Consider the following 71600-nt stretch of genomic DNA (forward strand, 5'->3'; position numbering starts at 1 on the left):
TATATTATATTTTATATAAAATTTCATATCATATTCAAACTCTAATTGATACACTATGTAAAGAGTTGACAACATTTGTGATCAAGGACACTATTACCATCAACGGTCAATCCATAATTTACTCATTATACATACTAATTTAAGTATCGAGGAGATTGTCAAAACAATTCACTTATGTTCCTTGATAGTATCTTCTCATTAGCTTCCCTTACATTACTAGACATGAGCGGATTTTGGGAATTGATAGTATTTTTTGAAATAGTTATCAGTAAAAAATATCTTTAAATGTCAAAAATATTATCAAACAAAGTGTTATCGTAACATTCTTTGATCTTTTATGGAGATATCCATTTTCCGAAAGAGAAACTCAAATCAGTCTTTCCGGTGGGTTTAACAAAGTTAATCATATTACTCTCGTCCTAAACTTTTTGCCACTTAATTTGTGTTTGCTGCTACTATAGCGATGAATTTTGTGATGGCATCGCTAAATCAGTAAATAGGATTTCACCGTCACTAAATAACATGCATTATTACTTTTAAGTATCACTGAAACTCTCATTAAATATAAAGTTTATAAAATTTACCATCATGTTAATAACTTAAAAAAAAGTCTTTTATTAAAAAAGTATAAAGGAAATAAAGAAAAACTACAAATTATCTTATTATAAGATAATGGTGTTTACACACATCAACCAAGTAATACTATGTGTTTAACAACCAGTGGTAAATAATAATAATTTTTCACTTTTGTATTTATTTTTCTATTTAGACTCTATATTAATTTTATGACCGTATGTCATTATGAGTCATCTTATGCAAATTCATTGTTTTTTATAATTTTATATCTTGTTTAAGAATTAATTACTGAGATTTAACGAGTTATGTCACCGATAAAAGAGACACAATTATAAAGTGATAGTATACTCCACGTATCAAAAGCCTCTTCCTTAAAATCAAGTAACCTATTGCTCCTCTAAGTGACATAAGAGCGCCATTTGAAGCAAACTACTGCCCACTGAGGCGACGTAGAAGTACTCCTAGGCAACATAAGAGCGCTCTTTTAGGCAACAAAAGAGTGCTCTTTCAAGCAATCAATTGCCCCCTTAGGCGACGTAAGAGCGCTCTTAGGCTATATATAAACGCCCTTTCAGGCAATCAATTACCCACTTAGGTGACGTAGGATTGTCCTTTCAAGCAATCAATTGCCCACTTAGACAATGTAAGAGTGCCTCTAGGCGACGTAAGAGCGCCTTTTCAAGCAATCAATAGCCTACGTAAAAGCATCTCTAAGCGACGTAAAAGCACCTCTAGGCGATATAAGAATGCTCTTTTAAACAACCGATTACCCCTTAGGCAATCTGTGCATCCTCATCAGCCCCAATAAGAAAACAAGTGCTAAGTTTTAGAGCAACTGATGCCCATGTACCTTCTCATGATGGCAATATAATACCAGATCTCATCAATGGCAAGCCGTAAAAGTAGATGAAAACATACTCTAGGTAACAATTATTTAATCATACAAATCTATCTATTGAAACGCTTATCTTTTAGTTACATATTAATAATTTTAGTCCTCTCATATAGATTAAAATGCACCCTTAAAACATCATAAAAGTTAAACATTCATTCAGTCTTCACTCAACATTAGTTTAAACATTCAAACAATAGAACCTCTAGTCAAAACTTAAGAGTAATTCATGATACTAGCTTACAAAAAACCAAGCAAGTATGAAAATATAGATAAAAGACAGTATATATGTTAAAAAATTTGAAACAATACAATACATGCCCATACAAAATAAGTAGCAAAGAAACTAAGGCATTTAAGGCCAAAACACAAGGCAACAAATTTTTCAGAGAAAAATCAAGATAAATTATTACTAGAATTTCATAAGGCGACAAGTTTGTTAAAAAGAATAATTCATTATCAAATCTAAAGATTCCATCATTGCAAGGAGACTACTGATAAAGATCAATATTAAAATATATCAAATTTGGTTCTCAATAATTTAACTCATATCAATTATTCAGATATTCTATAACTCTTAATAAAGTGATAAATTCTAATTACAATAGGACATTATCCATATCAGAATATTATTATTATCTGATAGAATTTCATATCCTATTTTATTGAGAATTTTATATCCTATCCAAACTCTATCTAATATAATATATAAGAAGCTTACAATCTCCGAACACTATTCTATCTAATAGTTAATTTTATAATTTATTTATCAGTGAAACATTACTATCAACAATATCAATTATATTTCTCAATAATTTATATTTTAATGATCAATATGGATTTTTCCTTTCACAGGGCAATTGGTCTTATTACTACATTTAATATTTAATGGAATGTTTTGTTTAACAGGATGTAGCTAAAAGATATCTAAATAATTAAATCAAAAGTATTTAATAAATTTTAAGAAAAGCAATTAATAGAGGATAGAAAATTGATATAAAGCCTATCAGCTAATTTTGAATCAGCTCCATAATTAGAGTTATTTTCCATGAATCGATAGAGGTTTTGACTTTATTTTTTATTTAGACTATATTATTTTTTAAAATTTTATTAATTATTAATTTTTAAATTAAATTTTTATATCAATTAAATAATTTAAAATTATAAGACATTATAAATAAATTAAAAATATAATCAATAATAATTCAAGAGATTAAATAGGTTATATTTATTAATTATTTTTCACAGATGTCATTATAATGATAATTTCTTTTATTATATTAATAAATGAATAGAAAGACAAAAATTTAGGATTCTTGTAGTTTTCAAAAAAAAATTTCTTATAATATTCTTAAATTTAAATATATTCGTTTTCCATAAAAATTAAATCAAATTAGATCAAATCAATTTAATTTAAATAAATTTTTATTTAAAATTAATTTAATTTTAAAAAATATTAAAATTTTAATTTTAAATTTATTCAATTATATTTTAAACCAAATAAACTCAATCTTATTCCTTATATACCCATATTCGTAAAATATACCTTAATAAAATTTTGATGTGTTTAATAAATTTATTAGTCAATATATTTCAAGTATAATTAAAGCTTTATATTAAATTATTTAAATTTATTTTAAATGTGATTATTATTATTTTAAAAAATATTTAATTTCATTTTTTTAATTTACTAGCATACACAAAATATAATTTAAAATATTAATTTATATTTTAAAATTTTAATAATTAACATACTTAAATTCTATTTATTTCAGATATAATATGTGTAAAAGAGTATAAATATTATTTAAAAAATATATATATAATATACTTATAGGATATAAAATATATAAAATTTTGAATTAAATCTAAATTCAAACATGCCACCTGTATTATCTATAAAAATTAAATTTATTTCAAATTTAACTATATATTATTAAATTTATCAAATTAGAGTTTAATCAGATTAAATATTTATAAAACTTTATTCAAATATTTTTAATTATATATTATAAAATTACATCAAGATTAAAAATCTTTTTATTAATATTTAAACTGGAGTGTTCTATTAAATTATTTTATATTTAATTTCATTAAATTGAAAGTTTTTCCTATTGATATTTTTTGTTTTTTAAAATGGTGTATTCTTTTACAGTCTAATAGATTTAAAATATAAAAATTAATTCATTAATTTTTGAAAAATAAGAGATATGTGTTGCTTTTAATACAGTGGAAAATCTAAAACCAAATTTATGGATTATTTAAATAAAAAAAAAAAAAAAAAAAAAAAAAAAAAAAAGACAAGAACCTTCGGGTTCATTCCTGGTAATACATATGTAATAACAAGAAGACAAAAGAGACCACTTTAAAAAGGGTGAAGCGAAAACGCGTTTTTACAGCTGGCAGATGCATGCAGGATATAAAAGCAAGCGCTCATCTGGATTCCTTCCTTTTTCTTTTTCTTTGTTTTTTATTTTTTATTTATTTTTTTAAAGAAATGGTCGAATATAACAATTTTAGTTATTATAATAATAAATTAAATTAATAAAATTATTATAAATAAATATATTATAATAATAAGCACAAATATTTTAAAAAATAAATATAAACATATTGCGTTTGGACATAAGTGTACGTCCACAATTAAAATATAAAAAAAATAAAGAGAAAGAAAGTTCAATAGAGAGAAAGCAAGAAGGTCGATGGTCGTTCAGTGAAGGATTTATTCAATCAGCAAGGCGGAGTTTTGGCTTTCATGCTTTTTTCTATCTAGCCATATATAATTTTGTTTTATTTTGAATTTAATAAAAAATATATATGAAATAAAATTTTACTATAAGAAAATGAGTATGGAGAATAACTATTCTCACACTTCAACTATAGTGATACAAGGGTTAAAGTAGTAATATTTTAACAACCATAATAAAATGATCATATTAATATTATTACGATAATAATTAGACGATAATTTAAAATTATTATAAAAAATTATTTTTTATTATATAATAATAAGAATTAATAGTAAAAAAAATTATTTTTAATTTTATTACAATTATATTTTATATTTCTTTATCAATTAAAATCTCATTATCATATCTTACAGTTATTTATACCATTAAAAAATTAACAGAATTATTATATCACTTATCAATATTAAACGTGATATTACCATGTTACATCAATAAAATTTATAATTAATCATAAAATTATTAAATTATTTTTTTATTATTAAATATATTTAAAAATTATTATTATTATTATTATTATTCAATTTTATTTTAATTTTTATCAATAATTTTATAATAATAATAATTTCTCTTCATTTTATTTTGACTAAAATTATTATCAATTAATTTTTATTAAATCTGTCAAATATACTTATTATTTAGCATTACTTTTAAAATTATAGTTATACCTTATCAAATATATTAGTTATAAAATATTAAAAAATAATTTCAAATAATATTTAACATAAATCAATTTAAAAATATTAAAAATAATAAAATAATTTTTATGATATTTTTTTTAAATTATTCTTTTAACTCTCCAGAATAATTCTAATCCATCATTTTTTAAAATTATACTAATATTTAGAGAGAATTTTAAAAAATTAATAAAATAAATAATTATCAAAAAAATCTCTACACTTTTAGTTTTATCGTAATTTTATCCTAAATTTTTAAATTATTATTAATTTTATTCTGAAATTTGCGGACGTGGTGCGTAACGTGATAATTTCATTAGTTTTTAACGGTATAAATAACCGTGTACAATTGAAATAATTTTAAAAAATTAGATTTTAATTGATAAAAAAAATAACAAATAATAATCTTATTTAATTTTTTAATAGTAATTTATGGATATTTTTAGATTAAAAAAATAAAATTTTATATTTTTACTTTTATTATATAATTAAGGACAATTTTAATATTTTAATTTTTAATAATATATATATATATATGTTATATCTTTTGAAAAAGCTCAATTCTGTGTACTTTATAATTATAGTTTCGTTTTTAATTTTAGACAAAATCACATTTTAAATTTATCATGGTTATAATCAATATTTAAAATAATCAGAATCATGTATTATATTCATCTCAACTCTTAAAATTTTTAATAATTTTTAATTTATATCGTCACGACCTATTAATAAAAAATATAAATTTTTACTGATTTTTTAATTTTAAATAAAAAATTAATTCTTTCGATTGTTTTACAGTTGTAGTCGATCTCTAAAATTAATTTTAACTAGAATCATGTATCATATATATATGAATTCAATTTTCTTTTAATGTGAAAAGTTCTATTTTTAAAAAATTAAAATTATATATATTTTAAAAATAATTCACTTTTTCTTTTTTATATATATATTTTATGATGAAGCATTGCAAACAAATGGATAAACTTTAGCTTTTGATGGAGACAATAACTTCTACTTTGCTGTTGTTTTTTTCATGTTTTGGATTATGAGGAGGATTAGGTCGGGACCGAAAGAGACCGTAAGGTTGAGACCCACATTATTAATGGGGTTACGTACTTTCCATTTACTATGAACTTCATTGCATGTGCATTCGGACCATGGCACACGAATTATGTCTTTCTTTTTTTTTTTAAAAAAAAAAGTAAATTTTATTATTAATAATATATAAAAATATGAATAAAAAAATAAATTTATAAATTGATAAAAATATTTTTAGTTTATATTAATTATAGTGTGGAAATTATAATTTTTTAAAACTAATTAAACTATTTATAATTTTAAAGAAATATATATTTGTTATTTTTTTATAGAATATTTAATTTATATTAGTGTAGTTGAAATGGAGCACGAGTGATTAGTAAATTTAAAACAAAAGAATATGAGGCATACAACAATTACTCAAACGATTAAGTCAATAAACTAATAAAAATAAATAAGTGTAACAAATTATTTAAATTTTTAGAGTGATAATATAATAATACGTACTTTAATCTCTCTGTTTATTAAATTTTATTGTAAAAAGTCAACTGGTACCGATTAATAGATAAAGAATTCGGCAATTGTATATATAATGTAGATCAACTGGATTATATGAAATTTTTCAGAAAGTTTAGTTTTGCTTAAAAGATAACGAATTTTGATAAAAAATCGAGTGTTATAATATTCGAATGTTTCTCTGCATATCAGCTCATCATATTTTTATTACGTAACCCCTTCTTATAGTAATAACTCATTGCTTATTTGAACGATTGTTATGTCGCATCACATATAAATATATTTTTAAAATAATTTTTATTCATAATTATTCAATTTTATTTTTCTTTCATTTTCATTACACAATTTTCATTTGTTTTATAAAATTCTGTCAAAGAAAAATATTCTAATTGTTAAAGGTAATTATAAGTGGCTAATTATTACAGTTTATATTTTCCCTCTCTATTTTATATCATTTATATAGAAATTAATTGATAATTATTTAAAAAAAAGTTGCACATAATTACTAAATTGAATTTAAAAAAAAACTAGAAAAATAAGATAGAAATAGAAAGATAATAAAGAAGGTCTAAAATATATTTTTTTTCTCACATAATCCATCAATTTAGAGTGTATTTTGGAATCTAATAGTTCATTCACATAAAAAATTATATGAAAAAATAAAATGAAAAGTTAAATCGAGTAAAATTTGATTGCATATAAATTGACATTGATATAAAATTATAATTTGAAAGAATTATAATTTTAATCTAATTAATTAAGTAGAAATTTAATTAAAATTGTCTAAAATTTATATAACTTGTTTATTAAAATTATGAATCATAATTATAATTTATTTATTTAATTAGTTAAATAAATATTATTACAGTTAAACTAGAGTTTTAATATAAAATAGTATTTTATGAGAGTCTAATTTACTTCTGTGAGAAACATTTTTTGAAAGATTTGTAAGAAAGGCATAGACTTAACACTCAACCTCCCATTCTCTATCCCTTAGAATAATTTTAAGTTTTTTCGATTGCTATTCTATGTGTATATATCGTTAGAGACTGAACACTTAAATGATTTGTAGTTTACGACAATTCAACCAACGCGCAGAATCTCATGTTTTGCTGTAATAAAAATAAAAAATATTTATTTTTTTTAAGTATTATTGTTTTTTTATTTAAATGTTATCGCTGTTGGTAGAAAATTTTATTTTTCTATTTCTTCAACTTGTTACAATAATTATTGTATCCTATAGCTAAATAAAAATGAGTGAGACACGGTGTATTTCTTTAGTAGCAATGTTGAAATTTTACTTGGAATAGTCCCAAGCATTGCTAATTTTTAGAATTTTGGTGATGACATGTGCACACTTTTTAAGTGGGCTTATTCTATTTCCAGCATAAAAAGTGATCAGATTGTGGTGGCTCTCCGAAGCGGCGGTGGTTGTAGCATATACGGGGGGTTGATCTAGTGGTTGTTTATTAACATTTACCTATTAAACTCTTATTAGTTTAATAATTCACATATTTCATCTTTGAATTTATTCGCTGCCGGCTCCCATGGTGGAAGCCCACCACCTGCAACCGACTTAAAGGTGGGTCAGATTTGGAATTTGGATATAGATCAAATCTCTGCCTCTCTCTTTAACTAGTGCGATTTGTCAATGCCCTTTTGATTTGAAGGCTCTTCTTTATTTCCTTTAGATTTAAAGCTGAAAAGAGCTCTCAAAAATCACAACCTATTACCATAAAATAAAGGAAAAATTATATAAAAAAATAATTATTATATATTTTTTTTAAAACGAGTTAAAAAAAAACAGTTTATTTAGTTTTACACGGTTAAAAAGTCAGCTTCCTTTAATATTGCTAAATATTGTTAAGAAATTACGATTTATTTATTGATGTTTAGTAAAATCTATATATTAATTTTTTATATTTTTAAATTTGATCTTTAAAAATTTATTTAATTAATAAAAAACCCTTATTTTAAATTTTATATTTTTAATTAAAACTAATTATTATATTTTTATAAATCGATTATAATGTAATTATATTTACAAATTAGATTCTCTGTTTAGTAAATTTTAGTATTTTATAGGTATAAAATAATAAAAAATTAAATTAAAAATATGTCATTTTTTTTGTTATAATCAAAAGTTAAATCATTGAGGAGGAAAAGTTAGACAGAAAATAATTTTTGAGCTTGAATTTGGATGGATGGTCAAGATTTTTTATTTAATTTTTATTTTATTATTTTATTATTAAATAAAAGATAAAAAATTTAATAAAAATAGGAGAGTAATTTGTAAAAGATATAAATAATTTTCATAAAAAATTATAATATTTGGAGAACAATTTAAAAAAATATAAAAATGAATTACAACTAAATAAGCTATTTTATTAATAAAATAAAACTTTATAACTAAATTCACAAATATAAAACTATATTATAAGTTTTATCAAACTTTAAAAATTAAAATGTAATTTATTATAATTAATAATTATTTTTTAATAAATATTTAAATAATCACAAATTCTTTTTTATAAATTAAATTATTATTTTATTATCTTTATTATATAATAACTGTCGTTCTAAAAAAAATTATAATAAATTATTTATCACTTTAAAAATTTTAAAATAATATTAATTTTTATCTTTTATATATACCTTTATTAGAATGCGATGCTATTAATATATAAAAAAAATATAACTATTTAAATAGTATTTTAAATAAATTATTATATTTTTTAAAATTAAGATTATTAATTAATTTTATTAATTTATGTAAATAAATCTTAAATGACAGACAGTATGAACGAAAAAGGTAGTATTAAAAAAATGCTAAATTATAGGGTAAATTTTTATAATTATTTTTAAAAATACATTTAAAAAATTGTATAAGAAGAATTATTCAAGCAATTAATACAGGACACATGGTTCCAGTCAATGAGGCACTTCATAGCTCATAGGTCAACATGAATCGATTGAAACATCCAAATAAAATTATATTTTATAATAAATTTTACTATGTTTTTAATTAAAAAAATCATTATTTTAGTTTGCATAAGTTTAAAATTAATTAATAAGAGATAGAAAATGGAATATTATCAAAATCTCCTCATTGCAATGAGGATTTGGTTTTTTATATAAAAAAATTATTTAATTAATTTATTAATTTAAAAAATATATTAAAATATTTATAAATATTTAAAATATCTACTAATTAATTATCATGTTAGTTTTAATTATTAAATATTATAAAAAAAATTTTAAAATATTTTTTTTATACTACAATTATAATTATATAATTTAATGCCCACCAATAATTTACTATTAATTATATACTTATATGTTTTTATAATTTAATTATTTAATAATTATGTAGTTATAAATGAATATATAACAAAAATAATATATTAATATACAAATTTCAAAGTTAAATTTAAATTTAATTAATTTATTAAACGAATTTAAAAAATTACACTCTACTTATAATAAAGTTAGAGGCACCGAGGTTTTTCTACGCCAGGATGATATCTTCAGCCCAATACAAATTGGGTATGGCAAGAGTGGGCTGGATGGTTGGGCTTTTGGGGGAGGGATTGTGACCTAAATTTATGATTTTTCCTTTTCTCATTCTTTCCGGGAAAATATTGTTTCTTGTGGGAAAGGTCACAAAGATTCTATATATGGAAAGCAAAGAGATTGAGCATCTATCCAGAGCACAAGTAGCAGCAACATTTTGGGACTTCAGTCGCGATTTCTCTAACTATTCCTTAGAAGCACGAATCTAAGGAGCTCTTAAGATTTGAATCAAATGGCGCCGGCAGCTGCAGCAGAAGACGACGAACTAATCAAGGATGAGAAGAATCCTCGTCCTCTCGACGAAGACGACATTGCGCTTCTCAAGACCTACGTATGTTCCATTATCATTTGCTAATCTCTATTTCCTTTTCAATTTGTTACTAATTTAAAGTATTACTAATAATACAGGGATTAGGTCCGTACTCAAACAGCATCAAGAAAGAGGAGAAGGAAATCAAGGAATTGGCTAAGAAGATCAATGACCTTTGTGGTAATGCTTTTAATTTTATGTTTATTTTTTCTTAAATTTAAAATTGTTTGATTGTGGGTTGTTGAAGGGAGAACAAAAACCTACTGGTTCAAGCTCTATGCTTTATGGGTTTTGCTAATGCGGAATTATTTTTTTTCTCTAAATTATCCGATTTATTAAAACTTAGTTTCATTTCAGCTTAGGATCTGAGACTATTGAGTCTCGAGTCTACTGGCTGGTGAATGTTAATGAGATTAATTTTGATTTGTTGATTGGTCTGGCAGTGAGACAATAATGCGTTATTCATTTTAATACTTTACTTTTGGCTGCTGGGGATAACTTGTTCTAAACATATAATGCTAGCCTCTGTTTGCCAATAGGTATCAAGGAATCTGACACTGGGTTAGCTGCACCAAGCCAGTGGGATCTTGTTTCTGATAAGCAAATGATGCAGGAGGAGCAACCACTTCAAGTATGACTTGCTATTAGTTGATAAAAAAAATGTATTGCTCTTAAATATTTATTTTAAGACACTAAGAAACAAACTGACATAGCCATTTTTTCTTTGGTAGGTTGCAAGGTGCACTAAGATAATTAACCCAAATACTGAGGATGCCAAGTATGTTATAAATGTCAAACAAATTGCAAAGGTGTGTTTTATCAGTTTTCTCCTTATTTTTCTCACTTTTTTCCTTTGTTTAAACGAATCACAATGATAGTAATGATGATGATGATTTTTCAATTTATTTTGTTAGATTGAAAAATGATGCTTTTAGCACTGGTTTCTTTGTTGTTCTTGTTGTTGTATAAAGATGGTTCCTATTGGTGCTGCTTCATTGTGGTTCCTTATGTTTAAAAAATTAGACACAGGATGTTTTACATGTCAAATGTTGACTACTGGTCTAGTTTTTTTGTTTCTTAATTAATGCAAGTAATGCTGATTTCTGAGCACCACTCTAACATTTTGTTTGGCTTTCCCATTCTAGTTTGTGGTAGGGCTTGGTGACAAAGTTTCTCCTACTGATATTGAAGAAGGCATGAGAGTGGGGTAAGTTCTCTTTCTATTTTCTTTATAGTTGACTGCCGATGTCTCGTCAATTTTCACATGTTTGGCCATGACTATGGGATTGGAATAAATAATCTTACATGTATGGATTTTAACTTTGTTTTGATATAGAAATAGCAATTTTGTGGCCTTTGCAGGGTTGATCGCAACAAATACCAGATTCAAATTCCTTTGCCTCCAAAGATTGATCCAAGTGTTACAATGATGACTGTAGAAGAAAAACCTGATGTAACATACAATGATGTTGGTGGATGTAAAGAGCAGATAGAAAAGATGCGAGAAGTGCGCGAGTGCTACTTAACTTGTGTTTTCTTTTTTTGGTATATATTTGCCCATTCTGCTTTTGAACAGTGTTCCATTTTCATTGTTGTTTTTCTCTAGGTTGTTGAGCTTCCGATGCTTCATCCAGAGAAATTTGTGAAGCTTGGGATTGATCCTCCTAAAGGTGTCTTGTGCTATGGTCCTCCTGGAACTGGCAAAACGCTTTTGGCTAGAGCTGTGGCCAACAGAACTGATGCCTGTTTCATCCGAGTTATTGGAAGTGAACTTGTTCAAAAATATGTTGGTGAGGGTGCCCGCATGGTTCGAGAGCTTTTCCAGGTTAATCTTGGCTCACGGTTTTATGTTTCTTGATTAAAATGTTTTGCACTACGTTTATTGAACTGTCATTTGATTTATTGTAGATGGCACGGTCAAAGAAGGCTTGTATAGTCTTTTTCGATGAAGTTGATGCAATAGGTGGTGCACGATTTGATGATGGTGTGGGTGGAGATAATGAGGTCCAACGTACCATGCTTGAAATTGTCAATCAGCTTGATGGGTTCGATGCTCGAGGAAATATTAAAGTCTTAATGGCAACAAACAGGTATTCATCCTTCTGAGAAATTTACTCATTTCTACCATCTTTGCTGCTAACAAATTTTATTAGGAATTTAGGATGCACTTTATGTTATCAGGAGGTGCAGTAATGTGTTCCATTGTTTGCAGGCCTGATACACTGGACCCAGCATTGTTACGTCCAGGTAGACTGGATCGTAAGGTTGAGTTTGGGCTACCTGATTTGGAGAGCAGGACACAGATATTTAAGATCCATACACGAACTATGAACTGTGAAAGAGAGATTCGTTTTGAGCTTCTTGCACGCCTTTGCCCAAATTCAACCGGTATGTATGCTTTTCTCAAAGGGTTCCTTTTGTAGTCATCTTTCACAAAGTGGAACTACTCTCTTCCTTTGCAGAGGGAGTGATACCTGGACCATTGAATTCTATGCTGAAATATTATTGCAACTAACAAGTTCCAGGGTTACATAGTTTGAAAATGGGATTGGGAGAAAAATAAAGTTAATTTATTAGAAACAGAAACATGCTAGACTTTTGAGAAAATTGAGAACATATTTATCTATTCCTCATTTGTAATTGTGGAAAGAGGTATTATGGGCAGTGTGCGGATAATTTGGTCACTGATGACCATTCAGCAGTTGTCAATATATGCTTCAATTGTTGTCGTTAAAATTCATTGAACTTGGATTGTTATGCAGGAGCTGACATTAGGAGTGTCTGCACTGAGGCTGGGATGTACGCTATTAGGGCACGCCGGAAGACGGTGACTGAGAAAGACTTCCTGGATGCTGTGAACAAGGTCATCAAGGGGTATCAGAAATTCAGTGCAACGCCAAAATACATGGTCTACAATTGAGGGAGTTGAGTTTTAGGAATTCACCGATGTATTTCATGTTGATTTATTTTCAATAACATTCATGCTATACCTTATTCTCATTTTACATTCTTGTGTTTTAGTTCCATTGGAAGCCATAACCCTGTCATTTATTTTGGTTCTAAGAATTAGTCTGTGGTGGCAAAACTGCAGTGAAAATAGGCTGAATTTGGTTTGTTAGAGTGATAGTTGATCGCCAATTTTTACATCATATTATTTAGTTTATTATTGAAATAATTTATTATTTATACACAATAATCAATAATCTATTTGTTGTTTAAATTAACTATATTATTCTTTAATTTAAATGCGTACAAATAAAATGGATTAATCCATTTCGAAAAAAAATAAATAAATAAAATGGATTAATGTTTTAGAAATATTTATTTTGTAAACGATAAATGGAAATGAAGGTATTTAATGTAGTATAAAAATTAAAACTTATTTAATGATAGATAAAAGAAACAAAAAGATTAATTAATAAATAATAAAAAAATTATATAGTCTAGAAAAGATACACATCAGATATAAGTTGCCTTTATAAGGAATCTACATTACAGATAAATCAGCTTTTTAAGGAATCTGTAAATCAAACAGTTGAGCAAATGTCCAACACCAATTGGTTACTATCCATTGGTGTCTAGAAGAAAGGGAAATGACCAGCATAGAGATTTTAAAATCTGTTGCTGTATGCTGGTTACGCCCTCACACTACAAAAGAGGAAAAAGGACAGTCCACTTATTTAGTGTTTTTGATGAATAAAAATTATTTCGCATTTTGAAGATGATGAATGTTTGATTTCCTTATTTACATCAATGGCACAAAGAATCCAAGAATTAATGATGCTAGTCGAGAAACTGGGCTACAAGGACCATTAAAAATTTCAAAATAAAACAACTCTGAAAAATCCTGATGGCTATGAACATTGATGCATGCAAGGCTCCGTGACTGAAACTCAGAAAGCACCATTAATGATCAATAGCAGGAGTAGAATGAGACCCATTGTTGAGTTTTGTATTTTTCCAGCCAATGATCTACGTGGTGCTGTCTCTTGCTTACGCAAATCAATCATGATCTCGAATCTGCAAGTATCTTGAGAAGGATCCTGATTTGTAACAACTGATAAATTGTTAAATGAACAAGAACCTTTTCTCTGATCCATAGTCTGGTAATACATGTTATAAGCATAAGAAGCATTGCTTCTAGCATCCAGCCTGCTGCAGGAAGATCCATAGCCAAGACTCGTGCAATCGGCGTAAGAGCAGGCGTAGCTGATGCTGTTAGCCAGATTGGGGTCTGCGAGACTCGCATCAGGTGACATTATACACCACTGCCTAGCCAAATACTTCACACCTTTTGCTGGAACTAGAGACTTTCCATTTCCCGTATCCAATTGGTACTTGAGGGCTCCATCAAAGTAGAAAACACCCCAGTGCCTCTCAAAATTTCCAGGTTGGATGCTCTTGTTATCTTCATCAATGAGTGAAAACAGGTAGATATCAAGTGGAGTCTTGCGTTTCGGAGTGCCTTGCCCTTGAAATATTCGATTGAGAAGGCCTTGGTTGAACCTCTGAGCATTCTCTGCATTGGCACTGGGGTCGCCGTCGGTTGGCCAGCCAACTTCACCAATGATGACAGGCATTGATGAGAAACCATTCTTTTCAAGAGCTGAAATGAGGGTATCAAAATTTGCCTCAAAGACATTGGTATAAGTTATGGAGCCATCAACAACTGGGGCAGCACTGCCATTGAAGAAGGCATACTCTTTGGGAAAATTGGGGTCTGCATTGAGGCTAAGAAATGGGTAGATGTTGATGGTGAGAGGAGATAGATTGTCACTGAGAAACTTGATAATAGAGATCATGAGATCATGGATATCGGATCGAAAATTGCCACCAGAAGGTAGACCACTGTCTGTCTGGTAGACATCTGCATTTAGTGGTACAGTAACCTTAACTTGTTTCGCCAAACCAGCTTTGATCAAGGCTGCTTGAACGTTTTGAAGTGCTGGAAATGTTGTCTGAAGATAAGTGTCTTTGTAAGTCTTGAGAAAAGGCTCATTTCCGACAGCTACATGCCTGAGAATCACACATACCACACAGCTCAGTACATGTGTAGTAAGGATAAATAAAAACATAGTGAAATAGAAAATTCAAACCTGATATCCACACCATATCTGGACACGTAGTCGGACACATTTTGCTGAACCCAGTTGATAGCAGCCTGGACACTGCTTGCAAGAGGAGCCAGGAGATCATTTGGGATCCCCACCATAACTTGGATACCAGAATGTCCAAGAGCCTTTAATGCTCCAGGATCAGCTTCAAACAGCTTCACCTTGTCAAAACCATTGTCTTTCAAAAGCTGGACCACTATTTTAGGCTGTAGAGGGTGCGTTGATTGCGTTCCCCAGTTGCATGCCAATCCTTTAACCTCCTTCACCAGGCCGAGACCACCAATCAAGCACAGAAAGAAGAACGACAACATGCAGCTGTTACCCATGTTTCTATGATATGTAATGGATTTCTCTGATAACTGTATTTATAAAGAAAAAGAAGAAAGTTTTTTAAGGTTGCCCTTTATGGTGAGAAAAGGGAAGGAATTCAATAAAGATCCAACAAGGAAAGGAACTGGATTCCAAGAAGAACCCAATGAAGTTAAGAGCTAGAGGAGGAGAATATACAAATCAAGAAAGGAATTGAGTGTGTCTGTGGTGGATTATTTTGTAGATTCTTCTATGGACAAGAAAAACCCAGAAAGAAAGACAACCTTTTTTTTTTTTTTCCTGTTTTTCAACGTGGATTTTTGTCTGGGTCTTAAAGTTTCTTTGTCAATCTTCATTTTGTATTTGGCTTTTGGGTAACACTGGGCGTTGCCTAATGGAGAAGGATCCACGTTTTAATATAAAAGAAATTCCTTAACGGAGTGAGATACTTTAATGTCAAACTTTTCCTGCTCAGCAGGATTGGCTAGATTTGCCTGACAAAAACCTCAGTCCAATCTCCATTCAAGTACGCCCATCAATCTCCATTCAAGAGTTTTTGAAAATGATCCTTTTACATATATATATATATTTTTATTTTAAATTCTTCATAATTAATTTTCAGAAAAAAATATAATGGAAATAAGTTAAATTAATAAAAAACACTTAAAAATTTAAAGATTTTAATGAATAGTTCGAGATTTTTAAAATTTTAAATTCAAGGATTTTAAAATTAAAATAGCAGAATCTGTGTTCTTTAATTATTATTTTAAACTTGAAATGACTATTATGTTTAATGTTGATTTAATTTAATATATAATTGCTACACCGTATTAGTGCTTTAAAGAATATTTTTGGTATAGAAAAGTTTAGGTCAAATGCTGTCTGATTTTTACATTAAAAACCAATTAGCAATCTAACTTTTTAGTTGTTATAATTATTTAATCCTTAAATTTTATAAAATATAATTATTAAATTTTTAAATATTATAAAAATGTAATGAAAAATCAGAGCACCTATAATTTAAATTTAAATATTATAAAGGTTCTGATAGTAATATTATAACAATGTGTGAGTCTGCTGGAAGATGGTGGTCGTAGATATTTATATCAAGCATTTATTTAGATTAAGTCTAAAGCATTTATTTAGATTAAGTCTAAATGGACTTATATTGTAAATGCATGAAGTTTCATTTAGATCTCATTCTCATCTAACACTATGGACCCATATAGATTCGGTCTAAATAATAATTTTCCGTAAAAATTCGGTCTAAATAATAATGTCCCGTAAGAGAATTATTCCATAATATAGAGTTCAAAATGACCATGAAAATTAAAAGTAAATGACTGTTATAAGTAGAGGTTTCATAAACAGTACTGAAACTTCAATATAGAGTTCAAAATGACCATGAGGATTAAGATTAAATGACTGTTATAGGTAAAAATTTCATAAACAGTACTGAAACTCCAATATAGAGTTCAGAATGACCATGGAGATTAAGATTAAATGGCTGTTATAGATAGAGGTTTCATAAACAGTACTGAAACTTCAATATAGAGTTCAGAATGACCATGGGGATTAAGATTAAATGACTGTTATAGCTAGATGTTTCATAAACAGTACTGAAACTTCAATATAGAGTTCAGAATGACCATGGAGATTAAGATTAAATGATTGTTATAGGTAGAGGTTTCATAAATCGTACTAAAACTTCAATATATGTGTGTATTTAGGTCTAATATATAATTTTGCTCTTGACTTTTACATCAAAAAGTCGGTTAATATCATAATATTTTCTTTGTTAATATTTGATATCTATAAAACCATAACTATTTAACTCTTAAATTTTATAAAATATAAAGATTAAATCCTTAAATTTTATAAATATAACTATTTAACCCTTAAAATTTAGAGTGCGTGTAAGTCATGTTGATAATTATACTTTTAGAAATATCAAGCGCAAAAATTAATAATAAAAAAATTAAGATGCCAACTCACTTTTTGTGTAAAAGTCATAAGCCAAATTATATATTCGATCATTTTATTATATATATAATATGATGGAAGAACACATCTACGATGATGGTAAAGTACAATATTAATATGGATGGTGACAATGTTTATTTGCTTGAGGATGGAGGGTATAGAAACAAGTGAGATAGATGTAAAAATATGAAAGGTTTGGGGTTAGTCTAGTGTGTCAATTATGTGATAAAGATGTTGGACAAGCATGGTGATTCCTCTTACTTTTATACTAAGTTAGATTTTTGAAAGGGATGGATATATTGGATTTCATTAAAATCTAGAAATTTTGATCACGAATCCAAATTAAACAAGTTATTAGAAAATAATACACGCTCAGAAAAATATTATAAGAGGTTAATAAGTAGTTATAATAAAATTACAGTATTTCTCGTCTATTTTCCTTTGCTTGAAATCTATTCGTAATGTCTTCATTATCAACATTTGCAATATCTCTTTCGATAAAAGTTACCAAACAGTCATTCAATAACAAATCTTCTATTTTATTGCGGAGTCTGACTTTTGATGATGTCCATTAAAAAAAAAACTCTTTCAATTGTGGCTGTAGCAACTGGCAAGAGTAATGATAATTTAACCAACATATACACTAAGAGAAATATAATATGTTTTCTTGTAGTAATCATATTTTCAACAAGAGTTCTAATTTCTTTCATATCAGAAAATTTCTTATCTATACGCATACTAAATACAAAATTCTCAAGTTGAGATTCAAGTTCAAGTAAAGCAACTAAAGAAAATTCACATGGATAAAATTTTGCAAGTTCAATCAATTTGCTCATATCAAATGCAGAGAATGAGTAGAATAGCTTAATACGATAGAATGAGTCTACTAAGTTCTTGAAGTTGCATGTCAATTACAGAATAGAATAACTCAATACGGTAGAAATAAAGATTTGTCATCTTTTTAGTTCTTATTCTTGATCTTTCTCTAATTGTATATAAATTATTCGTCTCTAATACAACTATACCATGTTTACCACAAAATTGCAGTTCATCAAGTAGTAAAGATTTTTAACCATCATATCTTACAATTTACAAATGATATTTAGAAACTTTAACTAGGTGTATAGCATTTACAATATCTTGATCCCTTCTTTGCAAAGCTTGTGATAAGTCATGTGTGATTCCCAAAATTTTTCTCATGAAAAGCAACACAAAAAAATTCAAAACGACTCATAATATCTAGCAAATCAATTACTTCAGTTGTGGATCATCATTACCATTTTTGCTAATATATTAAAGAGCATCAATCATAAATAAAAAAAAATGTATTAAATTAATTAATGTACTACAATGAGAACTCCAACGAATATCTCCTAATCTCTTTATTGTCATCTCTTGATTTAAACCTTATCCAGTTGCTATTTCTCCAATTCCAATTCCTTTAATTACTTTCTTTATTTGCTTTTTCCGAAACATATCTCTTCTTTTGCAAGAAACTCCAACAACATTACGCAAACATGCAATGGTATTAGGAAAGAGCTTATGCTTGAATGCTTTTTACCAATAGCAACAAGTGTGAGTTGGAGTTTATGAGTAAACCAATAGACATAATAAGCACTAGAATTCTCCCTTAAAATCAAACTCTTAAGTCCATTAGCTCCATCATATTCTTGATCTCTCAAACTTATTACACTCAAACAATGTATATTGAATAAAGACTCTAATGTTTTTAAGTGATACTGCACTAGTATCATCGACATGCACAATACTAAAAAATCTTTCAATAACACATCCAAATTTATCAATATAACGAATGACAACTCTCATTTGCTCTTTCACTGATGCATTCCACATTCATCAACTTAAATAGAAAATAAATCATCTCTCAAATATCTAATTATAGCATTTATTGTTTCAACTGTATAAGTATTAATAATATTTTTTTGAATAAGAGGAATTATGAGCTTCAAATTCTTAGGAGCATTTTTCAATACCATATTATTAATTTTCTCATTATATGAAGTTAACACCTGCAATAATTCAATAAAATTTTCTTAGTTTAATGGCTGAAAAAAGACAACAATATAAACAATATGCAACATCTTTAGCCATACTATATTCTAACCAACTCCTAAATTCATCAAACCAAGTACAATAAATCTTCTATTTCGAAAGTCCTGGAATGTTTTTAATGCTTTCTTGTCTTTAATGTGTTGAGATAATGGAGACAAGTTGATTCAATGACGATAACGATGATATATTTGTTGATATTCTTTTAAAAAATCGCTCCATTCCTATAATAATACACATAATTCAAATATATTAATAATTTAATTTAACTTCTATTATTATGTTTTTTTGAAATGGAAATTGGAAGAGTAGAACTCAAAACCTCTTAAATTTACTCAAATGCACTTACCATCAAATTAAGTCTGTGAGTGCAATTTAACTTGTATTGTTAAAATTTATTTATTTAAAATGATATTTTTATTAATCCACTCATAAAATCATATTTGACCCGCATTTAAAATTTAAACTATTATCCATTAAAAATATTTACAATTTATTTGATTTTTTTTCGATTTTAATTAGGCATAAACTGTTGCCCATAAAAACTATATTTAATATTTACCCAGATTTTTTAATTTTAATTAGAAATAAACTATTACCTATAAAAGCTATATTTAATATTTACACAATTTATAATTTATTTAATTTTTTTGATTTTAATTAGGCATAAACTGTTGCCCATAAAAAATATATTTAATATTTACACAATTTTTTTAATTTTAATTAGAAATAAACTATTACCTATAAATGCTATATTTAATATTTACACAATTTTTCCAATTTTTATTACACTAAATTATTATCCATGAAAATAATATCTAATATTTACAAAAATTTTCTAATTTTGATTAAATTAAATTATTACCCATAAAAATATTATTTAAAATTTATACTATTTTACTAATTTTTTATTAGATTAAATTATTACACATAAAAATAATATTTAAAATTAACAACTCAGTGAAATAAACAATAATAGATTAACAACTAAATGAAATAAGTAAAAAAAATATTAATTCTTAACAATAAAGAATAATGTAAAAAGAAAATAAAATAAAAAAATGAGAGAATAACTCACCTTGAAAAAGAGTAGAAAATTAGTAGTAGATTTGAAGAAATAAAATTTGTGAACTAAAATAAAATTTTGCGGATGAAAAAATTGAGAGATTTAGGAAGAGGATGTAGAGAGAAAGAGGAAAGGGACTGCTGGTTAAGAGGGGTTGTATGAATGGTGAAAAAAAAAGAAAAAGAGAGAGGGTGGAAGGGTTTAGATTTTTAGGGTATTAATGTGAAATTACACTAATACTCTTAAAAAAATTTAAAAATTTTAGGGGTATATAGCTCCATTGACCCTGTATTGGCTCCGCATATCGATTTCATGTGTATTAATAGTAAGAGAAATATATTGGAATCCAACATTCAAGGTTGGGATGATTTTGAGGATGCTTAAAAATCATACCTTTCATATTTATTTCTCATGAAAGTTAAAAATCATATCATTTGTAAAGATTGGTACATTTGAAAGCGTTATCCTTGACCAACTTTTTTTCTAATATATGAACCGCTAGATTATGTTTTTTTGGATCTAAGAGAAATCAACACGCTGAAAAGAAATGAAAAAAGTCTTTTGAGCATAAATTAATATTCTAAATTTACAAATAAGTAACTCTATTTTTACAGACTTCAATCACTTTAGATGAATCACCTTTAATATTCAATTTGGAAAAGTTATTGTAAAATTTCTCCATATTTGCATGCACAGTTATCCTTTTTTCAATTCTCCGCCACTTTTAATGGATAAAATCCCTTTTTTTTAGCCTCAATTCCCACAACCTCACCAAAATAAAAATTTCATACTAAATCATTCATTATTAATATCCTTTACTATTTCGATAGATTTTTATAGTTTCAAACGCCATGATTCGAAGGGATTTGAGCAAGATACTGGCTCACCTGGCCAACAATCCCTCCCCAACACTTGTTAGGATTCTCATGACCTTGGTTCTAATACCAATTGCCGGACTAAGCCCTTACCACTATAACCAAAAGCTTAACCTCTTGGCTGGGGTTTAACTCCAATTTCTTATAACGTAGTAAGCTCAACGCCATAGTTCGAAGGGATCTGAGCAGAGCATTAAAAGAATTATATTTTTTCTAAAGAATTTGAGACCATGAGACTATAAATAGAAGTAAACAATAGGTCACAAAAATAAAGTATATGCAGAAAATATGGTTAAAAATATTATTTGCCTTTGCCATTTTACAATTAAAATTGCACACCTAATTTTTATAAAAATGTAATTATTTAATCTTATACGTAATTTATACTACATTTATTCTTTAATATTTATTCATCCAAACTAATAATATTAATTAATAACTGAAAAGTTTATAATAATTCATCTAAAATACCTTTTAGATGGTCACATTTTAATACTAAATAACTTAAAAATTAGTAAGGATATATATGGAAAAATAAAAATTAGTATTATCTTGAAATTCATAATTAAAGTGACAAATAATTTAGGATAAAATAATTTTTTAAGATAATACTTATTGTAGGACGGAAATAATATATATTTTGACTTTTTAAGTATTTAATAGTTATATTTTAAATAAAATTCAAACATTAAATAGTTCATTTTATAAAGTTTAAATATTAAATAATTATAATTTTATAATATTATGTATTAAATGCTAACTATAAGGGTTGGTTTCCTCTCTTTCGTTTCTCTCTATTCCTCTAGGTTTACTTTTATAAATAATAGGCAAGAAAGGCTCCCATTCTTTAATTTGGCATGAGTTTCCTCCTCCGATTTGACATTCAAAGAAAATGAAGTTTATAAGAGTGTAAGTTTAGAGGTCATTGATGATCTGAGATCCAGAAAAATAAGGTTTTACAAGGATTTTATGAACTTAGAAAAACTTAGTCATAGAGGAGAGTGTCTCCTCCCTTTTATCCTCTTTCTTATTTCTCACGCGAGATGGCCTTTCCGCTGTAGGACCACCTACTCCTTGGTGCAGGTCCGCACGTACGGATGACTCCAGGACCCTCCTGTGTCAGGCAAGCATTTAATTCCCTTCGGCGTGCGAGTGGGTAGGGCTGCGAAATGACGGGACCCGCAGTCTTTTCTTATTGTGACCGGGTTTGAGGAAAAAGGACCGGAACCTAGGAAAGGGCTGGCTTTAAGGCTGAAATGGGTTGGGCCGGTCTAATTGAGTGACTTAAATAGGAGTCTGATCAGGAGGATGAACGGGTTGAGCCTAACTTATTCGGGGGCTTAGGAGCCTCCTGGTTGTGAGCTGCTACTATCGGCCCGGCCTCGTAGTGGGATGGAGAAATCCAGCGGTCATCAGTCATATATTTATTTTTATTCATTTTTTTCCTTTTATCCTTTAGTGACGCATAATCGTCACTTTGTTATAGTATCATCTATCTCTGTCATACAAACCCGGACATACGGACGTATCTACTTGCCCCTTCTTGTTAGTCAGTCATTTAATTTCTCTCTGCCGCGTATGTTAATAAAGCCATGACATAGCCGGACTTGCTCTCCTGCTCCCTGTTACATCACTAGACTCTTCTCTGATGAATCCAAACCTTACATCAGTCCAGCCTACTCTAGTCACATGCTGAATGATGTTTTGATGAGTCGGCCTGTTTAGTGGATTTTATTGAATTTTGGGTCTGTTTTCTTCTTTAAAGCTCAGTCTCGATTCGAGTATCAGAAGTCCGATAGTCATCAGAAAATGTGATCAATGTCTTGTTTTGAGTAAGATTTGTTGAGTTTTTTTTTTTTTTAAATAAATAAGATTTTAAAAATTTTGAAGTTTTACTTGTTTTCATACATTAAATTAGAATTTAAAGAGATTTTATTTATATATATTATCTTCCATTATTTTACCTGCCCTTGAAAAATCTTCCCTCCCTCTCCCTCCCATTCAAATACATTAGTGGAAGAGTTGGTAGCTTTACTTGTGAGCGCTGGTGTAGTTTTTTTTTTGCCTTAGCCTTAGCTCCCTTTGTTTTTATCTAGAAAAAAAATATATTTATATTTGCTCATAGCTAAATAAATTTTAACATAATATAATATTATTTTTAATAATAAAATATTATTTTTTTATAATTTAACATATTAAAAATTTAATATTTTAATTAATGTTAAAAAATATATAAATATGCAAATAATTTTGAAAATTATAAAAATAAAGTTTTTATCAAATAAAAATAATATTTTATTATTAAAAAATAATATTATGTTAAATAAAAATATATTTGACTAATGAGTAACGATCTATGAATTTAATTAATCAAAATTAAATTAAATTTTAATTATTTATATCTATTTTTTTAAAATCCTCCCATTGTTTTACAAGAAGAAAAATATATTTCATATTTTTAATATTTTAAGCATTTAAAAAATTTAATCAACAGTAAATATTTTTTAATTTAAAAAATTAAATCATTTTTATAAAAATTTATTTTTTTAATTTAAAAATTTTATTAAAATTCTATAAATAAATAATTATATGTATTTTTTAAATTAAAATTAAAAAATAAACTATTTTATTAAAAAAATTTGTAAAATATTTACAAGTTATTTTCTGTACTTAAAAGAGGTAATTTCATTTTTCTCAAGGAAAAGAGAGAGAGAGAGAATATGAGGGGGATATGTCGGTGAGTTAACTCAGGCTCAGCTCAGCAATACAGAAAAGGACATACTACTAACTCAGAACAAATCCCTTGACCACCCTAACATCTCTACATATTTATTTGGGTCCCTTTCCCATCTTCTGTTTATTTTTCTATTTTTGGTTTCATTCTCAAATTATTGCATTTCCTTTTTTCTCTCAGAGAAAATAAATTGCAACTCATTCTCTTTCTTTCTCACTTTATTTTCCCGAGAAAATAATTAAAAAATGAAACTTGAATTTGAGTTTCTCAGTCATGAATGGAAATCTTTTGTTATTTTGAATGTTTTTCAAAAAACATAACTAGTTCGGAGGCGGTTGTATTTAATTAAGACCTGCCCATATTTTAATGCCAATGAGCCAAGCGTGTGGAGACTGTAAACCCTCAGAGAGAGAGAGAGAGTGAGAGTCGCCCACATTTGCATAGTGAATGGGCAAAATCCCGGCTTTCTCGCTTGAGTGCGGAGTAGAGGGGAGAAAAGTGTTGTGGGTATCTTTACCCTTTTGAGTTTTGATAATCTGTTTCTCTTAATCTTCAAATTTCCTACTTTGCTGCTGCTGTACTGTTGAAGAAGGGGAAAAAGGTTTTTTTTTTTCTTTGATTTCCCCCTTTTTTTATGTTCTTTTGGAATTGAAGAGATGCTTTGTCTTAAAGCAGAAGTCCTCGATGACCACGACCTTAACAGTAGCAGTATTTCTACTAACAGTAACAATGGTGGCGGTGGTGGGTTCGGGTTTATTCTCCCAATGAATCTGTAAGACCAACAATGCACTACTATTTATACATACATTCTTCCCTTATGTATCTATTTTCACTTCCTTTTTAATTTTTCTTTGATTTGTGTGTTTTGGGGAAGGGTAATCGATTTTGTGCACAGAATGTTTGTGTTTATTATGTAATTGATTTGCTTTACAGGGGAAGTTCCATTCATAAGTATTTATGGAGGAATGGTAGGTTTTCTAATCGATCTGTTTCTTCTGGAGATGGGTATCCTCCTTCAATTTCTGATTTTGAGGTATTTACTGCTGCAGCATTTTTTGTACTCTTTTTTTTTTTTCTTCTAATTTACTATATACATACATACATACATAAGTGCAGTGTTTTTGCTTGTATCAAAACATTTAACTCATTATCATAAATTGAATCAGCTTTTATGCTATTAAGATTTCTTGTTTTGGTTTTTCTATGAAAGGTATATATATAAAGCTCTTTTCTGATTATTATTTTTTTTTTAAATTGTGAAACCTGTAATTTAAGTGAACCGTTTAACGTTAAGATCATTGCAAATGAAGCTGGATCATTATGCATTTGTTGTTATAATCCTCTCTGCCATTTCTTTATATTCTATTTCTGGTGACATTTTGTAAGTTTATTTTGTTAGTCTTAATGGCAACTATAACCACATCTATTTCGTAATGTCATTCATCTTTCTATCTTGTCCTTCTCCTCCCAGATCAGGGCTCTGGGGAAAGTCTAGAATAGGTATTTAAAAAAAACAGTAGCCATCGGTTTGGGAGCGTCAGGGTGGGGGGGGGGTGGGAGTCTTTCAAGGACCCGGCTTTCCTTATTCCTTGTTGCAATGATTAAATCAACCGAAACTCTGAAAATTTGTCATTTGTTACTCTCAAAGAATCAAAATTAAAACATAGATGAACCAAGTTCTAAGGTATATTTTGTTGAACTTCCATCATCCCACCATTGCTACATCATTGGCTTTGTCCCTAAATGGTTCTTCTGATACCTGCAATAGTGCTGCACCAATATGAGGTGATTTTACTAAAACAATGAAAATCTAAGTTGGACATATAATGTAGTCACCAAATAACTTAGCATTCCCACGTCTGATCATCAATCTTGTCATATTATTACGCCCAGAAGGTGAACTATTTGTATTTATATGCTTTACTCATTCTAAAATTTGGCAGATTGGCTGATACTTACTAGAGCTACTGAGCTGCTTCTCCAAGGACCCCTTGTCCCTTTTCCTGTTGTTGCTTGCGAGTTCTTTTTTATTATTTTTTAAATTTTAAATGGACTTCAAACCATATTGTCTTCAGGATATTAAAACCCCGGAAAAAAGAAGTGGACAGTTGAAATTTGGAAATATGTCTCTTTACAAATGCCAGCTTGAGGAAGATGTATGTGAATTCAATATCTCTATTTGTTTTCAATTGTTTGTATTCGTGTAAAATTACCAGTAAATTTGATAACTATATAATAAATATTTGGCATTTCAGGTAAAAAAGTTGCAAGAGCAATTGCAAGAAGAAATTGAATTGCGCCTAGCTCTAGCAAGTGCTGTTGAACACTCTGATTCATCCATCTCTAGTTCGCCTTGTCAGCTTCCAGATAAGGTCAACACTCCCATATATGTTTTCCCCACTTTTTATATATCTTCTTATTTTTCTAATCTAAAACTTGTTGGTTTTTGTGTTGTTGCATATTCTCTTTCTCACCTTAAGATTGTAATGTGCAATTGTGGAATGTTAATAGCAGGCCCAAGAGCTTTTGGATAGCATAGCTATTCTGGAGATCACTGTATCAAAGCTTGAACAAGAAGCAATTGCCTTGCAATATCAGCTTAGTCAGGAGAAAAATGAGCGCCATCTTGCTGAATGGCGTTTAAGGCGTTTGGCCTGTCGAACATCACCACCATTGGATTCCTCACATACTTGTTTAACAGAATTGGTATACCCTTTTAGAAGTTAATTTTGCATTTTTGTTTGATCTTTTGGATCAGCTTAGCTTACAAGGAGATTAAGTTATATCTCTTTCCAGTTATAATGGTGCCACTTTCCTGTTGTAAAAGTATAAGAGTATATGAGAAGCAGGAGAATTTAATTGTCTATAATTGCTGCAGATTAGGAGACCTTCCTGCGGAGATAATGTAGAAGGGAAAGTGGAGGATAAGCCCCCCTGGGATGATGCAAACAAGCTAAACAGGGTTCATTTTGTTGAGAAACTTTGGCACTATCCTAATCGGCTTTCTGAAGAAATGGTCTGGTGCATGAGAGATATTTTTGTCTTCTTAGCAGATTCTTCCAAGCCGTCTTCTTCTGAATGCATGGCTTCACCCTCTTCACCTCAGGGGCACCTCTCTTACTCTTCTTTGGCATCTTTCTCTGAATCGCCCACAATGAATTCGTATAGGAAGAGTCCGTCTGTTGACATGGAACAAGGTTCTGAGGTCTCTCCAAGATATTGTAAAATTGACCCATATATTATTCCCGGTAAGGTAGATTGGATACAAGGCATTGGAGCTTACAGTACAGCAGTTGAGGTCTCGTGGTTGTCTGTTGGGAAGAAGGAACTTGAGTATGCTTCTGGGGCTCTCAAAAGATTTAGGTTCTGTACCTAACTCTATTTCAGAATTAAATTATCCTAATTCCTGCTTTTAGCCCCTTGTATGCAGTGAGGAGGTTAACTTCCTCCCGCTTTATGAGGTTGGAGCACTGCAATTATGTCCTTTAGGTTCTTTGCAAAATCTCATTATTGTAATTGACTTTCAGGAGTCTGCTTATCTTTTGTCAGAAACTATTGAATATTGTCTTTACCTTTTTTTTTTCTCTCTTACCCATAGCAATTGGTACATATATCAAGTTCCCTTATTTATGATACGTCTATTTTAAACTCTTTTGACTGAAGATGCTGACTAGATCTCTCTCTCTCTCTCTCTCTCTCTCTCTCTCCCCTTTCTTTGGGTGTTCTTCCTGTTTGCATGTCACACAGGTTGCTTGTTGAGCAGTTAGCTGAAGTTGACCCATCTTGCCTGAGTTGCACTGAGAAGCTAGCATTCTGGATTAATGTGTACAATGCTTTGATCATGCATGTAAATACTCTCTTCCATTCATTCAACCTTTCTTCAATTTGTTATTTTGCCTGTCTCTATCTATATATTCTTTTATTTGCAGAACCTTATCTACTTACCTCATTTTAGTGTCCATGTTGCCATACTCAAGTCATTCAAAGTTAGGGCACTGGTTCTTTCCAAGGACTGACCATTTGAAACCTCTGTTCCGACCATTAAATGCATCTGTAGGCCAAAAGGATTTGCAGATAGAGTTGACATTTTCTGTTTTTACAGCTCTTAACAGTTTTTATTTTACTAAAGTTGTCCTCGTCTTTAATGATGACATTTTCTGTTTTTACAGCTCTTAACAGTTTTTACTTGCTTTTGTTGCTGCTTTTTCTCAGGCCTTTCTAGCATATGGAGTTCCAAGAAGTGATATTAAATTATTTTCCTTAATGCAAAAGGTGTGGTGTTTAAATTCTTTTGCTAGGAAGTCACAGTCCATTTATCTTCAATATTATGCTTATTGAAACTTTCTGAACCAAATGGCACACTATTATGCAGGCTGCTTACACCATTGGTGGGCACACATTCAGTGCCGCTGACATTGAGTTCGTGATTCTGAGGATGAAACCACCGGCTCATCGGCCGCAAATTGTATGTTACAAGCTTAATTCCCTTTAGAAGCCCTCATGAAATAAGTGCACCCTGTTGTTGGGCCCAAGTTGACTTATTTGATTCAATTTCCTCATCTTTTTTTTTGGTTTATCAACATTAGTGTGGCCATGTCACCAAGAATTTATTGCATGTTTAATTGTTAGCTTGAACACATTTTCTGCCAAGTGAATGCATGCATTTGTATATGTTAAAGGAACCTGATCTTTTTTATTTTCGAGATCCTGCCAAATGGGTGGCATCTTGCAACATGTTCAAATGATCATTTCCATGATGTGACCTAACATACCTGGCGTCCATAATTTTCATGGCAGGCCTTGCTACTTGCTCTTCAAAAATTTAAGGTATCTGAGGACCAGAAGTTTTCCATTGATCTACCTGAGCCTCTGCTGGCTTTTGCTCTGAGTTGTGGGATGCATTCTTCCCCTGCAGTAAGTACTTATGGCTTCTTCTTAGGGGTGGCCAAGGCCAGTTTGGCACCTGAACTGGCAGTTCAGGGGGATTGGAAATGGCCCTCCAGCATTCCTTTTGATTTTGGTTCAGTTCTGGTTTTGGTTGAATTCAACATTGACATTTTTTCAATTTTTTTATTTTTATTAAAAAATGAAAATCTGGGTTAGCCTGGAATGGAACCAGCCGGTTTTGGTCAATCCAGTTTGACTAGATCTCATTTGCACCAGTCCTGTTCCAAACTGGCTATTGGCCAGGTCTATTTCTTATCCCCTAATTTCCAGAACGAACAAGTTAACCTATGACAGATTAGAATAGTATGGCATAAAATTTTTAATCTTCCAAAGCAAGTAATATATTGGAAATGATGTTCATGAAATTTAGCGAGCTTATTGATTTGACTTTATGTTGTTGCTTTCATAGATGTATCATTACGTTGCTAATTAGGTACAAGCAAATGCCAGAATGTTTGAAGAGGGAATTCCATTTGATCTTTCATTGTGCACTTTATAAAAATTTGATTTCTATGAAAGAATGTTTCGGTTATGTTGTGTGGTTTGCAGTAACAATTACTGAAGAACACAACACATTGATGACTCTCAGCAGAAGCAGTATAAAATTCTCTTATTTGTTGCCCTTTCTCCTTCTCTAACAGGTGCGAATTTTCAAGCCTGAAAACGTGACCGAGTTGCTGAAAACTTCATTGAAGGATTATGTTCAAGCGTCTGTTGGTATAAGCAGTAAGGGTAAACTATTGGTGCCAAAATTGTTGTATTGTTTCGCCAAAGGCATAGTAGATGACTTGCAGCTGCCTGAGTGGATTTGTCAGTTCCTGAACCCAGAGCAAGCTTCCATGGTTAAAGACATTTCATCTAAACACAAGTGGAGGCTACTTGGTGCTCGAAGTTTCTCGGTCATACCTTTCGATTCAAGGTTCCGCTTTCTCTTCATATTATAGCAAGTGGATGAAAGTTTTGAAAGTTGTCTTCAGCATGCAATCCATGGAAATGTGGGGTCAAGCTTGTTACCAGTTGATCAATTTCCCTTGATAGACAGGAGGTTTGCCACACACAAGATTTCATAAAAGATGCTCATTCACTGCTCTTAAAAAGTGAATTTTATGAAAAGAAATTTATTGTATAGTCATACATTCCACCAATAAATATTCTATCCTTAATTTTACAGTCTATAGTTGAGTAGGATCTGTATCAGAACTTGGTTGAATTGTGTTTCAAGCATGATCATAGCGCATGCAAGTTTTGTAAGATAAAAAGTTATCCTGTGCATCTTTTAAGAATCTGATTGCTCATAAAGCTCATGCCTGCTAGTCACCTGGAAACTGAAATTGAAACTGGCTAAGCAATTGCACCAACCGAGTAATCAGAAGGATAGAGTGAATCTTTTTTCCACTCGGTAACCGATATTTAGAGTTGCACCAACAACTCTGGCCCCGGTTAGTAAACTGCCTTAACTTCTGTGATTTTCTTTTTTCCATTAATGTTAAATTAGTCTATCGTTTTGATTGCAAAAGATCATAACAAACCAACTAATAAAAACATATATAATCTATTCTCTCAAAAAAACATAAATAATCTCAACGTTCATAATTTCTCATATTTGGTTACCATCTAATATGTGAATTGACATGAAGACCTCAGAGGAGAAAAAGGCTAATTCTTATATATAATAATTCACCGTAAAATACTTAAATGATTTCTTGAGATGTAGCGAGAGCCATAGAAACTCCACTATAATCAATAATGTACATTTAACAGTTGCATTAAATATATTTTTAATATTTTTCCAGTCATTGTTAATACATCAACTCTTTTAACACATACGAATCAGATAACGTAGGGAGTAGGAAATATGGCTTTAAAGGCAAATTACCATAATTAGATTTAGCAATTTAAGCAATAATTAAGAATCAAATTCTCATGATTAAAGTTGAATTTATGACAGCCAAGTTCATCCTGCAGTAAGCTAGCACCTAAATGTTGCTATTAACCGTTCTCTACAAGCAACAAATGGCAGGAGCCCTTCGCATATCAGAACTCTTGCCTAGGATTACTTATCACTAGTTAAAAACTAAAATACCACAATGGGGAAGAGAAAAAAAAAAAAAAAAAAATCTATTTTGAGGTTCAATCTTTCACTATTCAAGAGGATGGTCAGATCGGGTTCTCTCGTACAATTGATAAATCAGAGTAGATTTGGACATCTGGGGTTCTCTTTCCAGAACTGCAACTACATCCTTAACGGAGATAGTGCGAGCAATCTTGACTTCAGGCACACTTTGGTTCCTTCCAGTTTTCCTAGCAGCCTCTGATAGAAAGGCGAAAAAAAAAAAGTGAAAACAGGGAGAATGAGAAGAAAACACAAAATAGCATTTGTATGGTTTGTATACGCTCCACTAGTTCTCATACATACTAGATGCAACTGCCGGGCTCCTTTTGTCTGTTTCTTGATTATCCTTTATATTTCTTCCAGTTGTTGAAGGACTCTTGTAGTTAACTTCCTTGGATGACTGGGAACTGGATGTTGCTTCCGTCCCACCTTCACGTTTCTGGCGTGCTTGCTCAGCCATGAGTTGCCATTTTGATAGCATGTCATCTCCACCAACAGCAGCTCGAGCAGCAACATTTGCAGCTGTTGTCCTCATTTTGTCATCATCCTCTTTGTTTACCTAAAAAGTAATAGAAGTATTATTCTTTTGTTTAAACATAATTTCCTTATTTGGCCAAAATGAGAACTTACACAGTCAGTTAGATGAGCTGGTTTATACCTTTACTGATTTCATACGACCTTCATCTTTCTCATTATCAACTTCAGCTCCATTATCACCCTCAGGCTGCATTCCCAGGCATCAAGCGCATTGAAACTTAAAATGTGTGGTTAAATGAATATGCATAATATAAAGATGATTCACTATTATTTCTATAATTTTCCTTGTTTCTGTAAACTTGATCAAAAGTTTAACATGTCATACTATGTGTATAAAGTACCCACATCATTAACTTTTCGAAGCTTTTCAGCTTCTGCCTGCTTTTTCTCCCATTCTTCCTTAGCTTTCTGGTTCATTGCCATGATTTGCTGTCGAACGTCTGAGGTGATTACAGTCCGATGTCTAGGCTTCTCAGCATCAACCCGCTGTAAAAATCCCATTAAAGCAAGGGGAAGAACAAGGAAAGATGACAAGCTAGCTCTTGCAAGATAAATTCAAATGCAATTAGAAAACAATAACTGACCTGCTTGGATAGCCTGATCAGTTTACTTATTAGTCCACGCATTCTTTCCTCCACACACTAAATATTCAGATGCATAAGCAAAAGTCTCACAGTTTCTATATATAAACACTAAGGAGTTAGCATCTCACCAACGACAAGCATCGCTCCACATCATTATTAATATTCTTCAAACCACATTTAGCCACTGGAGCACAACCCAATATTATAAGCCATGTTATTGATTCTTGCTTATTTCATAAAGCAGAATTCAAATAAATCAATAGATTTAAAAATGATGAGAACAATGAACCGAAAAAATATTAACTGATCTCTGCCAATTTTTTCTGCAGTGGAATCTTCTGCAAAATCAACCTTTCTTCTTCTTCTTGTACAACCCTCCGAGATGCTTCTGAAACTCGACTTTCCTCCTTGGATCCAGAGAATAGCTGTTCTTCCTCTTCCTATTTTTAACAAGCAACACCTCAGAAGGTTGTGCAAATAAAATGACAGTGTATAACAATCACTAGTGCACAGTTCTGCATGAACATACTTGATGGCACACACAAGTAACATACCCTTAGATTAACTCCACTGACAGCAGTGACATCATTAAGTTGTTCAATGCTTTGATCTGAAAAGGCCCCAGAAACTTTTTGCTTCTTACTGTGTACAGTCCCATAGATTTATATGGTAAGATGATTTAATAAGGTATCTCATCAAGATGAAAAAGAATAAAGTGGCCATATAAAACCATACATCTGGATGCTTAGTTGACTGGTGGAAATAGTTTCAAAAGCTGATAGTCAATAAATCAAAATTTGTTTGTTAGTAAAGCTGATTAATTAGGAGAAGCTGTGTTGTTTATTTTGTCTATGTTCCATTTCCTAAGGCTGAATGAATAGCCTCTTGACTTTCACAAAAAACATTTTAATACATCAGCTTTATAGCCATCTTATTCATCTCCTAAATTTGTTGTAAACTGGAATAATTTAACCCCTAAAACCAAGTCAGCTACATGTGTAATTTAATGTTGTTCTAGGTGAGAGAAGCTCATTATATATGTTGACTTGGATAAATAAAAGAATTGCAACGGGAAAAGAAGGCCCAAATTCGCTCTCTTTCTTTTCTCTCCCCCAGGTATTAAATCCTATCCTAATGGAAAACAGCTAGAAATATATTCCACAGTGCATATTACGTCTTTTGGTACATAATTATTAGGATCAAGTTATTCCACAGTATACAAAATGAAGAGATAAATAAGATGGCTATAAAATTGAGCAATAGAATGACTTTTGGTGAAAAGGTCAGAGGGCTATGTGTGCTTTCAGCCTTTCTTAAAAGTATAAAAGCATGATGATGAGAGCTGTATCGGAGATACCATAATTGAATATAGAATATTCTTGATTTCATAAAAGTTCTCTCTCTCACCCTCATCTTATTTCTGCTTCTTCCCCCTGTGTTTCTATTTCTTTCACTTTCCCTCTCTGTCCTTCCAATGGTTTGCTACCAGACAAACCTGACGGCCGAAGATCCCAAGACCTAACATGTAGGAATGTTAAAAGAAGCTATTTCACCTTGATGCAGGTGGAGAAGAACCAAGTGGTTCAAGTGGCTTCTTTTGGCCAATTGAAGGTTTCTTTGGAGGTGTTCTTGCATTAACTCCAGCAGAAGCAACTACAGATGGGATCCGAGAGCCAACCTGATAAATATAGAAACAAGAAGGTTACCCCATTAATAGATATCTTACTGAATGTACACTATTAGGAGCACAGAAAAAGAAATTACGTTCAGAAAATTGAGCAAGCAACCACAAACTCTCCTCATCCCACTTCCCACTCCCTTTGGTCATGTTCTCACTAATGCCCTGCATGTTTATTGATCTTAGCACAAGAATGGACTTGGATGACCACTGAAATAGTTGATAATCCCTTTGTAAAGAAGGAAATTTTCCAAAAATCTCTATGACCTCCAAAGGGGATAAACACTTATCTAATTAGCCTCCTCGTCAATGTCATGCAGAAAGCTATTGCTCCTTTCTTATGCATATGGCTAGTCATTTAACAAGATAACAATTCCATGGTTTAAATTACAGCAGAAAGAATGAAACTAAACTAAGACTATAGTTGCGTTTGGACCAACGTTTGGGGTGGTTGATAGTTGCTCTGGCCCCAACAACTATCCCATATGTGTTAGTGAAATTTCTCATCAACTGAATTGGAGTTTTTTCTCATCAGCTAGTAACTAATTCAATTTATTTTTCATTTAAGTACATTTATGATCAGTATGAAGTTACCTGTGCATTTGGCTCCAATGGAGTTGAAATGGAAGGAGAAACTGAACTTGAGGGTGCCAAACCAATGGGTGGAGAGAAACCAACTTTTGAAGTTTGCTTTTCTAAAGAGACATCCTTTGAATTTCCTGGCACTGGGTTCCCCTGTTCAGCAGGTGTGGCAGATACAACCTGAGGGTTAGACACCTGAGATTTCTGCTGCTGCTCAACAGCCTGTTCAACTGGTTCTTGTTTTACATAATTTGTTGATGAGAAAGGGGCAGAACTTTGCTCTTTATTCGTTGGTGCTTGCCATGGAACTGAACTTTGTTGCAAGGCCGATTTGTTTGCATACTGGGAAATAGAACCACTCTGCACTCTGTTGGGATCAGCAACAGCGTTTTGCCTCTCAAATTTCGGCACACTCATCATGTTCATTGCTTGGGTTGAACCCCCTACTTGTGTTGTGCCCATGGTTTGATGTGAAATTTGCCTCATTTGCATATCATGAGACTGTGGCTTCATGGATGATCCTGAAGTATTGACATTTGTTCCAGAATATGGGTGATAAGTCGCACTATTACTTCCATACATTGGAAAGGAAGTTGGTGGAAAGTGCAAATGTTGCTGCTGCTTGCTATGTCCTGGCATAGAAATTGAAGAGTGTTCCCTATCTTGATTGACTATGCTAGCACTGGAAGAAGGCATTTGGCTAACTTGCATTCCAAGAGAATCTGGCTGACGTTCCACCTCTCGAGATTTCTGAGCATTATTTTCTGCAGATGGATAGCTAGAATCAGCCAGCACTTGGACTGCTGAAGAGGCACTAGCACTGACAGGCATTCTCACATTATGTTGGCGTGCAAAAGCTTGAGATTGTAACTGGGATTGGGTGGAACCTGGCTGCAAGTACAGGAAAAGTTCCTTTTCAGTTTGATATCAACAAAATTCTTAAATTCATCATAAATATATTAAGCCCATTCTACAATTACCTGCGACTGCAATTGTGCAACTGCCAATCTTAGCACTTGGTCCCCCACAATGTTTCTCATAAGCCTGACAAACTGCTCTTTCGCAATATCATTTTTCTAGCAGCAACAGTGATGGAAGAATCAGGATAGAATATAAAGCACCAAGTACAATGCATGAAAGACTAATACGAAATTCAAGTCAGAGACCTACCCTCAATTTATTAAAGAGAGTCTGAAGTTGCATCTCTCTGTCTTTATCAAGATGTGGCTTTAAGGCAGGCAACAATAACACAAATGGTATCTGCTTGGCTTGATTCTTTACATTACCAGGCTGCTCCATGCCCATGGTCTGTTGATTCTGTTGATTAACCATGTTTACTTTCATGTATTGCGGTTCAGTGTCCGAATTTTGCAATTTGTCACGTTCAGATAGTGGCATAGAATTTCTTTCAGAAATCTGCATCCCAGTTGTTCGAGGAGTCTGAAGAGGAACTTGTTTTGCCTGCCCTTTTTGAACATCATCTTGGGGTTGTTTCTGATGTAATAGGAGGTTCCTGGATCCCTGTGTGGCATCATTATTTAGTTGCTGATTTTCAGCAGCAGAAGCATGCCGCTTTAGCTCCATTACAGATGAGTGCTGTTCTTGCTGCTGTTGTTGCTGGATTACACCATTGGCATTTTCATCTTGTGTAGTAGTTTGCCAATTTGAAAATGGCTGACTGGGTGTTTGATTCATTTCATGGGATAAAACTGCTACAGTTTTGAGTTGCACATGTCACAAATAACCAAAAAGCTTCCAAGTAGGAAAAATAGAAAGCAAAGAAAATGAACATAAAAGAAATGCAAACGCATTTAACAGGAATGTTTGAGAACTTATCTTTCACAAAATATCTCTCCTGCACTGCTAGATGTTACTTTTTCTAGTTATGAAATTGTACGCTTGTCATTTGGGAACTATGAAAAGGGAAAACATCTTACAAGTCTATATGAAAATAAAGAATTCTCAATTACAACAGAATGAACTAGCTTCGAATTCCAAATTACAACTTTAAATTACTGCTAGATTCAAATACCGAAACACCTAAAGTGGAAAAAATAAATAAACAAAACAATGCAACTAATGCCTCAAATTCAGAGCAACCATAAGCACCTTGAAAATGTGAGTCCAAAAACGAAAAAAGAAAGAGCTCATGATTTAGGCTATCCTAACTCTCATGTTTATCTCTTGGAGAATCTGCTCGACCCTCTTATATAAAATTGCGAGTGAATTCCGTATAATTTATTCCAAACACAGTATTCAATCCAAATAAAACAAAAGCAGGAACAGCAAAAATTGCAAAAACGCCAATTACAAATGAATACTATGTCTGGAACATGATTCCAATCAAAATTGACAAGCTTACCGGAGTCGGACGGCTGAGAAGTGGACGCATCGCCTCCAATATCTCGATTGAGGGCAGCCTGAAACGCCTCCACCTCAGCACCGGAATGCATAGTTTCATCCTGTGAAAAAGGAAAATTAAAGAAGGAAACAAATTGGTAAAATCTGAATATGGAGAAAAAGAGAAACAGAAGAATTCAATTGCAGACCTCGTCTTCTTCGAGGAGCTTCATTATTGAAGGGTCCATGACCGCCTCAGTCACTCAAACGCTCACTCTTCGATTGAAGGGAGAATCTTGCCTTACCTTGCCTGGCTTATATTAGATTTCCAAATCCATGAATGAATTGCAGAAATGCATTTTTGTCTGTTGAGTTTTATATTACGGTTTTTTTTTTCTTTTTCTTTTTCTTTTCTAGCCGAAGAATTTATGATCGCATGGGGCCAGTGGAGAAATTAACCTTTCTTTTATTAATCATCCTTTTTTCTGTTAAATTAACTTTTATACATTTTTTTTATAAAAAAAAAAAATTAAGTTAGCTCAAGTTTAATAAATAGAAAAATCCCTTCATTTAAATTTGTTGTTGATCTTTCATCCTCTTTGCATTCGGTCGGTTCGGTTCGATTCAAAATCGAATCGAACTGAATAAACCAAAAGCTGAAATTTCAGTATTTATAAAAATCAAACCGAATCGATTTTGGTCAGAAACCGAATCGAACCGAACCGGTCTGATTCGGTTCGATTCGATTCGGTTTGATTGGTTTCGATTTTTAATAATTTTTTAATTTTTTTACACTTTATTTTTAATATTTTAAAATTTAATTAAAATATTTTAATCTTAATATGATTTAATTTATCTATATTATTGAAAAAATATATTATTATCATTAATCGGTTCGGTTCGATTTTTTCGGTTTTTTTCTGATCAAAACCGAACCTATCCGAAATAACCGAAATTTCTAAAATTAAAAACTGAACTGAACCGAAATGTATAAAAAACTAAATCAAATTTTTAAATTAATTCGATTCGATAAATTTTTTCGATTTAAACCGAATACCGAGCACCCCTAGTTTTACCATTCTTTAGTTAATAAAAGGTATTTATATATAATTTAATCTGATTTGATTGGATAATTAAAAATAATGGCATGAAAACTTTAAATTCGAATATTTATACCTCATTCATTTTTATTTAAAATTTTTTTTATTATTATTTATGTTGAAAATACTAAAGGTGGCTATTACGATTGATATCAGCAAAGAAAATTCCAAACATTTGTTCCTTATTTGCTGCTGTCTAACATTTCTCATTTCTCTTCAAATTATTCTCTTGTCTAGTAAAACTAGCTAGGGGACGAGGAAAAGGCTTGAGACGTGGACGGGCCATTGAGCAAGGCCATAACATTGTGGTATCAGAGCTAACAATGGCTGACGATCAACGTCTCTTGCGACTAGAAAATAAAGTAGAGAACTTGAGTTCTGGTCAGGAACGACTCCTTAAGCAGATGGAAGAGTTGGTGATGGCAACGAACTCCTGATTAAATGTGTCGGATGAAGGGTCCGTCAATAGGAATCGGGGACCCCTTGGACAGGGTGGTGCTGGAGAAGTAGGTGGATTGGTCATACCAAAGCTTGCGAAACTTGATTTTCCCCGGTAAGATGGTACAGAAGATCCCACCTTATGGATATGTCGAGCGGAGCAATTTTTTGAATTTCAAGGGACTGCTCCCCATGATCAAGTGAGATTGGCAACTCATCATTTGAAGAAAGATGCTCAGTTGTGGTATCAACGCTGGGCGCTTAGTCACTTGGGATGGAATGAAAGCTGGACTGCTGGAGCGTTTTGTAGTAACTGAATATGCAAATTTCTTTAGCGACTTATGCAAGCTGAAACAAACAGGTTCTATTGTTGATTATCAAACTCAATTTGAGAGGCTTCTCTCACATGTTGGTACTTTAATAGATCAGCAGGAAGCTGAATGCTTTACAAGTGGGCTCAAAGATGGGTTGGAGGCAATTGCTGGTGGAGTCGATTATGGAAGCAAAGCAACTGAGATACTAGCAATTTCTTTTATGCCTTGTTCAGTTTACAATCCCCTCAAACCATTCGTATCTCTGTGTAAATCGGTAAGGCCCAATTAACTGTCCTAATTGATTACAAACACGCCAAAAAGTATGGATTGAAGCTAGAAGATGGCCATAAACTCAGTCTGGTAGTTGCTAATGGTGAATGCTTGACAAGCCCAGGTCAATGCAAGAAAGTACCACTCATGTTGCAAGGAACCCTTACGAAGGTTGATTTTTACCTCCTTTCTCTAGAGGGTTGTGATGTTGTCCTTGGAGCTCAATGGTTACTAATTCAGAACTTGTAGCACTGGAGGGTCAGATAATCTCTAGAACAATGCAACAAAATCAAGGCCAGGGAATCATTTTACAGCTTTGTGCAATTCAATTTGAACCATCATTAAACATGTCCTGAGGTAACACTTACTAATGAATTGGGCTTGCTACTTACTGAGTTTGCAGATTTATTTGAGGCACCCATTAGATTGCCACCACAATTCCCCATGATCATCAGATTCCTCTCTAATCGAGGACCGGCCCAGTTTGTGTCTAGCCATATAGATACCATCACTTCCAGAAATAAGAAATTGAACGCTTGGTGGAGGAGATGTTCTCACAAGGAATAATACAACCAAATCGTAGCCCTTTTGCCTCTCCGGTATTACTAGTCCAGAAATAAGATAGAAGTTGGAGGTTTTACATGGATTATAGGCCCTTAAATTAATTGATTGTTAAAGATAAATTTTCAATCCCAATCATAGACAAACTGCTTGATGAATTAGGTGGAGCAAAATTTTTCACAAAGTTGAATCTCATATCTAGTTATTTTCAAATTCGGATGAATTCAAATGATGTGCATAAAACGGCATTTCGCCTTCATCATGGTCACTATGAATTTCTGATAAAACCCTTTGGACTTTCAAATGCTCCCTCAACATTTCAGTCTCTCATATGAAATTTTCAAGTCTTACCTTAGAAAATTCATTTTTGTCTTCTTCGATGATATCCTCATATATAATAAAATTTGGGTTGATTATGTAAGAGTTCACCATCTTGCGGTTAACAAAGAAAAGTGTCAATTTGGGCAAATCAAAGTTAAATATTTGGGGCATATTATTGATAGAAAAGAGTAAAGTGGATCCCGACAAAATCAAAAGTATGACAGAATGGCCAAAACCAATTATATATTGGAAATATGTGTCTTAGAGTCATACACTAAGTATTGATTTGATATAGGGTATAGACAATAGATAATTTAATTAATTAAAGGTCGTTTAAATAATCAAATATAATCTATTGTCCATTAATTTTTAGTAGTCATTCCATTTTCAATGAGCTGAGAAGATGATGACGGAACGTACTTATATAAAATATTATAAAATGTTCAGACATAAAATATCTTATTAGGAATGATTCATTTAGAGTAAACTGTCATCTCTATCTACCCTCTATTAATCAATATAGTGATATTGATGATAGTAGCGTGATGAATCTTATACCATAAGACATGTGATACTTAGACAGATATGTGGATACTCATGGTCCTTAGACGTAAGACTACACTAATCTCATGTGCATGTGATTTGAGTTTAATACCGCTTATATATTTGTACAATACATATATAGTGAATTTTAGCTCAAATTAGTTGTATATAGAGATAGGAGTCAGTCAAGATAGAATTTGTTACCCTAGCTAAACGAGCAGGGAGTCTTATGACCGAGTTAATTATTTTTTATAATAAGTCCTTGGCCAATGTAATATGACTTAATTAAAAAGATATCAAATGTGAGTCTTGCTAATCAAGAATTAGAATTAAGTAAGGTCATATTTAGAATTTGATATTTACCGTGACTCTAGATTCAATTGAATTTCTGTCTGTCACAAAAGGCTTCTAATACATGATAATTTATGATCATAGCTCGAATTGAATGAAATAACATATTCATTGTTAATTGGATAGCTATAACTAAATACTAACCATGATTTATGGGAATCCAAAATATATGGAATGTTGTTCGAGATATATGGAAAGCTTATTTTTATTCTTACTACCAATTGACTTTAAACTTGGGAAGTCACACACATAACAATTAATTTTGATATAATTAATTAATAAATTAATTATATTTAATTAATTATATTAATTAATTAATTTAGTTAGCAATGCAAAATACAAATTGCAAGTTTGTAATATATATTAAACTAAATTCAACCATAACGAGTTAAAATTAATTTAATGGATATAATGAATTCATATAATGAATTCTATCTATAGAAGATAAATTCATGTGATAAATTTTAACCACGTAGAACATAGATATTAAAATATAAAATTTATTTATTTAATGAATTAAAACTATATAGATCATGTGCTTAGAAGAAAATAAAAATATTTTATTGAGTCATATTTGATATGGGCTTGATTTAATGTAATATGGATCTTAAATATATTTTGATAGAATTAAAATATTAAAATCTATTCTCTTAATGGGTTTAAGACAAAATGTTGGTATGGCCCATATTCAATTTATATCATTAATTGATAAAAGAATAATTAATTAAATTAATATGATTAATTTAATTAATTTAAATTTAATAATAGATATGTGCATGATATATATAAAAATTATTCTTTAAGACTATAGAATTAATATGTAGGTCAAACTCTCATTTCATTCAGACTTGATTTATTTAATAGTTAAATCTCTTATTGGGCTCAAGACCAAATGTTGGTCAAATTCAATAATTCTATAATAATGGTTAATGAATTTGGTTAATTAAATTAGGTTAATTAAATTAATGTAAATTAATTTAATTAATTATAATTGTGATATTAATTAATTAAATGAATGAAGATTAATTTAATTAATTATAATTAAGTGATTAATTAAATAATCAAAATTAATGTATGTATATGATATATGAAAAATTCACTCCACTCTAAAATAATATTAGACATAATTTAGAAGTTATTTGGAGAGATTTTAGGGTTTGGGAATTAAATCCTAACCAATACTCATTCACCCAACTCTCTATAAAGGAAAGAATTTAGAGGATGGATACTATGAGAAGCCCCGTTCTCCATGCTCCACCAAAGTTTAGTAATTTAAGAAAAATTTAGAGATGAAAGATTTCGATTGCGGGCGATGGATTTGTATAGATGGATAATATTTGGAGGTCTAAATTTCATCAAATAATAAGTAGTTAAAATTTAATTTTCTCTATATTAATTAATAGATTAATTTTTTAACATAAATATTGAGTAGTAATTTTTATATTAATATTTGAATTAATTAAATAAAAATTAGAATAATAAGTATGAAATTATAGTAATTAAGATTTAAAATTCTATAATTTTGCTCAATATTTTTTTATTTTCGCTGTGAGTGTTGAGCAAGATCATAAGAAAACTTTCACCGCATTGAAACCTTTGAGAGATTTTTTGGAATTAACTAGTTACTACCGCAAGTTCATTGCATGATATGGAAGAATTGCAACTCCCTTGACTTTGATGTTACGAAAAAAAACTTTTTTATGGACTGAAAATGTTGTAAAAGCTTTTGAATTACTAAAACAGGACTGATACTTTTTTATCCAAATATGCAAACTTTGTTCCATTATAACATCCATTTATAGCAACCAAAGAGGCACAGGCATTTTTTGAGAATGGTTTTAAACTCCATGGTATGCCAAGTTCTATAGTATGTGATAGAGGCTGTGTCTTTCTTAGTGCTTTTTGGAAGGAACTTCAATTTGCAGGGCACTCATTTCAATTACAGCTCCTCTTACCATCCCCAAACGTGTAGACAAATTCAAGCGATGAATAGAACATTGGAGATGTACCTGCGTTGCTACACCAGCTCTAAAGCCTCATGAATGGTTTCAATTGTTACCTTGGGCTGAATTTTGTTACAACTCCAGTTTACATACTTCCACTAGAAAAACTCCTTTTGAAGTGGTATATGGAAGAGCAGCTCCTAGCTTGCTCAACTATATTCCTGGAACTGCTAAAGTTGAGGCTATTAATCAGACTTTGCAAGAACGTAATCAAATTCTGCAGGAACTGAGGTCTCAGTTACAACAAACATAAGCTCAAATGAAGTATGCTTATGACCAGGAAAGAGTTGTTGGAGACTGGATATATTTGCATTTGCAGTCATACAAACAAACTTCCTTGGCATTACCAAAGTCGCACAAGCTCTCACCTTGTTTTTATGGGCCATATCGAGTGTTGGAGCGTATTGAACCAGTTGCCTACCGCTTGAACTTTCCTGCTGGCAGTAAAATTCATCCAGTGTTCTATATTTTCCCCTTAAAGAAGCAATTATCTGCAAGGAACAGACAGATTCTTATTTACCAATTATGTTGCACAGCTCCAGCAAGCTACATCCTCCGTCTGTGGCAATTTTAGACTATCGCACAAAGGGAAGAAAACATGACTTACTTGTGCAATAGCAAGGTCTCCCAGCAACAGAAGCTGCTATTTGTTAGTTTAAGAGTTGTTTGTGATTGGGCGTTCAAAATTTATAAATTATGCATACCTGAATCAATAAAAGATACCAGAAAATTCCACACTTATCTTATTTGCTGCTGTCTAACATTTTCTTCTATCTCTACAAATTATTCTCTTGTCTAGTAAAAATAGCCAGGGGACAAGGAAAAGACGGGCCATTAAGCAAGACGATGACAGGGAGTAAAGTGCACATTCTAGTTTTGAAACGATTTCATACACACAATTGAAATTTGAGAACACTGGTTAAGAAGATTTCATATAAATTATAAAAAAAATGTAATTATGTAAATGTAAAATATAATGTAGATATTTAATTAACCCTTAAATATAAAACCTAAAACAACATTCTGTTTGACTAAATCAGACCTCGAACACAAAATTGTAGTTTTTTAACAAATTGCAAGAACTACCTTGGTACAAGATAACCTATTATCATGACTTTGCCTCCACTATCTTATGCTGTTGCACATCTCTGTTTCTACTCGCTTTTCCTGTTAGTTGATTTTATACGTTTGGAGTTGCTTGCAACAATAAGTACCCGACTGTAGATACCAACGCAAAATTAACAATATATATATATATATATCTTAACGAAGAAAGCTTGGTTAGATAGCCACAATTTTTTTTGTTTTCCATTTTTTATGTGGATAGGAATTTGGAGGAAAGAGAGGAGAATTAAACCCTAACCAGTATGGCTTTGTTCAGCATAATTTATTTTATAAAAAAAATTAAATAAATTTTTATAAAATTATGTAACTATTTTTTTTAAATCATTTTTTTTAAATTAAATAAAATTAAATTCTTTTATTTCAAAAAAAATTATTAGAAAAAATCAATTAAATTAAATTCTTAATTCCAAATTCTAAATTAAATTCTTAAAAATTCTTAATTCTAAATAAAGGATTCCAAACATGCCTTATCAATTTATCTAAAAGATGGTAAGCACTACAATCCTTTATCTTAGTTTACTTTGCTGAAAACGAAATCTTTAACCCACGTCTATAAAGTATACCTTTTAGACCAAAGTTTCAACCCCATGAACTAAGGTAAAGGTCAGAAAAAGCGATCATTCATTCTTAAGACCAACATTCTTAAGATAAAAAAAAGTGAGCAAGTGAGAGGGAAAGGAAAGAGCTCTCCACTCCTAATTTTCCTATAATTGAATCCTTCGGAAACATAAGAATTCTAGGGATTCCAACTCAATTTTGAGAAGAGTTGCTCCAACCATTGTTTGGCTATTGGCCTACAAGCAGAAATGTCTGCAAGCAACAACAAAAGCCCAAGGAGATGGTTGTGGTGTACTTCGAATTATAGACAGAAAAATCGCAACACTTAACATTTTTTCTTATTTTCTTTTCCATACATCAGGCAAAAAAATGATACAAGAAAAATTCCCATGTCTTTTCCTCTTTCTAAATTCTTTACACAAACAATGGCATCTAGCTACTTAATCTGCACTAAAGCAATGTCGGTGAAGAAACGCACTCGAAGTTTTAGCTGAAAAACCGAGACAATCAGATTGAAATGTGCAGCAATGCTGAAAATCATTCCTTCAGAGAATGCCACGAGATTATAGAGAACTGCTATGGTACTAAAGCCTTTAACTGCGCCCTGAAAAGATCTTCTAGCGCCCCACGAATTTCCATCTAAAGAAAGTTGGTGACGATTAGTTTTTCACTACAATATGATTATAACAGAAGAAATCATGCAGCGAATAACTTTCAGATCTCGGTTGCTTTCTTTTTCAAGCATGCCTAGGCATTCTAGAACAGGAAGATACCTGATCACAGCACACAAGTTTTGTAAGCAGAGGATAGAAGTCTCTTAAATGTCTTCTGAAAATCTTGCTGTTCATAAAGCACATGCCTTTAAGCACCTGAAAGTTCAAAATGACAGAAATTGCATAAGCTCAACAGTTTCTTAAAAAGAATAACGAGAAGAATGAGCAGACCTCTCATCTGTTGTAACAATACATAATTCACCCAAAAACAATGAATAAAGAACAAATGGGACCCAAGACTAGTCACCACAAAAGTACAAAAAAAACTTGAGATCACAGACGAGCCTTTGTAAATTCAATTTCAGTACAGAAGATGAAGTGACGTTTGAATTTGGGAGCTTCCTCCTGCCCCTAGCAGGAAAAAAGAGGGAAAAGAAAAGGGGGAACTTTCTCCAGCTCGAGGAAAAAGGGGGGGGTGGGGGGGGGGGGTGGTTGGTCAGGGCTGGCAAGCACTTCAGGAAAACAAAGACGGAGAGTACCACTCTTCAGTCCTCGTTCACTACAGCACTGATGTATACAAAATGCAAAAGGAGGAAAAAAATATAATAGAAAACCATATTTTTCACATACAACATGCTGATATGAAATAATCACGCCCAAGAGTTTTAATCATCTTACAAAGTTGCAAATATAATGACGAGAAATACCACAGGAAGAGGAGTAAACAGGCATATTTCTTTACGCAATGCATACATAAGCAAGAATGTGAACTATTATATTATAAGGGACAAGATAAAAGCTTCACATATATAAACAGATAAGAGAGACATTTCATGCCTTAACAATTATCGGTGACCGTAGCTCAAGCACTCGATGAACATCCATGTTAGTAGTTTCCCCCACCGAGGACTGAAGATCAGATGCTTCCTTGAGTACCTGTTCACAGAGAGAAACTAATTTCTCTTCTGCTATTACCTCAAGTTTCTCATCTCCAGAGAAGCTTAAATTATTTTGCACTGGAGAAATATCAACATCATCAGAAACATTAGGCTCCAGATGTTGCCCCCCATTGGCATGGAAATCTGTAGTCGTTTTCCGTAACACATCCAGATATATGCTAGTTCCTGCTAATTCTTGACGAATAAGATTTAATGGAGGCCTGTCCAAAGACAAACTAATTACAACAGGTCATGCAGACGGCGAACAACAATTAAGAAAACAAAACAATTATAGAAAGAAGAGTAAAATGAGTTGGACCAGAATTTGTTACTCACCTCTCAACAGGAATATGGTGCATTCGCATTTTGAGGTTCGGATATGAATTATATGAAGCAGCAAACTCTAATACCGACAATAGAACGTCCATTATAGCAATCTTCTGTGGTGGTTTTAACTTGCTCCAGTACTTCTTCTGCTTTTAAAAACATATTATGGTTAGAAAAGAAAATTGTGTCTCAAAATTCATAAGATTCAATGATGCATCAGGAAACTTTTCTTCTCTTTCCCTCAGCTACCAAATGAGATTGAATAGAAGTAATCAGGATTTGAACAACTGGTAAAGCTCTTCTAACAGATAGGTTTTTGTTATATATGTACTGAACAGCAGAAATCCAAAATATGGCTCAAAAAATTAAAGGTAAATAAAACATAAAAAAACACTTACATAGGATTCATACCTGAATACTATCGATAGCACCAAGAAGTAATAACTGAGTGATGCACTTGCCTCTGATATTAGTCATCAGTGGACCTTCTTCTTCATCTTTAACATCAGGCTCGGCATCAGGAACCTAAGGCATTACATGGAGAAAAGAGATTCAGTGAAACAGGGGAAAGACACATATTTGAAATGCATCACAAAATTGAGCAACTGATTATAATTTTTGTTCAACCTTTTCCTTAGTTTTACCTGTAGATTTTTAAAAACCCAGGTGCAATGGAGATTAAACAGAACAAGAAATCAGTATATAATTGGACACACCCAAAAGCCTACATGTATGAATATTAAAAAGCTTTAACACGATCTATGTATTCAGTGTTCTAATATGAGTGAAAAATCTCTATATTTCCTCTTCAGTAAATTCCCTCACTTTATATTCATATAATGCATGAACTGAAAGCAACCAACTATATCAGAAGTACAAAACTTGGAGACAAACTGAACTTACTAGAAACTAATTTCATTGCAGCCTCTAGAATGTTAATATTTAACTCTCAAAGAGAAAACAAAATGCTGAATACCGTAACTGGAGATGATGGCACTGAGACATCTGAAGCACGAGCCTTTGATTTGGTGGTAAGACCCCTCAGAAATAGATTGTCCATCATATTTTCCATTATTTTTTGACCAAAAGTTTGGCTCCTTTGGATCCCAGCACTGTCAGAAGGTTTCTGAATTCTTCCTGATGGTGATGGAAGGCCTACAAAGATAAGCATATCCAGCTTTTTAATAATGCACAAAGGGAATATAGGGTGCTATTAAGCAGGAGCCACGAAGTTAAGACTTTATTATATTGGTAACTAAATAGTAACAAATTTGGAGAAATTGCTGGTCCTAAAGTCATTTTTCCCTAAACATTCAGCTGGCTGATACATTCAGACTCTTTACCAAACTTTCCCCCCAGTCAGGATTTTCTGCTTCACCCAACCTCAGGAGCTACACTCCTGAGTTTTGTTGCAACCTTTTCATTTTTTTGCTGTTCCTCTTTTGCTTTCTTTTTTTTTCTTTTGCCCCCAGTGTCCAAAGGGCGGATCATGTACATTGTGGACATTCTAGTTGCAATGCCGTTGCACTTGATTATCAGTTATTTTTACAATTTATAATGAGTATAATATAATTTGACCATTAAATAAACCAACCTTCTGATCCATCCAAATTGCTTTGCAATCCCGATTCTTGAGTATTATCCGGCAAGACAGATGCATTAAGATTCTCCCCAACGCTATAAGCACTACTTGGAACTGCCAGTGCAGATAACTTTCCATTATCACTGATATCAAATTGACGGCTATCTGCAACATCACCTGTAATTGCCCCTGAATCCATAACTAGTACCGAAGGGCTTTTTTGGTTCTCAAAACTCAAAGCATTAAGCAACTCAAGCGGTTGTGTTGCATATGATGCATCTCTATTGGCCAAAATAAAAGTGACTAGTTATTTCCTCAAAAAAAAAAAGCCTGTGGTTATAAATATAACTACAAAAGCAACTGGCTGTAAACAAAAGCAGATACTAAGACATGCACCTGATGCTTCTCAACAAAGTGTCCCAGTCACTCTCACTAAATTGGTGACCTCCAACTTCAATCAGATGTACTAATGCTCCCAAAGAGATTGAAACCACAGTCTGATCTGTCTTTTTAGCACAGTCCAGAAGCAAACTCAGAAGGGGAGGCAACATGAAACACACCTCCTGCATAAGAGAAAGAAGGAAATTTGACATTTCCCATAAAATCAATAACAAACATAACAGTCTCTCCATTATTCAGATATAGTTACTCAAAATACTAAAAATTTTTTGAGACAAATTAATAAAATTTAATCACAAAAATTAAGATTTTTAATAATTTAAATAAATAAAAAATTATTAAAAACTTTTATATCTATTTTTTTAAAAATGAAAAGGGGGGGAGGGATCAAGGCAAAACATGTCTGCCTTAGAAACGTTAGCAATAGTAAGAACCGCAACAGATGCAATGTGAATTCACAGACTAGCCAATAAAATGACAAATGTCATGATTATGAGATCCTAAACAAGAATTGAGATATGTTATAATTTCAACCTCAAACAAATGAGGGAGATGGTTAACACCATTGATACTCCAAGATTACATAATTTGACATCCACATAAAACTCCATCCATATGTGATATGGAGTGCATATCAAACAATTTCTTATGCATTTTTAATTGCAGTTTTACCTGCCATATGCTTATTTATCAGATATATGCAGTAATATCAATTTCTAGGTAGAGAAAATATTAATAAATGAAACTTTGTTTGAAAAGAATGCATTATGGTATCTCTGATCTGGCATATTATGACTTTCCTCATGAATATACTACTCGGTGCTTACTACAACCACATCAGAACAAAAGATCCACTGAAAAGTTATCACACTGAAACAGTTCAAAAAAGAAAAGACAAAGATGCCCACTGATACCTTGTAGAATGTGTTAAAAAGATTGCACAGCAACTGAAGCGAATGAATGCTGGTTTCTCGAAACCACTCATCATCAGAAGAGATTAAGCTTTCCTTTCCAGCATGTCTCACATGATCAAAAATAGGAAACAACACACGATGGAAGATGCTCTCCCAAAATGATGATGAGAACTTGCTACCTCTCTCATTCAGCAAATCAAACAAAACTTCTAGTGCACAGCTTCTAACCTCAGGTCTTGCATCTGATGTCAAATCTGATAAACCAGCTAGCATTGGGAACCAATAATACTCAGTCACATCAAAAGTTGCATCAACATTATCATCAATGGGCTTCACAGCACCGCCAGGTATAAGGCCCTAAATACCAAAGATTTAAGAACAGTTGCAAAAGGGAGTTCAGCCAACAAAACCACTGGTTAGAAGAAGATGATAAAAAAGTAATCTGCATGGACTAGACAGTGATGTACAACATTCAAAAAAATAGAGGCATAGTTTATCTAATTTCGCATTGAAATGCTGCTCTAACGCATGTCAAACAGGAAAGGAAAAGCAAGAGGGGGGAGGGACTGCAAAGGAAAGGCATCCACTGAAAATAAAAAGCCTTACCACAAACAGCACAAGCTTAAAGTCAAGACTAAATATAGAAAAATCAATTAATTGACAAGGTCAAAATTTATATCACAAACCTCTGCCAAACGATCCTCACAAATGCGGAGAAGTGCAATAGCCTTCAAACTTATACGGTGAGAAGTTTTGTTATTGGCAAACCTTATAAGACAGTTGACACAGTCCATAAAACAATCCCCAACCACCTGATCAAAGTGTTCCAAGATAACTGCAAAACTCTATGGTATTAGATATGCTAAAACTGAAAAAATAAGGAAGAATGTGAATTAAAACAAGGAATAAAGAACCACCAAAATGGTCAAAAAGGTTCTTTCTCAACTTACCCTGTTCAACATTTTCAAAGGCACTATCCACAATTGATTCCAGTTCATCATCTGCTGCCGCTGTGAAAATCATAAAAACACTATGCCATCCAGACTTTATGCTTCCAACTTTAGATTTGATCATCTGCAATAGACACCAGTAAATGTGTGACGCTTGTAATGATCCTCAAAGTTAACAATTATTTCAAAATAAAAAAATGAAAATGACAATCGAGGAAACCTATGTCCGCATACTTGAACAATACAGTCAACAATTAGTCTCCTTACGGAACTACTTCGACTGTTCCGCATAAGAACAACAAATGGTTTGAGAATGTCATTCTGGAAAGTGAAATTGGTGAGCTCAGCACGCTCCAAATACTTCATACCAAGCTGCCTCAGAGAATCAATGGCATACATGGCAATTTTCTCCTCGTGATGGCTCCCAGCAGAAATAAAATGATTTGCAAGGACAGACCATATTCTAGCCCAGACCTGCAAAATGTATCAACAAAAACCTATTCTGTAAAATACCAAAGTGTAACATATGGGCATGAAGTAGACTTATCAAGGGAATGCAGTTGAGACTAGGCGTCAAAATGTTTTTAAAAAAAAATAAAAGAAAAAGAAGATAGTGCAACAATCAAGAGCCTCCTAGGAAAAGAAATTTATAGGCATACTTGCTGCACATCTAGAAATTCATACATCTAAATGTATGTATGACCAAATAAGCATTACTTAGTTTGTAAATGGAAAGTGCAGATTACTTTTTCATAGACATCAGTGGAACAGGCAAGCCATAGAAGAAACTGAACTGATATTACACGGTCTACCAGGAAAAGAATTACAATTTTTAAACCATCTTAGTCCCAATTATTAAACTATTTCTTTAAGTTTAAAAGAGTAACATATAAAGTTTAAATAAGAATTATCATATAATAGGAATTCCCAAGGCTAGTCAAACTGTAGGGTCTATGACTAACAGAAGACAAAAGCAGATATTCAAGATCAAATCATTTAAACAAAAAATGTTCATCTCAAGCACTTCTGGAAATGGATGAAAATTATTTTGAAGAGGATGGCATAAGGAGTGAGCAAAAATCAGTTTTAACTGAAAGCCAACTGAATTGATTAAAAATTTAGTTTTTGATTAATTAGTTTGGTTCCGTTACTATTTTCAGAGAAAATCTTTTTTTTTTCAATTCGGATATTTAGGGTGCGTTTGTATCATTGCTGTTTCTTGTGTTTTGTTTTTTATTTCATAAAAAATAAAAAGCTTGTTCATTTTATAGTGTTGCGTTTTTATTTTTACTACTTGTTAAAAACTTTTTGAAATCAAAAACTGAAAATTACAAATATTGGTTTTCTTATTGTATATTCTATCAAATCATTATTTTTACAACTTTTACTAAATTATCATTAAAAATTTGAAAATTTTATCAATTCAATCAAATTCATATTTTCAAATACAAATTTATTTAATTAATTTATAAAATATATTTTTATTTTATTATTATAAGAGAAATTTACTATTTAGTCAATGTGATTCCTCAATTTTGAAAAATAAATTAAAATATCTTTTAGATTTTAAATGACATACAAATCTTTCATTAGTTTTAGTATTAAATATTTTTTTATTTAGTCCCTGTAATATGAAGAACTCATTAGTTAGTCTTTCGATTTTGTAAAAATGCCAACTAATTAGTCCAATACGAAGACATTTTAGACTTTTTTGCAAGAAAATTTTACTATTTAGTCTCTATAATATGAAAAAACTCATTAGTTGGTCTCTTTATTTTGAAAAAATACATTAAAGCGTTTTTAAGGTATTAAAAATATACTAATTAGTCATTTCATTAGTTTTAGCTATTATATATTTTAGTTTTGTAGTAAGAGAAAATTTATCAGTTTGTCCCTCAATTTTATTATAAAAATGTCTCTTGATTCGTTTATTCATATTGAGGACATTTAAAACTTTTTTTATAATACTTAACGGCTAAAATTAATAGAGGGATTAATTAGTAGATTTTTAAAAATTTTAGGAACACTTTAATGTATTTTTCAAAATTAATGGATTAATCAGTGAATTTTCTTATATAACAGGGACTAAATAGTAATTTTTATTTTTATAATACTTAAAAGCTAAAATTAATGGAGGGACTAACGGGTAAACTTTTTAAAATTTTAGGAATGTTTTAATATAATAACTAATAAGTTTTTTATATCACAGGGATTAAATAATAATTTTTATTATAATATTATATACTATGTAAACATAATTTTTTATTCATTTTTATGTATAACTATTTATAAAATTATTTATATTCTGATTTTATTATTAAATATCATATTTTAAAAGCAATATTTTGTTTCTTACTTTTATATAAAATTTATAGTTATTTTTATACAAACAGTTTTTAGAAAACTATTTTTAAGAAGTAAATAACAAAAATCAAAAAATTATTTTTAGTTTTGAGAAAACAAAAAACAGAAATGCTGCAATGATACCGAACACACCCTTAGTATAAAAAAAAATAATAATTAGAAGAAAACAAGGAAGAACCAAATCCACAACTTACTTGCCTGAACTATACTGTTTTGTTATGCTACTACATATAACTCTTCCTTTCTTGCTATCTAATATCCCAGCCTTTAATATTTTTGCTTCTCTTTCCTCAATTCTCAGATTCCATTATTTCAGCTCTTTCTTCCCTACATGATACATAAAATTTAAGCTTCAAGCACAAAAATTTCATTCTTCTCCTCCTTTTCTGCCGTTGCCTTCCCCATCTCTCAAAAAACTCTCATCTTAATTGCAACCTTCCCTTCTCTTTTTCTCTTTCCCTTTCCACCACTTCTGTTGTTCTCATCTCGTTAGTTTGTCTTGAACACTCTCACTGTTTTCCATCTCTGAGTTTCAGCTAGTCAAGCCTTGCTTGTTTCTAATCTCTCTCATCATGTGATTGCATTTCTGGTTCTTAGCGTGATTGCATTTCTGGTTCTTGGTGTGATTGCATGTGTGCGACTGTGAGTTCTGGGTTCATGATCGCATTTATGGCCTGCAGCACTGTACATTTGCGTTTCTAAGCTCATTTCTGTTGGGATTATTACTCATTTCTAGTACTGGATGATTGCAAATCTGGGTTGGGCATTTTTTATATTTCAATTTGGATTGTGTTAATTGTGGGATTTGGATTTTTGTTAATTTGTTATATATTTGGATTTCTGTTAATTTGTGGGATTCAGATTAGTTGGAATTTTGTTTGACAATTTGTTGTGCATGTGAGATTGATTTGGGTAGTTGGAGTTTGAAAAGGGGCCATCTACGTATTTGATTATTTGGAACTGATAACCGAACCATAACAAACCAACAAACATTTGGTTCACTTTGATTCAATTCTCTCTCATATTCAGTTCGGCTCAATTTACAAAGCTGGTGTTTGAAAAAGGGCCATCTACGTATTTGATTATTTGGAACTGATAACCGAACCATAACAAACCAACAAATATTTGGTTCAGTTTGATTCAATTATCTCTCATATTCAGTTCGGTTTGGTTTACATTTCAGTAGTTCAGTTTTTCATTTTGCAGTTTGCACACCCTAGGCATAACCACCAAAAGCTAGAAAAATATATCTCAATTTACCTATGATGAATCCCTTCCTATGGAGATGGATTACATGAAATGGAAAAATATGACTTGAAAGCGGCTATTAAGTATACATAGGCCAATTACCGCAATGCATCAAATAATCATACAGATGATTTCACATAACGTAGTCATTTATCAATGTGAATGCATAAAGGAGTCTACTGTTTAGTGAACAAAGGTCATACCATGCGTATACGAGCCATATTGTAATAGCTGATCTCAACAAGCTTTTGCAGACTGAATACACGAGCAGGAGCTTGTTTTAATTCTTCAGCTGATACACCACAGAGAGCAGTGAAGAATTCCACAATAGTATCACTGGGTAATTTAACACTATTGACAAAAACTTGTTCAGCAGGTTTCCCAGCCACTTCTCTCAGGGATTGAAGAACGGCATCCCTGGAAATCTGATTTGATCCAATCATGACAGTTGCAGCAATAGCAGGAGTTGAAGTAATAAATTCCAGCCGAGAAACACATTCCAAAACTGCATTCCATGTGTCTCGAAGCGAATCAGTTTCTGTGTCACACAATGCAAGTAGAGTCCGCAATGCTTCTACATTTTTACTGCGCATTTCTTTTGGTGCATGTAAGAAAGTAAACCTGACATACAAAATTCACAAGTTTAATGTCATGGTCATAGAATATTTGTTCAGTGACTGAAATAAAAAAACCAATGAGTAGCCAAGAAAAAGTAAATGTAAAATGAACCAGAGTGATATAGAAGACAAATTTTTTTGGGGAAAAGAGGGGGGGGGGGGGGGAGAAGAGACAGAGTGATGCTTAAAAAAGGATCTTACCGGACCAAAGATGTTAAGAAAGCATAGCGCATGGTATCCATCCCGAGAACATGTGTAATGTGTATCCCAGCTTTAAATCCCGCCATGCAGAGAATAATCCTTGCCTTATTGTCACCTTCCTCCATGGTCACAGAGAAAGTGGCAAGTAAAGGCCATCCTACAGCTTCCACCATGGGCCTTATAATTTCAGTATGCTGCACAGTATGAAAAATCCCTCTTCTTGCTCCTTGCTTCCGGAATATTGCTTGTGTTTGCTTAATTATAGCTTCATTCTCAGATTCGGCATCACTTGATGACTTTGTTTTGGGGAGAGCCAGATTTAGAATATTGACAAGGCGGCCTCTCTCCTCACTTTCTGGCTTTTGTCTGCTTTTCCCAATACCAGCTGCATCATCTTTCATTTTTATCTCCTCTTTAACAATGGAGTCATAGATCTCTTCCAGTAGGTCCGGTGGGGCACAATCTTCAGCATTATTCATGGAATTGATACGTATAAAATCTGACTTAGACATTTTAGGCCAAACCATAGGATTATGCGCATCAGTATTCAGCATTATGACTGCATATGCAAGAACGTATGCAGTATCTGCATTTTTGAAGAGACCAGGATTATCTGCACAATACCTGCCAGAGACATAACACAAAAAAAGTCTAAACCACTAACTACCAACTAGATTACACTCAGGTATAACCTAGCAACATCTTTATCAACCTGATAATGACAAAACAAAATATGTCTTCACTAAACAAAAATAATTAAAAACAATAACATGTGAAAATTTGCACAATAAGATATGTTAAACATCCCAAATCTATATATGTGCAAATTGTCCAGGAATTCTGAAAGGTCCACAAAACAGAGAGAAAATAGCAACAGGTAGCTCTGGTGAAAAAGAGAAAGCCAAATATTGATTTTGTTTTTTTTTGTCTGAGAGCCAAATATTGAGTTGAGTTAATATTAACAAGAGAATTAGAAATTGATTTTGTGGTTCATGAGTGCAAATTACCGTACACAAACAAGAAAACTGAGAAGTCCCCCCCCCCGGCTCTTTTGGGGTGGGGCTGATTTTGGCAGAGTTCAGTAATTGCAACAGGTGCAACTTGACCAGTAGAAAGCCTAAATCCATGTGGGGAATTGTGGAGAATTGAGTAGCCATGAAAGAAAGCAAGATTGTACCAGAACACACAATTACAATATGAAATGATCCATGATTTAGAATAAGCAAAGAAATAAGTCATCACATTAATCAATAGGAAAAAATGAGTGAAGTGAAATATAGACGCATAAATACATGCCCGAATACCTCCATACCTTTCTGCAAACTTTTCCATAATGCGATCAATTTTTTGAGCTTCTCCAGGAAGTCGAAATCCTTTAAGAAATTCCCTGACAGCCATGTCGAACTTCATTCCTGAAAACTTCATGTGATCAACATAAGCATGCATGACAGCAAGGGGAAACTCCTCATGTTGACCCAAAAAATCACCAATCATAGCCTGCAAAATTCATTAATGATTAACAACCAAAATCAACAGAACAAAATAATATCATGTAGAATAGCACTTCCACCTTGTCCAGATTGGGAGTGTTTCTTAGAAATTGAGCAACTGAAGAAGGATTCTTTTCCACAAGCTTATTTGATATCAAATATTCTACACCCTTAACTGGCTGCCTGTTGAACTGCAATATAATAGAATTGTCAACTAGTCCCTCAAGGTACTTAAACAGCTAAAAAGGACAAAACAAAGCCTAAATATCACAATTGTGTTGGATCACACTTGTAAAGGGAACACAAGATCAATCACCTCTCCAATAGCAGCTTCCATTGTAGATTTGTGAGCCTTTGCCTTTTCAAAGTGATTGGGCACATCCCCTCTGCTCTTTATCTCAACAAATTTCGCATCTGAAAGGTCTTCTTCAAGAGACTGAACTCTTTTAATAATTTTTTCAGATTCTCTGCGTAACTTCTCCCAATCAACAAGTGATTTAAGCACATTAACTAGACACTGGAACAATCAAGAAAGAAAGAGTCATCCAACATCTTCAGCAAAAAGCAGACTGAATGACCCACTATTTCTCAGAACACAGAAAACAGGAAGCCTACCAGAAGTGATGAACCTTTAACAGAAGTAGCCTGGGATACAGCAACAGCATTTGGATCTGCACTTTGAGTCCCTTGAACTATTTTAGACAGTGTGGTTACCTATATGACAAGTAAGAAGATAACAAGGACTTATTACTTGCTTGGTAGAAAGGTTAACACTTGACACAGCACAGAAGCTAGGCAACAAGGCTAGAACACACCTAAAACTGAAACATCCTTGAAGCCACAAAGAAAATGAATTCTGGAGTCAAAGTGTAAAAGAACTGAAAATTTTATTTAATTAGACCATCTCCTCCATGCACAGTACATAAGTTACCCCTTCATAAGAGTATAAATCCAATTTATACGTCGACTAAAATAAGAATCCCAAAAATCTAGGATAATTAAATACAAGTAAATAAAACCTAATCTGACTGAATTAGTACAATTACAAATATTGTGCTATAAATAATTATAACAGGTTTGTTGGGATCCAGCATCACAGATTTAGAATAATAGATACATAAAAAAAAAGACTGAACAATACCATGCGTTCAAATAAATTTGGTGCCTCCAGATCACAGTCATAGTTAACATAAATATCAACAAGCATTTGAGGATCCTTGCAAACTTTCTCGAGCATTCTGCAAAACTACAATGGATCAGGAAATGATATAGGAAAATAAGCAAAATAACATAATAATGAAGAAAAAGATAAAGCCAAAAAGAAAACATAATTAATTGTCTAATATACACAAAATAATTGCAAAACCCAAACAATATTACCGAAGAACACTCATTTTTTGGTTAATAGGACATTCTGAGCCATCCAATGATCGTAGAACTATTAAGGGAAAGAAGACACCAACTTCGCCCTGAAAGGATTTTGCATCATGACTAATTGAGAAATGCCGCAAAACAAAGGATTACTAAATATATTGAAGTAATGTCATCGTATAACAATTAACCACAAAATCATCAACGTACTTTGAGACTCTCTCTGAATCGCAACATAAGTACAGAGAATATTCCTGTTGCATACTGCCACAAAAGGAAAGAACAGTTAAAAAGATACATAACAATCTTACTCCAGACTTTTGTCAAAAAGGAAGAAAATAAGAAAGTTGATCAATAGATTTTAATAAACCTGAAATATGACTGGAGACTGTGAAACTGAGGCCCGCAACAAAGCATATGATAGATATGCTTTTACAGAGTCAATAAAATGGAAGTTCTTTGTGAATGAATGGCTAACTCCTTCCAACAAGCCCTGCAATAAGATCACAAATTTTTCAAATCCTTTCCTCACTTTGTCCTTCACGGGGATGGAGAAAACAAAGGATGAGCGGATTCTCATAAATAGGTAACATATGCCATAAATTATTCCCTGATGGAGGAAAGGTCTAGCATATATTGTAAATTTCTACCAAAATATGTCAACTCTCAAGGGCAATTATATATCTTGGAATTTATTAGTTTAACAAGGTAGATGTTGCGAAGCAACATTTATGTCATACAATCATTGCATGGCTTCTTGCTTCAATTTTTAACCTTGGACCACTCTATGAATTAAAATGTCAAATTAAATCATAGACAGGATCACAGAAAAGTAAGACAGAAACCAAAAGCACAGAACAGAACAAATCAGAATTCAAGACTTCCCATGGAGGCCAGGCTGTGGACATGACTGTTTATTATCCCTTTAAACAACCAATTGACACATGCATAGAGAAAAGAGCCACAACTTAACCTGCAGAAGCTCTAGAGACAAAATCCTTGTTTTGGTTGTAACTTCATCAGAATCTTCCTTCATACCCATCTAAAAACATTACATTTAAACAGTTAGTGGAATGCACTGGAGGTGTTAACAACCATGTGAAGGAATGCTGAAAAACCAACCTTACAAAGGGTGCGAAACACAAGTAAAGCATCTCGTTCTCCAATGCCCACGCTCTCCAGGTCAATACCCCTTGAGTGGTGATAAGTGTGAGTGTTTAAACAAAAATATTGCAAAATAACTAAAAAGCATTTAAAAACAAGACATTGCACAAACAAATTATTTGGGCCAATTTTATCAGTTCTATCTCAATCTATAATATTGTTTCCAATTTTAGCAACCAACTTGAAATTGAAAACTTCTTCTTCCCAAGAAAACAATAACCTACCATCACAACAAAGTGCCAGCATATCTCAACCATGTGTATTCTCTTCTGCCACTAAATCACAGCTCTAAATCTAATTGCCATCACTCTATTTATTTATCATCTCTCTTCACATCATGGTTTTAAATAACGTAACGTAACGGTGTTATGTAATATTTTTTTGAGGGGGCCGTTATCCATTACCCTGTTATACAACGGCCCTTTTGCAAGCGTAACGGCCGTTATGACCGTTACGTAACGGCTGTTACCAGTAATTGAAATTCTTTTATATCCTTCCTCTTTTGCCCCCTATTCTCATTTTCATTAGTTTCTACACTCTTCAGTGGCTTCAAATGCTATATTTTTTAAGTTTTCTCTTCGCTTTCTCTTTCAAATTTCAATCTTCCTTGCATATTTCTCATATAAGTTTAGATCCATCATAAACTATTGTATTTCCAAGCTTATTTCTTCTAAAAAGTTAGTTAAATTTTATGCATTTTAGTTTTTAGTCGTTATTTTTTCGCTTTTTTAAAGATTTTTGTCAATTAAAGTGGTAGTTTAGAGTTAATATTGTACTTTGAACTATTAGTTGACTCGATCTATAAAGATTATGTTGATTTTTCTTATTTTGAACAATATAACGTTTAATTTAAGTTAAATAATCTATATTTCATGTATTTATGTTTATTATGCATTTGTATACATTGTTCTGAATTAAATCTAATGAATATCATTTTATTTATGAACTTTGCAAATTTTTTTCAAAAATTTGCGTAACGCCAGGCCGTTAACATTATGTTACAGCCGTTACAAGCTTGGGGTCGAGGGAGAGTGAGAGAGTCTTGACTCTTAAGTCTTTTTTTCTAGGACTTGGGCTTGATAGTTTATACAAGTTGAGGTTGCAAACAGGGTGTTGATGTGCTGGGCAAAAACTGTCCTGGTGGTTCATTCTTGGCTTTGGCTGCTGGCCGTGCTAGTAATGTTGGTGGACTTGTTTGCAATGATGTTGCTACCCTGCAAACACTGGTTTTCATTTTAGGAATTGATGTTCAAACAAAACACCCTTCTCCAACCACTGACCATGTTAAACCCACCATTACCATAACTCCACATCATCAATAACCAATAGCCTAAAATCAAAACCATAACCTCAAAAAGACCTATAAGCCCAGACCATTCCACTTCTCTGATCCCTCCTCTCCTAAATTTCCCTCCAGCTTCTCCTCATAAAAAAAAAGCCTCCACCTCTCCAAAGTAAATAGTCATTATATCTCTGCCCTCTGCCATTTCTATTGCAATCAAATCCAGAGAATTAAATTTTGCCTTCTTCTTGAATTGGCTGCCACTTACAAAATACATTCTCTCTTGCAGAGTAGATGTGGAATCTGCTTCTAAAGCATGAGAAGTGGCCAAGGGATAGGAATAAGAGTGTAGATGTAGCCAATATAGGTTTTGATACTAGAAACTCGTTTTGTTCCCATGTCCCCGGGATGCAACAAGAAGAAAGAGGGGGAGAGAGGGGGAGAGAGAGAGAGGAGGGGGCACAGTGGTGATGAGATGAACTAGAGATGCATTTTTACTAGAATTGAACATTTTACTTGATAAAATAACATTTATATTTGTCAATTTGAATGCTAATGTTAATTAAATGAATCACACCTCAAAAGGCCTCTTGCAGGGAGAGGATTGTCTAAGTCACATATGAAACACTTTTACCTTATACCCAGTCAATATGCAATAACATGTCCCCCTCATGCTCAGGATTGGATATAGGGAGCGTGAAGTTTGTAGGACTGCACATCTGTGGGTGTTTGGGTGACCAACATTAAGTCAATGGTTGGCTCATATTTATAAAGTGAACTGGGCCTAACTCCATCGAAAATAGTACCTTGTAAAGGAAGGGTTGCCCAAGTCATATATGAAGCATTTTTTTTTCTAATAACTAGTCGATGTGGGATGATCAACAATACAACTAATATTGAAATCAATTCTAAAGATTGGGGGTAGAATTGATATAATGAAAAGAATTGACTGGGTAGAATTGATAAAATGAAAAGAATTTGACTTATAATCAATAATTCACATAAAATATCATGATTTAATCATTATTGTTAAATTTGGGCCAGGCCTAACTCACCCCAAAAGCTAGCTCAAGGGGGAGGAGTGCCTATGGCCCATATAAGGGGCACATTACCCCTTTCCACAACCAATGTGGGATTCAACAATTATGAGTAAGACATGTTAGAAAGTGGTATAACATCCAAAGTCTATCTCAATAACCATACCTTGTCATTTTTTTACCATCTTCAATTTGCACGGCTTTGTCAAGAACAGCCTCCAAACCCTGTGTATCATATGAAAAGAACTTTCCACAAATCAGAAGGCAAAATTTCACGCAAGTCAACCTCATCAATAACACCAAACAACAGTTTGTAAACACACTGCTTTTGATAAGTAATCACACAATAAAAAAGAATTAGAAGGCATTAATCATGCATCAAACATCATAAAATTTCATATCTATCCCAAAAGCTATAAAAACAACACATTTAAAATAAGAGAACAAACACCTTAATATCAGCACCACCAGCAAGACTCTGGAGTTCCTCGACAGATGCAAGTGATGCCTCTTTCATTTGGCTAAGCGCATCGCCCAAAGTCATTCCTTCCTCATTTTGGTCAGTTGTTGAAGTTTCTTCAAGTTTTGTATTCTCCACAGAAGTGACCTTTATATTTGCAGCAGAACTAGATGAAGTAGAAACCTGAGTGTTGATGTTGGACATTATTGGCTTATTAGTTACAAATGGAGCTTATTACTGTTTTCTCTTTCTAACAAAGTATAGTTATAATATAGAAAAGTTATGAGAAATTTATTTTCCCATACAGGATCAGTTTCCATTCTCCTGAACACAATGCTGATCATCTGTGTCAACATTGCCTTCGATGTTGCTTGATTTATGGGGTTCTTGCTACACATCCAAACAATAAATAATTAGTGATTCCCAAGTTGATATTATATTATCAATCAGATAACTATGAAATAAGAACCTGTGCAAGGCAGTATTGTAGCATATTCTGATTACTCCCAGCAACAGTTCCCCATGTACTGCATTTAACAACGTGTTTCAGCAGTATAATTCAAGGAATTGTATTCAAATAACAATAATAATAACAATCCAAATGATAATAAATAACAAAATTAACAGTTAATCAACAAATAAATATTATGTGTTTGAAGGCAATTGACATTTGGGCTTAGGCATGAATACTTAACTGATGTAGTGTCCAATTAAATGAAGTTAAATAGAATTAAGGCATAAGATACAGCATATTAATTATCAACATTGACTGCAAACAAAGTTGAAGGAGAAAGCCTCCAAATTCCAATGCCAAAAGTAAAAATAGCAAAAGTGGCACTGCAGCACAGCTTTGCATTCCATAGACGATAGACCAGTAAAATCCAACTAAATAACTTGAACCAAGCCTATATATGCTGATTATGCTTCAAGGATTAGACTCAATTATCATCAAAATTTTTATTCAAGCTTATTGTGCAAGTATAGACTGGCTAATGAATTTCTATTTTTCTTCCCTTCTTTTTTTATCCTCCAAGGCTATAAGTACTTTTCATAGCAACCAAATATCCTAGTTTTATTGCTTTATTTGCATCATCAAACAAATCCTAGTTTTTCGAAACCTTAAATGTTTATCTACTTTTCCAAAATTTCCTCCTTAATCAGCCATCTAAACAATCTTTGAAGTCCTAAACACCTTGGCTGTCCCAGGAAAGCGCAAACTCATTACCAAATACCAACTGCATTCACATCCCTAACATCAAATACGTCTATGAATATTCAAGCCTAAATCCTACTTTATCAAATACTTGTCCACCATAATATAAACCAAAACTATTGATCACCACTTCTCCCTAATACCAAAGCATTTGTACAGATAATATGCACATATAGCAAAGCAAATTGAAAAGCTATTCAGTAACCACAACGATATTTTGAAATGATTTTGATTTTTTCTGAGAGCAAAATACCTCTAAATTTCGCAGATGCTACTGCTGTTAGAAGCACCTTTAAGACTTGCAAAATTGTACTGTATATGGCCATCCAAAGATGACGTTCACATCAAGATAACATATCAAGGAAAAAGTTTTTTGGAAAAAAAATCACATACACATACCTGTCAGGTGAAGAATTATCAATACAACTGCAAACCATGTTCAGAATGTCAGTGAACAGTGGGACATTTTTACCACCTTCTAAACCAGGATCTCCCTCTAAGTGGTCATAAGCAATGAGTTTCTGCAGTTATAGAATTTGTAAAACGATTTAGCAGTGACCATGCAACAGAAACTAAAACGGCATATGCAAGTATATTATAAAAAAGAAGAGCATGGGATTTTTCTTGATTCAATGTAAGGACCTCACAGAAATCCAACAAGTATACTATAAATGTAAAATTCTATTAGTATGTATCCATGAAGTTGTCATACATGAAGACAATCCAAAGCAGATTCTAAGATTTTTAAATTCTTTGTCTCGAATGCCAGAGAAAGTGGATGCAAAACAATCTCTACATCAGCTTCATCTAATGTGCACCCAGCATTTGCTAATGCAATGGTGACATTTCCATTGTAGCGCACTGGCTTCCCATCAGGTTTCTCCTCAGAAGTATTTTGTAACTGATCAGATTGTGTTCCAGCTTTTGCAGCTTCATCATCAGATTCATGTGAACTGTGAAGAAAGAATGATTAAGAAACTGATATTACAATACACCTAGACAATCCAAATACCAATCATGATCATAATTGAAATTTCCTAGCTTTGTTGTATTACCTGAAACAACTCAAATTTTCAAAAAACAACTGCAAAGAGTCCATAATTGCTTAAAGGATGACATATTAGGAAATGCTATGAACCTAAACATCTACAATATATAAAAATAAAAATAAATAAATTTATAAACATTCAAGACTGAATTTGGTAGTAACATACACATATATCCAAATGTATGACCAAACACATCCAAATAAGTTGTGGTTTTGCAGATGCATAATTTAAAGCGCGATTGGAGTACATCTAAAATACAGTTGGTGCAAGTGATACAAGAAGTGGAAATGGCACAGCTAGTAAAATTCATCTGAGAAGGTGAAAGAGAAGTAAGCATAGAGGAGGTACAGGTAGATGGAAATGCAGGGAAATATTGTGTAACTTGTGCAGGGAATTCAAAATAAATTTGGAGGGTTTTTGCTGGCAATTAATATGTTCACCTTTGGGTTTTTCCAGATCTGGCCACAATTGAAACAAAATTCAGAATTGGTTTTTATAATGATTCAAATAAAAGAATAGGATACAATTAAAACTTCTGCTAAATTATTTCATTTATTTGGCTATTAAACCCACAATATTAAGATATGCACCTCTCAGCTTCAGCTAATGATGCTACTTGATTCGTCTCGCCTGATTTAGATTGTGGATTTGACTCTTTGGTGCTATCTGAAGAAACATAAACATAAATAATAATAATAATAATAAAAACATGTAAGCAGTCAGCTCACCAGAATGATCATTGAAGTCATAGAAGGAGGGAAGTAGAAGAATTCATAAGCCTAGTACATAGATCAGTAGTACATGGAAAAAAAGGCTGAAAGATGCAGGGATTAACCCAGCTCAGTACACTATAATCTCTAAAGATGGAACCAAGTATTATAACATTGATGCAAATGCTTAACTGATTCCAAGTTCACAGAAGGGAGAGAAACCACGTGCAATATAAAGAGGCAATGTTTGTTTTTCCAGCACAAAGCTGAAATGCAATCTTTAAATACCACGACAAGGAAAATCATGAAGCAGTTGAAGCTTCAAAAAATTAAACCAGACCAACCTACGATGTTCGTTGTCCTTAAAAAACAAACCATTATCACTATTCATTCTCAATTCAGTAATGCAACTGCAAGAGAGAGAAATCAGAAACCATGTTTGACAATTGGCTTGCAAACACGAATGAACTAAACATACACAAGAAATGCACTTAACATTTAAATTCCAAGTACAAAAGGTAACGCAAATTTAAGATCCAAGCACTGACCAATATACGCTTGAATAGCCTTTTGAAGATCGGGGTACTTCTTTCCCGAACATTCCTTCAGCATTGACTCGAATGCTCGGCTCACAAAACCTCCCGCAGCCATTTCTACTCTGCAATAAGCAAACAAATCACGCAAAAAAGAGTTAAGGCAAATTCAGCTCGAAAACAATAAAATCAAGCCACACCATGGAGCAAATACAATTCCAAAGAGATCAAAACAGGATATACATTTACAGCTGACGAGATAATGGAAATGGAGCAAGAACAAACCAGAAATGCCTTGGTTTCAGTGGCAGGGATAATTAGCGAATAAAGATCTGGAAATTGATAAGCGATGAGCTCAAGTAGATCTCTCCCTGTACTTTTACTACTACAGGGAAGTTGCAGGGAGCCCCGATAATGGCTGGATTTGATAACCGCCTAGCCTACCGGACGAACACGTCACCGAGGCCGAGATTTGTTGAAAAATCGCGATTTCACCCGACGCAGTGCTGGATAGAGATTGAAATATTCATGGGCCTAATGCTCTTCAGGCCCAAAAAGCACAATTTGGTTCTTATCTCTTGGGCCGTTTCGTATCGGTATTATTTGTAGTTAATTAATGGGAGTTTCTATTATTATCATTTATTTTATTTAAAATAAAGTAAAAAAAATTATTTATTCTGAAAATAAATTAAATATTGTAAAAAATTTATACGTTAAATTATTAAAGAGTAATATTTTTATATAAAATATGTTAAATTAAATATTGTAAAAAAAATTAATATATAATTTTATAATGGTATGATGGGTAAGCTCTTGTGAATGTGTGAGTGATTAGCAAATGAATAAAATATAATTTTATAATTTAATTTTTAAAATTAAATTTAAATAATAATTTTATCACTTGCCTAATGATTTTTTTGGTAAAACATAATAAAATATAAATGAGAAGGAAAAAAAAAAGCACACTAGTTACAAGGAAAAGAAATTCCTACCACATCAGGAAAAGGCCAGTTGTGAAATTAAAGAAGGATAAGCCACAAAATTTAGATTTTGTTTGTTTGATAGAAAAAATTTTCAGTAAAATATTTTTTATATTTTTTGGTATATAAAATATTTAAAAAATTTAATTAGTAAAAGAAATTTATTAAAAAAATAATTTTTTCTTTTAAAAAAATAAAAATCATTTCACACCTCATTAATTATTTTATATATAAATTTAGTAATAAATTTTTTTATTAAAATTAAACAATAAAAAATAAATTATTTCATTATAAAATATTTTACACGCAAAATATTTGTTATAGAAAATATTTTTATGGAAAATATTGTTTAAATATAAATTATTTTTTATAAACAAATGGAGTGGTAAATTAACATTAAATAATTAATAATTATGTGAGGATAAAAAAATAATTTTTTAATTATATATTAATATATAATAATAGTAAGAAAAAATAATTGTACTCGAAGTAAAGTTAGAATAAGGTTTTAAAAAATTAAAATCAAATGGTCAAAAGAGTTGAGGGATTACAAGAAAAAAATATATGACTAAAGTTTTATCTAAAGATAAAAAATAGAATGTCAAATAGGTAGGATAATATTACAAAATTTTATTTTAATAGGATTTAATAACTTTGATAACCGCTAGATTTCTCCATCCCATTACGAGGCCGGGCCGATAGTAGCAGCTCACAATCAGAAGGCTCCTAAGCCCCCGAATAAGCCACGTCCAACCCGTTCATTCTCCTGATCGGACTTCTATTTAAGTCACTCAATCAGACCGGTCCGGCTCATTTCAGCTTTAAAGTCAACCATTTCCTAGGTTTCGGTTCTTTTCTCTCAAACTCGGTCATAAGAAGAAAATACTGCGGGTCCAGTCATTTCGCAGCTCTGTCCACTCGTGTGCCGAAAGGAATTAAATGTTTGCCTGAGAGGTTTTGAGATTATCCGTGCGTACGGATCTGCACCAAGGGGTAGGTGGCCCTACAGTGGAAAGACCATCTCGCGTGAGAGAGAAGAAAGAGGATAAAAGGAAGAAAACACTCTTCTCTATGGTTAAATTTTTTATAAACTCACAAAACTCTTGTAAAATCTTATTTTTTAGATCATCACGATCTATTGGCATATTCAAGGATGATACAATTCACCATTAACAACTATCGATGAATAATGCTTTTAACATTTATCGGTGGAACAGAGCTAAGACGCAATAACATAAGAAAAAATTACTATTTAATTTTTATAATATAAAAAAAATTAATTTTTTAATTTTAAAAAATATATATTAAATTTTAATAAAAATATAGATAAAAAAACTGTATTATCCCATTTTTGAAATGGTAAATAAAAAAAAATATTTAATAATATATTTATTTAAAAAAATCTTAAAATGATAGATAAAAAGAAAAACAGAGAGTATTACTTAATTTTAACAAAAACACAATAACACAATAATTATTTACTTAAGGTTTAGCATTTTGCTAAAAAAAAAATAAATTGCATATATACATGTGAAGGCCAATAAAATCCACATCCATACAAAATTGAATGATTCTATTTTCCTTCTATTTTGCCCTAAACCACTAAAATCAATCCTTTCTCATTAAGCAGCAGGCCATTATTGCACAAACAAATCATCTCCAAAGAGGTACAGAATTCTCTCAACAGCCCAACTGGGCTCAGACCTGATCCAACCCAAACTCTGTGACGTGGTCAGCAGTGGGGCCCTACACAGTGGACAACTTCTGTGATTACCATCATCATCATGATCAACCCATCTATCAATACAGTCAACATGGAACACGTGGCAGCAGTTTCTTAGTTCTCTGACTTGATCATTCTCTCTCAGCTGGCCCAAGCACACAGCACACGTGTCATAAGCTGGTGATATCCTCTGGGTGACGTCAGCAAAAGTGGTTAAAATCAGACCGTCCCTTATCTGCTGAGAAGAAGGGAGAGGATGTAGCGAATCACTGGGAGAAGAAGGGGGCAAATGGGTTGTGTTTCTGAATTTGAGAGCCCAGGATAAGGCACATCTCAAGATTGCTAGAATAACTGCCGCTTTGTAGAGGAGATGTGTTACTATTACGCCTGAATCATCCTCGAAGAAACCCATTGAAAGAAATCAGGGAAATTTGATATACCAAGCAGCAGCAGCAGCAGCAGCAGCAGCAGCGGCAGCGGCAGCAGAGAATCCAAGGGAGAAGTGAGCAAGAGGAGGAGGAAGAAGAAGAAGAGAGAAAGAGGGAGGATCCAATGAGGGCTTTGGTTCCTTTTAAAGGGAAATGAAAGGGCTTTGGTGATGGCTGATTAGGTCATGATCATGTGCTTTCGTGTCAGTCACAACACCAAAGGGGTCGGTGGTGTATTATTTAATTAAATTTTCTTTTTTAAATTAGTAATTAATTTTTTTAAAAAAAAATTAACATTATAATAAATATATTAAAAAATTATAAATAAAATTAATAATAATAAAATAATGATAAGAGGATGGGCACGTGATTTTCTGCAGTGGTAATATGGAGACCAAGAAACTTTTGACGCGTAGCTGAGGCTTGTAGAAATCAAGTATATTACTATTACTTAGTTTTAAAACTTTACTGAACAGCATCTCTTAAGTCTGGTGAGACCGTATTCTAAATAAAAATAAAAATTTAAAATTTACTGAATTATTTTTAAATAAATTGATTTAATATTATAAATTTTAATTGGTGATGTAGAACAAATTGGATCAGTTATGAATGATGATATAATAGGAGATAATTTAATTTAGTAATATAAAGAATAATTAGTCTGGACATTTCGTAATTCTATTAAAAAAGAAATTAAATATTTATTTGGTGTAAAAAATTATTTTATTTTATTTACATGTATAATTTAAATAATAAAAATAGATGGAATTATAATAAAAAAGCGATTATGAGTGAAAACAAAATAAAAAAAAAAATAAAAAGGATGGAGTGTATTAACAATTAGAGTTTATAAATTAATTTTCATAAATTAAGTCGAAATATTGTTATTTGTTAGGTGGGATGTGAAAGGAACAGAGGTGGTGTATTTGATTTGCAATTCCACATCTCAAGTTTTCAATGACCACTTTACACTTGTAAATTCCACCATCCTAGTCAGATCCCACAAATCCAATCTTAACTTTTTCACATATTAGCATTTGAAATTCAATACTGCAGTTGTCCAAATCAAATTAAATTTAATCAGTTTTGATGGTCTTTGGGCTCACCTTACCCCAGTCTAGGGCCAGACCCATGAAAATAGCCCATTACTTAGAAATCCTCAAGCCACTTACGCGAACTGGGTCCAGCCCGCTCAGCCTCACAACCGGACTTCATCTGGCTTTCTCCACCAGGCCGGCCTCGTCTTCACTGTACCTCGGGCCGATCCCATTTGGGCCCAGCTTTGTTCCTATCCTCCGGCTCAGCCCGGAACCCGAAGAAGGATGCATCCATCCGCCTCTTAGACCCGCCTACACGCACACACAAAGAATCAGAGGCCGTTACGCATGGGGCAAAGATCTGATTCCCTCGTACGTCCGTATCAGCGTAGCAGGGACAGGTGGTCTAATGATACTCGTTCTGTTGGCACGTCACTAGCAGACAAAAGGAAACAAATAAAAGGAGAAATACTCCTCTCTATGTTTAAGCTTTTTCTAAGTTTTACAGAGCCCATTGTAAAAACCCTATTTCTCTGGATCTCAGATCATCAATTGGCGCCGTCTGTGGGAACGAAGGAGATCTTTTCATCACCGGAGTTCCACTCTTAACAAAACCCACTGAGATCCACGATGGCTAATCACAATGAAAGCAACCTTAACATCCCAAATGACCTGAGCTCTGCCCAAGAAGGGCAGCAGTTCTCCTTTTCTAGCCCTACAACACTAAACAACCAAACACCCATTCCTCTCAATCCCTCACCAAGCTTGGCAGGGAATGCTCCCACCGCTACCTTATCCAATCAGGACCTTCAAACCATGGCCCTCCAACTACAGAACACCGCCCACTGGTTAGGGCAGATAATGCAACAAAGGGGTCTCAGCACCCCGATGAATACACTCCCAGTGGTAGAAGAACCCCAAACCAATGAGCCCCAACCTATCCCCGACCGCCCTCAAACCAGCAGCCGCGGTACCGGGGAAAGGGAGAGAAGAGCCGGAGAAGAGGAAGAGCCGGAGGCCCGAATCCATGGAAGAAGGGTGAGGGAGATGATAGAGAATGATGAGGCCGACAACTATTCCGCTGGGACAACCAGGTGGACCAAAAGTGATGCAGAGGAGGAGGAATATCGCCTGGAGAAGAAGCCCAGGCCAGAAGATGAGGATGTGGACCAGAAGCTGTAGAAGTTGAGAGAGCAGCTCTTGGCCGAGTTGGGAAAGAAGGATCAAAGCCAAACCTTCCTGCCCACTTCTTCGCCTTTCTCGAAGTGGGTGCAGCAAGAGACTGTCCCTAAGAAGTTTATGATGCCATCCATGGCAGCCTATGACGGAGCGGGTAACCCGAGGGAGCACGTCATGAACTACAAGACCTTCATGGAACTGCAAACTTTATCGGATGCCTTGATGTGTAAGGTATTCCCAACGACGCTCTCGGAGCCAGTGTGAGCGTGGTTCAACAGCCTGGAGACCGAAAGCATTGGAAGTTTTGGAGATCTGGCCACTCGTTTCATCAGCCGATTCATCGCCGGGGTGCCAGCGGATAGGAAGACGAGCTATCTGGAAACAGTAAGGCAGAGAAGGGAGGAATCGCTTAGAGAATATGTAGCTCGTTTCAATACGGAAGCCCTGCAGATTCCCGAGCTCGATGAGGGAAGGGCGGTGGAGGCCATGCAGAAGGGGACGACCTCTGCCGAGTTTTTCGGCTCATTAAGCAGGAAGCCTCCGACCTCACTGGCCGAGCTGATGAAGAGGGCTAAGAAGTATATAAGGCAAGATGACGCTCTGGTGTCAAGCCGATTCGCCAAGGGAGTGACAGGCAAGGAGAAAACCCCGGAGGAAAGGAGGTCGGAGAAGCATGAAAAGAAACATGGCAAAAGGTCTGAGCCTTACAGACAGCCCTGGGAGCGAAGGGACCAAAGACCTCTTCCCCCTCGAGTCTCAGAGCAGAGGCTACTCCCTTCATGGGTTCCGGAGAAGCCAACCCCACTTAATGCCTTTAGAGCCGAAGTGCTCGTAGCCGTCCAAGAT

The 71600-nt window shown here is 32.4% G+C and overlaps 6 protein-coding genes across 13 annotated transcripts; 2 read left to right on the forward strand and 4 right to left on the reverse strand.

The window, feature by feature from the left end:
- The first annotated feature begins 10074 nt into the window (after nt 1-10074).
- Nucleotides 10075-13447, forward strand: LOC110612178 (26S proteasome regulatory subunit 7). The gene is made up of 10 exons (XM_021752882.2): nt 10075-10350; nt 10428-10509; nt 10869-10960; nt 11061-11138; nt 11475-11536; nt 11692-11836; nt 11936-12154; nt 12238-12419; nt 12542-12717; nt 13092-13447. Exons 1-10 carry the CDS (start codon nt 10252-10254, stop codon nt 13247-13249), a joined length of 1293 nt encoding a protein of 430 aa, XP_021608574.1. The 5' UTR covers nt 10075-10251; the 3' UTR covers nt 13250-13447.
- A 663-nt stretch (nt 13448-14110) lies between these two features.
- LOC110610990 (glucan endo-1,3-beta-glucosidase 5) lies at nt 14111-16089 on the reverse strand. Its single transcript, XM_021751075.2, has 2 exons — nt 15426-16089; nt 14111-15345 (listed from the first exon to the last, which is right to left on the reverse strand). Exons 1-2 carry the CDS (start codon nt 15767-15769, stop codon nt 14223-14225), a joined length of 1467 nt encoding a protein of 488 aa, XP_021606767.1. The 5' UTR covers nt 15770-16089; the 3' UTR covers nt 14111-14222.
- Nucleotides 16090-24550: 8461 nt separating this feature from the next.
- LOC110612436 lies at nt 24551-30726 on the forward strand. 4 transcript variants are annotated; one of them, XM_021753224.2, is made up of 12 exons: nt 24566-25081; nt 25156-25252; nt 25414-25513; nt 26556-26636; nt 26736-26852; nt 26992-27186; nt 27359-27843; nt 28228-28327; nt 28693-28752; nt 28853-28945; nt 29278-29394; nt 30069-30726. In XM_021753224.2, the coding sequence occupies exons 2-12, from the start codon at nt 25245-25247 to the stop codon at nt 30369-30371; spliced, it is 1659 nt and encodes a 552-aa protein (XP_021608916.1). In that variant the 5' UTR covers nt 24566-25081; nt 25156-25244; the 3' UTR covers nt 30372-30726. The 4 variants fall into 4 exon arrangements, with proteins under 4 accessions (XP_043810505.1, XP_021608914.1, XP_021608916.1 ...); XM_021753222.2 differs by having other exon boundaries at nt 24564-25252; XM_021753223.2 differs by having other exon boundaries at nt 24567-25252; nt 26995-27186.
- A 607-nt stretch (nt 30727-31333) lies between these two features.
- On the reverse strand, nt 31334-37675 carry LOC110611282 (transcription initiation factor TFIID subunit 4b). 4 transcript variants are annotated; one of them, XM_021751501.2, is made up of 14 exons: nt 37471-37675; nt 37284-37383; nt 36092-36630; nt 35902-35997; nt 34934-35812; nt 34215-34339; nt 33216-33303; nt 32966-33101; nt 32790-32845; nt 32662-32718; nt 32423-32563; nt 32199-32264; nt 31844-32099; nt 31334-31738 (listed from the first exon to the last, which is right to left on the reverse strand). In XM_021751501.2, the coding sequence occupies exons 1-14, from the start codon at nt 37507-37509 to the stop codon at nt 31569-31571; spliced, it is 2748 nt and encodes a 915-aa protein (XP_021607193.1). In that variant the 5' UTR covers nt 37510-37675; the 3' UTR covers nt 31334-31568. The 4 variants fall into 4 exon arrangements, with proteins under 4 accessions (XP_021607193.1, XP_021607192.1, XP_021607194.1 ...); XM_021751500.2 differs by having other exon boundaries at nt 36092-36633; XM_021751502.2 differs by having other exon boundaries at nt 36092-36834; nt 37471-37510.
- Nucleotides 37676-44947: 7272 nt separating this feature from the next.
- On the reverse strand, nt 44948-65898 carry LOC110610245 (brefeldin A-inhibited guanine nucleotide-exchange protein 5). 2 transcript variants are annotated; one of them, XM_021750084.2, is made up of 34 exons: nt 65651-65898; nt 65423-65532; nt 64755-64830; nt 63828-64068; nt 63515-63636; nt 63369-63427; nt 62372-62429; nt 62208-62292; nt 61894-62085; nt 61609-61667; nt 59082-59151; nt 58933-59001; nt 58330-58452; nt 58170-58223; nt 57969-58057; nt 57730-57826; nt 57204-57302; nt 56905-57105; nt 56669-56779; nt 56411-56595; nt 55099-55722; nt 54484-54901; nt 50903-51142; nt 50669-50792; nt 50405-50553; nt 49719-50075; nt 48802-48968; nt 48418-48686; nt 47806-47978; nt 47235-47348; nt 46833-46969; nt 46396-46717; nt 45619-45714; nt 44948-45484 (listed from the first exon to the last, which is right to left on the reverse strand). In XM_021750084.2, the coding sequence occupies exons 2-34, from the start codon at nt 65523-65525 to the stop codon at nt 45422-45424; spliced, it is 5346 nt and encodes a 1781-aa protein (XP_021605776.1). In that variant the 5' UTR covers nt 65526-65532; nt 65651-65898; the 3' UTR covers nt 44948-45421. The 2 variants fall into 2 exon arrangements, with proteins under 2 accessions (XP_021605776.1, XP_021605775.1); XM_021750083.2 differs by having other exon boundaries at nt 47800-47978.
- A 1906-nt stretch (nt 65899-67804) lies between these two features.
- On the reverse strand, nt 67805-68595 carry LOC110610859 (E3 ubiquitin-protein ligase ATL4). Its single transcript, XM_021750936.2, has one exon. It carries the CDS (start codon nt 68520-68522, stop codon nt 68025-68027), a length of 498 nt encoding a protein of 165 aa, XP_021606628.1. The 5' UTR covers nt 68523-68595; the 3' UTR covers nt 67805-68024.
- Nucleotides 68596-71600: the final 3005 nt, after the last annotated feature.

This window comes from Manihot esculenta, chromosome 3 (assembly GCF_001659605.2).
Source record: "Manihot esculenta cultivar AM560-2 chromosome 3, M.esculenta_v8, whole genome shotgun sequence".
NCBI classification, from domain to species: Eukaryota; Viridiplantae; Streptophyta; class Magnoliopsida; order Malpighiales; family Euphorbiaceae; genus Manihot; species Manihot esculenta.

Coding starts and splice junctions, on each gene's coding strand:
- LOC110612178 (XM_021752882.2), top strand. CDS start 10,252: ATGGCGCCGGCAGCTGCAGCAGAAGACGACGAACTAATCAAGGATGAG. Junction 10,351..10,427: donor TTGCGCTTCTCAAGACCTAC/GTATGTTCCATT, acceptor CTAATAATACAG/GGATTAGGTCCGTACTCAAA. Junction 12,718..13,091: donor CCTTTGCCCAAATTCAACCG/GTATGTATGCTT, acceptor ATTGTTATGCAG/GAGCTGACATTAGGAGTGTC.
- LOC110610990 (XM_021751075.2), bottom strand. CDS start 15,769: ATGGGTAACAGCTGCATGTTGTCGTTCTTCTTTCTGTGCTTGATTGGT. Junction 15,346..15,425: donor AGATATGGTGTGGATATCAG/GTTTGAATTTTC, acceptor TGTGATTCTCAG/GCATGTAGCTGTCGGAAATG.
- LOC110612436 (XM_021753222.2), top strand. CDS start 25,137: ATGCTTTGTCTTAAAGCAGAAGTCCTCGATGACCACGACCTTAACAGT. Junction 28,328..28,692: donor ACAATGCTTTGATCATGCAT/GTAAATACTCTC, acceptor GCTTTTTCTCAG/GCCTTTCTAGCATATGGAGT. Junction 28,946..29,277: donor CGGCTCATCGGCCGCAAATT/GTATGTTACAAG, acceptor TTTTCATGGCAG/GCCTTGCTACTTGCTCTTCA.
- LOC110611282 (XM_021751500.2), bottom strand. CDS start 37,509: ATGGACCCTTCAATAATGAAGCTCCTCGAAGAAGACGAG. Junction 35,998..36,091: donor CTCTCTTTAATAAATTGAGG/GTAGGTCTCTGA, acceptor TGTTGCTGCTAG/AAAAATGATATTGCGAAAGA. Junction 32,100..32,198: donor GTCGTATGAAATCAGTAAAG/GTATAAACCAGC, acceptor ATTACTTTTTAG/GTAAACAAAGAGGATGATGA.
- LOC110610245 (XM_021750083.2), bottom strand. CDS start 65,525: ATGGCTGCGGGAGGTTTTGTGAGCCGAGCATTCGAGTCAATGCTGAAG. Junction 58,453..58,932: donor TGTCTCTAGAGCTTCTGCAG/GTTAAGTTGTGG, acceptor ATCTTATTGCAG/GGCTTGTTGGAAGGAGTTAG. Junction 57,827..57,968: donor CAAAAAATGAGTGTTCTTCG/GTAATATTGTTT, acceptor GTAGTTTTGCAG/AATGCTCGAGAAAGTTTGCA.
- LOC110610859 (XM_021750936.2), bottom strand. CDS start 68,522: ATGGGTTTCTTCGAGGATGATTCAGGCGTAATAGTAACACATCTCCTC.